The sequence below is a fragment of the Nannobrachium achirus genome (assembly GCF_963921795.1).
Source record: "Nannobrachium achirus genome assembly, chromosome: 1".
NCBI lineage: Eukaryota > Metazoa > Chordata > Actinopteri > Myctophiformes > Myctophidae > Nannobrachium > Nannobrachium achirus.
The window spans coordinates 73663056-73735144 of NC_137810.1; the positions used below are offsets into that span (position 1 = coordinate 73663056).

At 42.1% G+C, this 72089-nt stretch overlaps 3 protein-coding genes across 3 annotated transcripts; all 3 read left to right on the plus strand.

Moving 5' to 3' along the window:
- Nucleotides 1–10064: 10064 nt before the first annotated feature.
- Nucleotides 10065–42696, plus strand: LOC308285053 (complement C1q subcomponent subunit A-like). The gene is made up of 3 exons (XM_080725771.1): nucleotides 10065–10224; nucleotides 40625–40696; nucleotides 42503–42696. The coding sequence occupies exons 1-3, from the start codon at nucleotides 10117–10119 to the stop codon at nucleotides 42650–42652; spliced, it is 330 nt and encodes a 109-aa protein (XP_080581897.1). The 5' UTR covers nucleotides 10065–10116; the 3' UTR covers nucleotides 42653–42696.
- Nucleotides 42697–49659: 6963 nt separating this feature from the next.
- On the plus strand, nucleotides 49660–57050 carry LOC308293370 (complement C1q subcomponent subunit C-like). Its single transcript, XM_080735853.1, has 6 exons — nucleotides 49660–49728; nucleotides 49882–49944; nucleotides 50075–50228; nucleotides 53586–53723; nucleotides 55277–55409; nucleotides 56651–57050. The coding sequence occupies exons 1-6, from the start codon at nucleotides 49689–49691 to the stop codon at nucleotides 56813–56815; spliced, it is 693 nt and encodes a 230-aa protein (XP_080591979.1). The 5' UTR covers nucleotides 49660–49688; the 3' UTR covers nucleotides 56816–57050.
- Nucleotides 57051–62154: 5104 nt separating this feature from the next.
- Nucleotides 62155–66520, plus strand: LOC308284022 (complement C1q subcomponent subunit B-like). Its single transcript, XM_080724545.1, has 5 exons — nucleotides 62155–62219; nucleotides 63268–63439; nucleotides 63966–64206; nucleotides 65049–65157; nucleotides 66303–66520. The coding sequence occupies exons 1-5, from the start codon at nucleotides 62217–62219 to the stop codon at nucleotides 66507–66509; spliced, it is 732 nt and encodes a 243-aa protein (XP_080580671.1). The 5' UTR covers nucleotides 62155–62216; the 3' UTR covers nucleotides 66510–66520.
- The last annotated feature ends 5569 nt before the right edge of the window (nucleotides 66521–72089 follow it).

Sequence of the window (72089 nt, forward strand, 5' to 3'; positions counted from 1 at the left end):
CTCTTCCATGTGGCCTAGCTACTTCATGGAAGATGGGAGATCATGGCGGTCAAAACACTACATAGATTTCACTATAATCTTTGGTCTGTTGGCAGGGGAAAACATTCAGTGGTAGTGTAGTGATGCACATCACTACAGTAGCATTCTGGTTGCTGATCAACATAACCAAAGTCATCACCATGCAGTCCTCTTCTGGTTGGACAGCTTTTTGAGTATGGTCATGACCTTGCTCTCTCCTCTGAATAATGTCCACAAGGCCTCCTGTGACATGTCATTGTGCTCAAGTGCATTACAGTATTTACCCAGTGGCAAAAGTGAAATGTCCATTGCTGAATTATTGGTATATCTTTGTGGTCTGTAATTTAGAGGAGAATCAGCCTGCCATATGTATGCTTGTCATGAGCAAAGAAGTACTTGCATGAGAGAAGAAAGGTGAAGTTCCCCAAGGTGTAGAGGGAATGTATATGTTACAGCATGTTTGGGTAACTCAGGACGTTCATTGTAAGAGCGCTTGTTTCGTTCACCACACACTAATCACCACCAGATGGCGACGACAGCCCATAGACAGCCATTCACTAGTGCAGGCGCTGACGTCACTCGTTTGCGACTCCCTTTCTTTATTTACTAGCCTAGCTGGGCGGTGTTTAGCCATTAGCTTAGCCATTAGCTTAGCCATTAGCTTACTATGAGCGTTTATCTTGGGCTTGCCCAGGCCTTACGGCCTGGGCATAAATATAACGATTGCATTCACCACGGCTTCGTAACTCGCGCGGCGCTCCGCCGGCCGCGCGGCCCTGGCCCGCTCTTCGCGGCCACTCGCGCCTGCGGCGCTCGGGGGCGAAGAGCAGGACCAAGGTCCGCTGGCCTTCGCGCCGCTTGCAATGTCGTGGACAATCGATGGGCTCCGCCTGGAGGACGTTGTTGTGGGCGACCGCTTGTTCCGCCCCGTGCGGCACTGCGAGTGCTCCGTTTCTCGGCCGTCCTGTTTCTCTAACATCCGGTGACATATATACTGTCTTTTTTCTTCCTCCAGGACTTTGTTGTGCTAGTCAACCACCTCGTGATGGTGGTTGACATCTTCTGTCAACCAGCTGTGCTGACCCAGTAAACACTAGCCGTCATTTAGCCCAATGGTTATGTTTAGCCCTCATTTGAACCGTCTATCGTCAGTCTGTCTATAGACCGATTGTAGCTGATTACATTTAATCCATTATTCCATACTTGTTGATTAAAAAAACAGCTTTAATATCCACACCTGGTTTTCAAATATTGGACTAAAGTAATTTTAAGAGCCAATTTCACTATATAGTCTAGTTGAGTTGTAGCCGTCATCTGAACGCTTCCATAATAACGATATATTACCGTTTTAGGACAAACGTGTGTTAGACCATCTTTTTTTAAAATACATTTTTATCAAGTTGTTCATTATCGGATGCTAACAGTATCTCCCGGTTTTACCTTAATAGTTGATTGCATCCACTGAGCAGTTTCTGGCCATTGCACATCTTATAGCCGTCTAAAAGACGTGCTGGTCAATACCTTTGAAAAATTCTAAAAGTGTATTAAATAATTGCATAATGCCGTGGTACGCTGACTGACAGCATACTATTATTTCTCCGAGTTACATAATTCATTCTGACACCAACAAACACACAAGACTGCATGTCTCCCCACCCCCACATATACGATAATGATTAAATAAAATCGTTTTATAGCTATACATCAATATAAAGTTAGTTTGTGTTGTCAAACAAATACACCGACCTCAAACGAACAGCGGGAGGCGATATCTCAACTACTAATAGCTGCTGGAACCCCTATGGATCACAAGCTGCCGTGGTCGAGCGGTAGCGCGCAGGTTTCAAGTACAGAGGATCCCGAGTTCGAACCCCGCCGACTCCCAGTGTCAAATAATAACAGTGCAAGAGATCATCACAAATACGATCAGCTGTGGTGGTTCAGGTAGGATACGGCTCTCAGAGCTGAGGAAAAATGATTTTAAATCCTGCTGACTGCCATCATTTTCACTACTTTCGGCGGCCGCTAACGGCGAAATGTAGCCGTTAAATGACGTTGATACAACGGCTCGTCTATCCATAGCCGGTGAAAAAACTTTAAAATTTAAACTCGTCACAGACCAGATCTAGCTAAACGTTCGGTTACGGCGAAGACGCGATTTGAACGCGATTTAAACCCCAAATTGCTTAGTGGGGACTCTGCACATGGACCGTTCCGGTTGGGATGATACTCTGTGGAAGAATTCTTCCACATAGAGGTCCAAGATTGCTTGGACTGTTTTCCTGTGTGCTTCTAGGGCCCTCTTTTCTGATTTGCTTCAAGGATATGCCTTATTGTGGTGTGACCATATAGCGTATAATGTGCCTCATTCCAGGCTTCATCAAGCCAGCTATCTTCCATCTACAGTATGGTCTTGTCCTTTCACCCAGCCTCAGCGCCCACTTACCATTGTAGTCATCCCATGTCATCTCTAGTTGCTTTGAGTGATCCTACAGGCCAGGGGCAGGTTCAAGGGTATGTCTTCCAGACAGCGCCCATGAACATGCAGTTGATCTGTTGTGACTGCTTCAAGACTGTTATGAGTGTTTGCCATTCATGAGTTAGAGCTGCGATCAAACGCAAAGCATGAATCCTTTTGGCAAAGGCTTCTCAGATTCCAGGATTGAGTTATTGCTGACCAGATCGGGATATTGTGATATCCTTAGCTTGTACGGGTGTGGTGGAGGTAGGACTGCCCAGATCTTAGTAGGGACTGCTAAGCCCTCAGGGACATCTTTCTTGTAACCCCAAGAATGTGACAGGTCATCTGTTGGCATGGTGTCCACTACCTGGGCATCCTCAGCTTCAGTTGTGCGCGTGATGAAACTTGAAAGTATGCAGACCATGTCTTGTGCATAATAGGGTTTCTGCCTTCAAGGCTTGGCTTGTCCCAGGTTTAAAGTCATCAAGGTGACAGGACTTATGACAAGATATTATTTTATGGACATCTAAACTGACATAGACTGTAAGATCCTTCTCAATAAACTAAAAGCAAAACACATATATGTATAGCTATTTCTGGGTTTCAGCCCAATTATTTAATAATTTATGCAAATATGCTTAATGACAAAAGGTAGAATAATTTAGTTATGGCAAGATAAGAATTTCAGGACATTCTAGGAAAGTCTAAGATTATTATTGACTAAACATGAAATGACCCTTATTTTGAACTAATTTAGTTCATAATTATTATGCAAATTATGCAAATTAAAAAGGTGTTATGATTGCACCATGGTAACAGATTAATTTCTAGACATCATAAACATATTAGACTCTTAGATCACCTTTTTAAGTTAAGTAGAGGCAAAGTTATAGTAATTTCCTGTTTTGGGGAATAACTTGCTGATGCAAATTCATTGTTATTATAGGCCTACATGTTTATATAATTTTGTAACATACTTTTATATGCCATAGCCTTTGTGTGTGTAATCATAAGTGTGAATCAAACTTAATTGTTACATATACCAGATTCATTAAACTGCACAAATTCCTACTAGTTAATGGGAAAACAATGATTGTCCCAAACAAATATTAAAGCTACTCATTTGAAAAGGCTATCATGTTTCAAAGTACTTATATGGACCCTACAAACAAACTGGTACCAAAGAGATTTATTCATCTTAGATGTCACTCACTTCTGGTCTGGCTCATGGACTAAATTAAGGAAATGAAGGTCAGCTAAGGAAGCAGGGAGCGGTGTCATATGCAGAAGCTGTGAAGAAACTGGAGGAGAAGGAAAATGGGGCAGAGCAAGAGGAGGCACAGGAAAGGAGGAATAGAGAGGGTCCGAATCAAAGCATCTGTTTTGATAAGAAGGGCTTTCTCGCATTTATTGCAATGGTCATAAACTGTGCAGCGGAAATCCAGGGTAAATCGGAACGCATCAAAATGGTGCTGGATGCAGCTAGGAGGTTTTTGAATGTGGGAGAGATCTCAGGAGAAGAATTGAACGACAAGCTGAGAGAGGGCTGTGCACCGACACAGTCACAATACTCCTGTACCTGGCTTAAAGTCCTGCTCGCAATTTGGTGTTAGGGGAGTTTCTCACCTGAACTAAGTCAGTGGGTCCCTAGACATGAAAAATCACTGAGGTGCTCGTTCGCCATAGTGGCACGAATGGCACAATGGCCATATCAAATATGGCTGCCATCGGCTATGATGAAAATCCAACTTTTCTGTTTCTGGGTATATATGCACATGTAATACCTCTATTTGGACTAATTGGGGTGTGGGGAATTCATTTCTGATATTGTTTTGACCATTTTGGGTGATCTGGACCTCAAAAAGGTCATGGTCAAGGTCATTTTGCTATTCCGAAGACCGTGGCCATAACTTGGCCATTGTTAGGAGTAAAATCAGGTGTAATAGGTCTAAATCAACTAATTCTGACATGTACAATTCATTTCTGACATTGTTTTGACCATTAAGGATCATCTTGCCTTTGAAATATCATTGTCAATGCCATTTTTCAAAAACAATTTTGTTCATTACTTGCACTTTTAAAGTATTTTTTCATAAGTTTGTTTTGTTTATTACAAAATACATACTAGTGAGAAATACAACAAGTAAACATCCCCTTTAACTTTAAAGTGGGGTTTTAAATGGGTGTTTAAATGAGAAAATAAGACCATTTATGAATAAAAGTGACAAATAAAATCACACAACAAAAATCACACAACAAAAGCACACACAAAATTAAATAACAATTTCTCTCAAAGTGCACCAGTATTGTGATTGTGTGCTTGCACTAGAAAGGTGCCGTGTTGGTCTCAGCAGTTGTACTTCTCTGCTACCAATGCTGTGTCTTGTTCTGTCAAGGTCTTTGCCTCTCAAAAGTTTGTTAGATATTGTAGCCAAGCCATAACTGCATGTTTAGTCCCCACCTGGCCCATGCACATGCAGTCATCTCCAGTCTCCAAGGCATATGTGCCTTGATAACTGACGTGGCTAGTGGTGCTCCAAGATGAGAGACTGCTTGACGCTGTGGAAGCGTGTGCCGCTGCGCCCCTAGAGCCATACTGCTACCCAGAGTTCGAGTTATACTCCGAGAGCTATGGGGTCCCTCTAGCAGCGCCGAAGGCGCCGCCGAAAAATAGGGCCCCCATAGTTATGGGGGTGGCCCCCATAGTTATGGGGGCCCTATTTTTCGGGTATAAAGTCGGCTAAAACGAGTATTTTCCTATATTAAATCATATTAAATCAGGTATTTTTCGGGTATAAAGTCGGCTAAAACGGGTATTTTCCTATATTAAATCATAATTTTCTTTTCAAAATATTAATTCGGGTGTCTTTGGGGCTTCACATTGGCTATGTTGACAAAATTTTGGCGGTTTTGATCGGTTTTGATAGTGTTTTATTCGGGTTTCCGCAGTCTATTTTTTAGCTAAATGTAACACAATCGGGAACAGCTTTTCTTACATCTCCACATGCACCATCCAGCAAGATATAGTCTGGATTTCTTGGTACCAACAGTCAGACAACAAGTGCCAGTTTCATAAAATCATTCAGTTCCCAGAGCTTTTCAGTTAATCTACTTAGTTACTTTACACCACTGTCTACAACAGCAAGCAAACATTTTAGCCCGTGAACCTGTCTACAACAGCAAGTATGATGGTTCCCAAACTTTTTAGCCCGTGAACCAAGAGACATTACTACCTTGTACCAAACAAGTAGTGAAAATAGCAGATGTACAAGCTCACAACGAGTTGCTTCGCACTGTGTTCAGTGCGTTGTGACCCATACAACGTGTCCGCCACATCGGTCCAGACCCCAGTGTTAGGAAACAGCTAGCCTCGGAAACCCAGGCTTCATTGGTGATGGTTCTGGTACACCATAGCCATTAGCCACTAGCTAGCCCAAACGTTAGCCTAGCCAGGCAGCACAGCAGCATAACATAGCATTCATTCATCATTACAAGTCTATAGCCACGACTCACCAGTGAGGACGCCAGGGCTAGCAGAGGGCGATGTTTAATGCCTTCATAGCCTAGGTTGTGTTGTCTTGGTGTTCTGTATATTCCTTTATGGCCGTATTGTTATAATCCACCGAGTCCATGACGCATCAGTTACGCACGGAGAGACAGACGTTCTGACAAGTTAAAAGGGAAGTCCTTTGAAAGCCATTTCCTCTCTGAACAGTGCCCAGAAGCACATTTCAAAACAAGAGCCTTTCTTTTTTTTTTTTGTCTATACAATCGATCATTCAACACATGTTTATTTTGAAATTGTACTGGAAATAGAAGTAGCCAATAGCTCCTACTTCACGCCACTGATGTCAGAGCCTCTACTTGCCGATCGGCAATATTTTCCCCCCAACCCCCCTTTAGGGGGTGCGGTGGGGGGTGCGGTGGGGGAGGGGGTGCGGCCGCACCCCCAGCACCCCTACTTCCCTCGGGTATGGTCTTGCTAAGACAGCGTTGTTTTGTTTGGTTGTTTTGTTGCTGTCCAGCGTGTCCGCCTTCCTTTGCCGTCCGGGCCGTGGCTAGAAGTGCAAAGACTCGATGCAGTGGTTCCTAGCTTAGCCTATGCCCAGGCCATGGCGAGACCACGCAGCTGGGTAGGTCTGCATCCAGGGCCTCCTCGGCCCTGGGGGAAAGGTAGGAACCATTGCAGCGAGTGTGTTATAACCCGGACGGTAAAGGAAGACTCACACCCCACATTAAATGCGCCTGATTTATAATAATAACATTAATAGTAGGATTAAACGGTGTGATGTCATTGTTCAGTCTTACTGTCTAACATGTTTATTTAGTATATCTAGTTAACATAAATAATATAAATTCTTCCAATGGAACATAAAAAAAAAAAAAAAACGAGAAAAAAAAAACACACGTAGAAAAAAAGAGACCCCAAAGGGGGTTGTTGACTATGGGGTCCCAGACTTTAACTATGGGAGCTAAGCTCCCACTGGCCCCCGCATAACTCGAACCCTGCTGCTACCAGATCTACTTCATCCCCAGTGCTTGGAAGTATGCGGTGTAGTATAGCATTAATGCGAAGGAGACTATGACTCTCTGGGGTCCACTCATAATCCTGGCGTCCCATTATTCCGTCCATTAGGTTAGGGTTATGGATAGATTTAGTAATAATGGCCAGTTGACTCCACATGTACCACCAGCTTGGTGTCATCATCCTCAATCTAGTTCAATCTTTGGGATCTCTTCACCACCAGCCCCTTATCATCAGAGCTAACAGAGTCGACAGACGCACCCATCCCTCAGCAACTTTACAAATTATGGGTGTCTGAGGAGAACACCAGCTGTGTGTTCGGAATATGGTGTCCAATCAAGCCTGTGTCAATGCTACCGACATTGTTGGGCGACAGTGGCTCAGTAGGTAGAACGGCTGCCTTGGAATCTGAAAGTTCCAGGGTCAATTCCCGGCTCCTCCTGGTTATGTATGGAAGGTTCCTTGAGCAAGACACTGAACCCCTAACTGCTCCTGATGAGCACCTTGCATGGTTTCATGGTGTGAATGTATGTGTGAATGTGTGTGTTAATGGGTGAATGTGAAATACGTAGTAAAGCGCTTTGGAGAACAGCAATACTGTAAATGCAGTCCATTTACCATTGTCAGCTCTGTTGTCTCTGGTGATGATGACATAGGCGGCCCAGACATTTTGAATAGGATTGAGAAGGCTGACACATGGTGCATGACTGCATGTACTGACTCCACTATAACTAAGCCTATCCCTAACCTTCACTAACCTAATGGTCGGAATAATGGGATGTCGGAACTATGAGCGGACCCCAGAGAGTTGTTGTCTCCTTCGCATAACTGCTATACTACACCCCATATTTCCAAGCTGGGGATGAAGGAGATTTGGCAGCAGTATGGCACTGGTGAGAATCAGCACATGCTTCCACTGCATCAAGCAGTCTCTCATCTTTGAGTACCAATAGCTAAGACAGTGATCAAGGCACATACTGTAGGCCTATGCCTTGGAGACAGGAGATTACTACATGGGCCAGGTGAGGATTAAACATGCAGTTATGGCTTCTGACCGAGTACAATATTTAACAAAATGTGTAGAGGCAAAGACCTTGACAGAACAAGACAAAGCATTGGTAGCAGAGAAGTACAACTGCTGAGACCAACAAGGCACCTTTCTAGTGCATTTCTTGCCACCTGCTTGCAACAGCCAAGGAACCTGAGGAAAGAATAGAACCAATGGAACATGGAACAGGGCATGTCCTGTTGTCCGTGCATTAAAAATGAGGACAAGTGGCTCTTGGTTTCACTTTTTCTGTGGCGCTCCTAGCAGCTTTGTGCTGTATGCAGACTATGGACTGCCCATACTATGGAGTGGAGGGAGTAAGGGGGGTCATTAGCAGTCCTTTTGCTATTAATTCTATTTCAATGTATAACATTTTTATCCGGACAAGTGACTTTTGTGTCCGGACAAGTTAATGGGAAATATACTTGTCCAAAGGACAAGTGCCTCAAAAAGGCAATGTCAAGCTCTGATGGATGGGAGGAGCACTTTGACTTAAGTACACTCCTGCCATATCTGAAGCGTGACACTCGACGATATGACTGCCTTGCTGGTGGAGTTCTGTGCATCATATTTTGCCATGGAACAATGACAAATCCATCCTGTAAAAACACATCATACCAACTTGCATGCACACAATCACAATATGGTGCACTTTGAGGGAAATTGTTATTTCATTTTGTGTGTGATTTTGTTGTGTGATTTTATTTGTCACTTTTATTCGTAAATGGTCTTATTTTCTCATTTAAACACCCATTTAAAACCCCACTTTAAAGTTAAAGGGGATGTTTACTTGTTGCATTTCTCACTAGTATGTATTTTGTAATAAACAAAACAAACTTATGAAAAAATACTTTAAAAGTGCAAGTAATGAACAAAATCGTTTTTGAAAAATGGCATTGACATTGATATTTCAAAGGCAAGATGATCCTTAATGGTCAAAACAATGTCAGAAATTAATTATACATGTCAGAATTAGTTGATTTAGACCTATTACACCTGATTTTACTCCTAACAATGGCCAAGTTATGGCCACAGTCTTTGGAATAGCAAAATGACCTTGACCATGACCTTTTCGAGGTCCAGATCACCCAAAATGGTCAAAACAGAAATGAATTCCCCACACCCCAATTAGTCCAAATAGAGGTATTGCATGTGCATATATACCCAGAAACAGAAAAGTTGGATTTTAATCATAGCCGATGGCAGCCATATTTGATATGGCCATTGTGCCATTCGTGCCACTATGGCGAACGAGCACCTCAGTGATTTTTCATGTCTAGGGACCCACTGACTTAGTTCAGGTGAGAAACTCCCCTAACACCAAATTGCGAGCAGGACTTTAAGCCAGGTACAGGAGTACAAACACAGAGCGGACAGTAGCAGGAATGGATAATGTGTGGAATGGGGATTGGGAACACAGTCACTGAACACGGGTAGACATTATTTTAAGTTTGCAATGAGGAATCAATATGTTATGAATGAGAAACTTCCAACCTGTGGAGGGCAGCATTGCACTAGATTGCACAGCCTGCCGGAAATAAAAAGAAGAAGAAGAAGAAGATCCATTATTGCGCATGCGCCAAACACGTTGATTCGGAAGCCGGATCTTCCGGAAGTAGAATGTTTCTGGCGTGGCGTTTCCACAACAAAGGAACTGTTGGTGTTTCATGGTGGTTTCGGGACGCGACCTGCCGTTTACCAACGAACCTAAGCCTAAGCATAACGGTGGTTGCCGGGGGGCAAGGAGCTCCGCTGTGTTCACTTGGACCGCGCGGAGGTGCTGAAAGTCGACGGGACGAAGATGTACTATTCTGTCTCTATCAGGACATAACTCGGACGGGCTCGCTGTAGCTCGCTCGGCGGCGGTGTCTCACTCAGTGTTGGTGTTTCATGGTGGTTGGGACACAGCGCGTGGTGAAAACCTTCTCATATTAAAAGGAGTTAAAATGCTTCAAATGGAGTCTGTACGGCTGAAGATAAATGAACACATGACGTCGGTGGGAGAGGAGATGTTGTGTGTTTTGGAAAAGCAACAAAGTGTTGATGTTTGTCGTGTGAAGCTCGATGTCAGAGTGTTTGTGTTGGAGCGCCTCCGTGCGGCCGCAGAGGTCATGTGCAACCTCTTCCAGAGAGAGATGGAGACACTACACAACACCCAACTACACACTGCAGGTATGTCTGTTACACACACAACACCACACTACACACTGCAGGTGAGGTGACACATATTAAATGGTTTCCTGGATTATCTGGCTTTTTGTAGTCGGACCTCCAAGCAGATTTATTGTCAATATGTGACCATTGCTATTTCAACAGATCAGAGACAAAATAACGACTAAAGTATAATTCTACCACTTTAATGTGAACAAGAAAGAGAAGACAAATTAAATAGCAAAAATAGTAAAAAGATTCATGGGCACTGGGGCCTTTTAGCCCCAAAAGTTCTCCTCTGCCTACAAAATGATGTCTGACTTAGAGTCCCATTGGCTCGGCAGATGTTGTTTCAGGAAGATGTTGTTTGTCATTCATGCTGCATAATGTTCTTTCAATAAAATATCTTTACACATCCATCCACTTGTTTGTGAAATCTTACTTGTATGTAACAGTAAAGACTTGCACTCCTAAAACACAGTTAAGTGGTGGCCATTTTCCTCGTATTTCCTCCATATGTTTCAACTGTGCTATCGGTTGGGGTTGTTTCGAGGTCCCAGTAGTCCGAAGCTAACCTGCTGCCAAGTTAGTGAATGCTAACTTGCGGACGCTGGTGAATGCTACTCCAAAGCCTAAACCCTAACATTAACCCTAAACCTAACTCTTGCCCTAACCCTAAACAGACTATATATGGGTGGGTGACGTGACGTAACGTTTTCGCTGTCCTCGGTGTCAAACATGTATAAATAAAAATATATTTGTCAAAAACCTTCTGAATATTGTGCAGGACATTAAGCTTTATGTGAACTTACTCAAGATTAAAACATTTCATTCCTCATTTCTTCAGAATTTTCAACCAAACATGGCAAAACTCATATGGTGTGACTGTCCTGACCTTGTTTCTCAAAGTGGGAACTTGAATAAAACTAAGAAAAATAATTGCTAAAAATCATTTGAAAATGAATTTAGGCAAAAAAAAAAAATCTATTTGTGAGCCTATATCTTTTCAAAGTCAAAGCATAATGTTTTCAGTCATTTCTGATCAAAAACATTTCGTCCCCCAAACCAAAATCATTTGGTGTGACACTAGTTTGGACAAATTAAACAGGCAATTATTTGGACACCTATTGGCTAGAGAGGTCCTTCATCTGTAAGGCTATTCAGCACTCCCAGCACAACTGCAAGACAGGTGTCTGAGGTGAGTTATGATTTTAACATTTTCATGAAATGCCATCTTGTCGAAACTTTGACAAACTCACCACTTTGGATGTCTGTTGGTGTGACACCTTTTCATTAAAAAAAGCTTAAGTTATTTGAAGTTTTGGTCATATTTCCATGTAGATCTAGGTTGCTTTGTTATAGCTAGCATGCTGTTAGCATGCTAATGTGTACATAGTAGCCTCAAGGTAAACCTAAATGCAGAAAACGTAATATGGTGTGACACTTAATCATAATGGTGTGACATCTGCTTGTCACGCCATATGACTTGATTGTCACACCATATGATTTATACTGTATTTAACTACAGATATAACAATAAATAACAAAGTTCAATGTTTCTTTTGTACATTTAAACATTTGTTTTAAACATTTTTACATAAAATGTAATTTAGCTTCATTCAGTGATACTTCAAATTCATCAGACAGAGCAGAAACCCCTTCACAGAAACCTTAACATATTGTTTCAATCTAAACAATATTTTCTCTTTGTCTTAAACTATACATTCCATTTTCTTTTGTCAGCTGGAAAATGACAAGTGCTGAGAGAACGAGAAAGTACAGGGAGAAACGAAACAATGACCCAGCAAGGAGAGAGGAGCCAAAGGGGCGAGACTGCATTTTCTACGAAGAGCAGGAGGTTGTCTGTGGCATAGCAGAACCGCAACAAGGCAGCTGGTTTGCTACCCTCACCAAATACGACTGGCTGATGTACAATACAGTCTAAATGTATAATCTAATCTGATCTAATACTTTTGTACTTTCACTCACTGGACTGGACAGTGGACAGTGTTAAGGTAGAACCCGAGACAAAACTAGCGAAAATAGCTGATCTACAAGCTCTCAACACGTTGTGCTGCGAGAGCTTGTAGATCAGCTATTTTCGGAGTTGCGCAACCCAGCACTCTTTAGCTAGTGGAGATGTGGTGTAATGCCATGATTCCTAATTACATTTGTTCAACACAAAATGCTGTGTTCAAGTTCAGGAGACTTCGGAAAAAAACAATTTACCTGAATGCTGAGTTCTGTTTCATAAATGTTGCCTTGGCTCCAAGTGTGGCTATGCGCCTTATTGTCTCTTTAGGATCCTTCTGCCGTGGGCCGGCAGAAGACTTAGGTGTGCGTAGCATTCCTGTGCACATCCTCATCATCCATCTACTACTACAATTCTTTCTTATCCCATGTTAAAGCCCTACAATAATATCCTGTTCAGAAATATTAAGGCCATGTTATCCTGGGTAATTGTTTAATCAATCAGTAAAGTTCAGTACTCACTAATAGGTAGGTTAAAACACAGTTTGCTTTGACACATGAAGATATGATCATACGGTGTGACACTAAATCATTTGGTGTGACATTCCAAATAGTGAAAAATCATACCTTTATTAATGATTAAACCAAAAAAAAAAGTATGGATTACATAGAGAATATTATCAGGAAGAGTCACAAATATTTGTGTAATTTTAGAGAAGGTTTTGACAGAATACATTTAAAATATGTTGTAAGATCATGAACATGGGCCTCACACAGAGTGTCGATTATGAAAAAAATATACAGATATAATTAATTTTCAAAAAACTATAGTGGATCACTGGTTAGTTATGATAAAGGACTTTGATAAAGTGAGTAACTTAAGAAAGATGTACTCCATTTTCATTTTATGAACAATTATTTTCATGTCACACCATATGACGATTTTAGGCACAAGTACAACAAACTGCTGAATAAAGTCTGATTCCAATAAAATATCTAAAAACAAAATGTATTTCCATAAGGTTGAGAGTGAGTAGAACAAAAGTAAATAACTTTTATGCCTGCAATTTAAAGTTTTTTTAAAAACACATTTTTTGGGCCGTCACGTCACTGACCCATATATCGAAACAACTAACAATCGAAATATCAAGATTTCTACATCGGCTGGGGAGGTGTACTGCACTCTGAAATGGCCATCGATCGGATTAATGCTTTATTCTTCATACAAAATCAATTTCAGTTGTGCCAAACATCAAGTTAAATTATACGTATGTGCCCATTCTGTCTATCATTTGCCAACACATTTAAAAAAAAAAAATAATCTATCAAAAAATGACATAGGCTTATTCAATGTGGATACGCGGTAACCAAAAGAACCCTATGCCTGCAGCCTATGCATAATGGACATGATGCAATTCCAACGAATTGTTTTTATTTAGTAGGCTATAACTTTTTAGAGTTAATTATTAGGTCCCTTAGCGTGTTAAAGTGGGCGACTCAGCCAAAGGTTCGCGTAATGATGAAAATAGTGGATCCTCAAATAGACACACAGTCACCGGCCCGTGGTTTTCTGGTATAAAGTTGCTTGTAAATTATAGTGGTTGCGGTTGTGAGCTTGTAGATCGGCTATTTTGAAATAGCCTATAGTTTGATTTGATTACGTCATGGTATAATATACGGTTGCTGAATGATAACCAAAAGTTCTTTCTACTGGTGATTTCCACAGAGCACCACAGGGAGAGGTCTACAGAGTCTAGAGAGATGGCCTCCCAAACATATTCATCGTTGTCAGAGGAACTGCAAGAGATGGACAAGGGACGTGGACTGTTTGATGCAAAGATGCAACCTGTTGTAAAGTTGTACAGGATAGGTATGTACTGTTTTATTTACTTTACAACCTGCTGTTAAGTTGTACATTATAGATGTACTGTTTTATTTCCTGTGGCTTAATCCTATAGTAAAGTTGTACAGCATAGGTACAGGATGTTTTATAATTGAATACAAGAACGCAAGCCCTAGAACACACTCGCCCCGGGTATACATCCGGCAACCTCAGAAAAGTCACCACCAGGTATTCCTGAACGTAACCTCAGTAAAACTATCTATGCCCAAACATAACCTTATTCATAAATGTAACCTCGGTAAAACTATACCTAAGCCTAACCTTATTCTTAAAAACCAGACATGCAAACAGCCCCAAGGTGAAAAAAGGTGACAACTTTTCTTGGGGCAAAAATGTGCGCCACGCTATGCGCGGCGTGAAATTTTGGACCTTTTCTGGGTCGGGTCGGGTGAATTTGCACGATTCTAACTGGGTAAAACAGTGACTTACTCATATACAATACATAAAGCAAAATTGGACTTGTTGCCTACCACCGATTGTTCTAGATGTAATGAAGAAAATAAAATCTACAATAAAAATATAATATAGCCTACAGATATAGTTAGGAATATCCTATAACAGGGGTCCTCAAATACAAATCTTGAAGGTCCAGATTATTATTTTTTTTTTTAAACGGGTCCGGGTCCGAAAAAAAGGCGAAGGCGAAAAAAGGCGGATACATGTATACAGTATGTACTGTATGTATGTATGTTTATTATAATCATTAGAATTGTTTATTTTAATTATTATTATTACTATTATTAAGGAACTTTGGAAATCTCAGTTGGAACTGTTACCCCTGCTACCCGATGCCGGATAAGCGGTTGAAGATGAATGGATGGATGGATGGATGGATGGATAATTATTTATGCATGTAGAGTAGGCTACATTATTTACCATTTATTGTGTAGCAATAAAACACTGGCTTATAGTTTAATTATTGGAAACTAACGAGCCTAAATGCAATACCAATATTAGGCTTGTCGTTCAGAATGGAAAATAAAGTGGAACTTAGCGTGAGGGGGAGAGGATTACTTGACATTCAGTTGACACACGTACTGCACAAGCCAGACTGTGCTGATTGCCTATGTCAAATGACCGGTCAAATCACGGTCAACGAGTCATAGTTATTAACCTAACACAGCCTAGGATAGCTGGCAATAATATGCGACGACACATCACATTGTTAAAGACGCATGATCACGCATCGCGACCATTTCTCGTTTATGCAAGCAGTTGGAGCCAGGAGCCTTACATCGTGGATATTAATGTGTTGCTGTTGTCCTCTCCAATTGAACAGCCAAAGGTAGAAGATCTCTAAGTTATTAATCCAGTGGGAGCAATGATTTCCAAGAGGTTTTAGCAACTTCTTTCTGGCAGCGAGCGGCATGAGTGTGTGGAGAGGGGAGGGGAGGGGGGAGCAGCTGCAGAGCAGACGTCGGAGGGAAGGAAAACCTTTGATCTGCAAGCCCACAGCACGTTGCATCCGCGACGCTTTGTGGGCTTGCAAATTGGCGGAGGGGTGTGTCTTGTGAGCCTGTGTATGTGTTTGAGCGAATGAGCACATACACACACCCACACACACACACACACAAACACACATCACACACAGTCAGTCCGATACAACTGTGCGGAGATTTCTCAGTAATGTGCCGCGGTCCGGTCGGAGGTGCCCCGCGGTCCGGACATGGACCGCGGTCCGCCTATTGAGGACCCCTGTCCTATAATATTTAGGTACTTGTCTTTAATAGACAGGCATAGACGAAGACGCAATGCACGCTGTGAGCGTGTAGATCGGCTATTTTCAGTACTTCTTAAATAGGCCTGTGTTTTCTAAGATCATTTTTGAGATTTTTATTTTATTTATTATTTAATGATACAAAACTAAATGAAGTAAACCAAACATTAAGACCCATAAAAATGTTTTCGCGACCCTCAAATGGGTCCCAACCCAGTGCTTGGGACACAGTGTTGTAAAATCACAGATGATTATTGTATTCTCCGCTTAGAGAACTGTCTGTGACTCTGCATCATTCTTTTTCTCTCTCTCTCTCTGCCTCATCTTATAATAAATGCGAGAAATATCTGTTCTGTCTAATAAGAGGCAGATGGAACGCCATGATAGCGTTGATTTAGCGTTAGCATGTAGCTAAGCTATCGGATCACCGTTGAGGAAAATAAACAAACGTAGGCTATAATCGATTATGTCACGTCACCGCATCGATGCAGAATAGCGACCGCATCGCGAAGCAAGCAAATTAAAAAAGTCCAATCCACAACTACACCACACTATCAACGACAAACTAGCGAAGTTTATTTACTATGTGCTCCATTTGAACTCTCCGCTCCGTCTGTGGCTGTGTATTCACTGGCTGCTGTCTGAGCGCTTCGCTCAGCGCTGCACGGCTGCAGGGCACTGGACAGAGTCAAGCATGGGTGTTGACGTCACAGGCAAGAGAAAGCGAGCGCTTGATTTGTTCAAAAATAAAACAACCATATTCCCCATCCACCTTCACCACTACTGCACTGACAAAACGGACGGAGCCAAGAAGAGAAAAAAGTGCTCCTCTTCTAACTGCTGCTCAACGCAGCCTAGATGACACGACACCCCCCACCCCCCCTAAATATTTTTTCATCGAATCTGAAAAAAATCATACAAACGATTAATTTGGATTCAAAGCGGCGATTTTCGTCGAAAAGCTACAAGTTTGCATGCCTGAAACACTCTCGCCCGAGTATGAATCTGGCAACCTTGGAACTGTCACCACCAGGTATTCCTAAACATGGCAAAACTAGGTCTAGACTAAACCATATTCCTAAACTTGACCTCAGTAAAACAATGCCTAAACTTAACCTTATTCATAAACTTGACCTCAGTGAAGCAGTGTCTAAATGTCATGCCTAAACTTATTCCTAAACTTAACCTTAGTAAAACTAGGTCTAAACCAAACCATATTCCTTAATGTAACTTCCTTAAAACAATGCTTATACCTAACCTTATTCAGAAACCTCAGAAACCTCTTCCATCTGCAGAAAGAATTGGGTAGAGTGTGTTTTGCGTTGAGCATTTAGGTTACCCTTAATTCTTAGGACAAATTATTATTATGAGAGTGTACAAATGGAACCAAATGAACCCTTATGGGTTGATTTGGTTCCATTTGTACACCCCCAGACTAAGACACCCGTAAGGGGCCATTTGGAACCCCCTCAAGGAACCAGGGTCCCTGGACCACACCTTGAGGCCCACTGGTGTAGCAGAGTGTTTCCAGTGAGCCAACATGCACAATATCAACACCCTAACACCTCATCCGCACAGCACAAGAGCGAGCGTCGCAACACGATGTCCCACAAAATACTGTCCGCTAATGGAGTGTTGGCCATTGCGTTATGACGTAGCCTGAACCAATCAAATAAATACATCGTAATATAAAGTGTTTGGGGGGCGGGACATGGCCATTTACCTCTATGGACGTCGCCGCGAAACCTCACTCAAATAGAAGCTCCGCCAGCGAAAACAGGAGGGGTGGACGACGTCGCCGCATGACGCATTGTCACTCACGGTAGGTCTGGACGTTCCATTGAAACAAATGTATTTTAATGAGATGTCATCACTCGCGTTGCGTCCCTCACTATCATTGCTAACACCTGTGAAGAAAGTAAGGAAGAGGCCCAGTTTATTTCTAATATGGCTGCTGTGCATGCAGTCAATGCGTCCTTGTCCGGTGACACACACGTAACTGCCTCTCAACGCTGAACCTCTATCTGCTCCCGATGAGCCACACAAGGCCTTAAATAAAATACAATGTTGCTCTCTACGAACTGCGAGAGATGGTCAACCCACTTTTCATATAAATACACAAGTATGGGTGTGAAAACTATCGTCAGTAATAAATTATAGAGCACTTCCCCATATTAAAGTCCTTAATTATTTGAGTCCTTTTTCATATTCATATTCATCATATTCCTTCATTGCAGACCAGTGTGCAGAATCCAGCCTGAAGGTGAAGATGAGTTGGAGTGTTTCTGTTAAACAGGAACCTGAAAACCACCTGGATAACAGTACGTGTCATGCTATTTCTCTAAATTTGAATGTTGGCATCTTTTAATGAATGCGAATAGACTGTAAGGTGTGGAAATGGAAAACATATTTACAGCTGAGGTTTTCCCAACTACCAAAGCTATGAAACAGAGGAAACACTGCATGGAGTAATGTAAAGTTCAAACCATTCGTGTTTTTTCTCTCATTCTATCTTTTTATTCTTCCCTAGACTCTGTTCCCCTCCCTGTGTGTAAAGAGGAGCTTTTCCCTGAACATCAGGAGGAACCACAACCTCCACAGATTAAAGAGGAACAGGAGGAGCTACTACAAGAGGAGGCTGATGGATCAACATTGACATTACTAGCAGTGAAAAGTGAAGGTGATGATGAAAACAGAGAGACAGAGGCTGTAGCCAGCACCTCAACTGAACACATGAAAACACAAGCTGATGTAGAGGACTGTGGAACATCACAACCAACTAGTGGTGACCAGCTCCTCTCTCCACACTGTTCTCAATCTGACATCTCTGAAGACCGTGATGAGCCGGAGGAGACCAGGGAAGGTCAGTCGGTGGTAAACACATTGGATTCACACAAGACACAAGATGTGGAAGGACAAACATTGTCTGTAAGCCAAAAGCTGTCCCAGGACCTGCCATCGTCAAAACAAACTCACTCCACGCAGAGCCACACAGGGAAGAAAGATTTTAGTTGTACAGAGTGTGGCAAAATGTTTAAGCACAAGGTAAGTCTGAAGAGGCACACAGTTGTTCATACAGGGGAAAAGCCTTTTACTTGTACTCTTTGTGGTAAAGGCTACGGTCAAAGTGTTCATTTAAAAACACACATGATGACTCATACAGGGGAAAAGCCCTTTACTTGTACAGTTTGTGGTAAAGGCTGTGTTCAAAGTGGTGATTTAAAAGTACACATGAGGACTCATACAGGAGACAAGCCCTTTACTTGCACAGTTTGTGGTAAAGGCTGGGGTCAGAGTGTTCATTTAAAAGTACACATGAGGACTCATACAGGGGAAAAACCCTTTACTTGTACTATTTGTGGTAAAGGCTGGTGTCGAAGTGATAATTTAAAAGCACACATGAGAACGCATACAGGGGAAAAACCCTTTTCTTGTACTGTTTGTGGTAAAGGCTGTAGTCAAAGTGGTGAGTTAAAAGTACACATGAGAACTCATACAGGGGAAAAACCATTTACTTGTACAGTTTGTGGTAAAGCTTGTAGTCAAAGTCATGAGCTAAAAGTACACATGAGGACTCATACTGGGGAAAGGCCCTTTACTTGTACAGTTTGTGGTAAAGGCTGTGTTCACAGTAGTGATTTAAAAGCACACATGAGAACTCATACAGGGGAAAAACCCTTTATTTGTACAGTTTGTGGTAAAGCTTTTGGTCAGAGCAGCCATCTGAAAAAACACACAAGAACTCATACAGGGTAAAGCCTTTTACATGTATAGATTTTGGTAAAGGCTGTAATCAAATGCAAGCTATAAAAGTAAACATGAGGTCTCATATGTGACTGGGTCTGGTACTTTGTTCCTTATGTCTGCATTGGTCATTTTTCTTTTTTGTACAGATTATCCAAGTACAGAATCTAAGCTTTCATATGATGTATCATTTGTTGAAATTGGAGCATATTTGAAGAAGTTATGGACATTTTAAACTTGTTGCACCATAAACCCCAAAGTGCTTAAAAAGCCATTTGAATGCCAGGAACATTGACACCTCTAGGTAGCCATAAGTGGGTGTGACAATGGGAGGGACAATAGGTACTTACCTACACCCCTAAATCACTCCCCCCAAGTCAAACCACACCCACAGTGGTATAGCTGTCAACTTCAAATGTACTTTTATTCCACTACAATTATTTAAAACTACTATTTAGTAGTAGACCTGTGGTAATATATTGTGCTATAGTGCTTGCAGCCATGTCAGAAATAGTAGCCAGTGGTCTTTTCTACCTCCTCCCCTCCTTATATGCTCATCCTGTCATTTTCTCCTTTTTGTAGTTTTTATTTTTCACTAAAATAGTGTATTACAAAAGAAAAAGTGTTTACAGTGTAAAAAATAGTCTATTACAAAAGAAAGTGTTTACAGTGTACTCTTTAACGTCGGCCACGAAGCTTGCGGAGCATCTGCTGCAAATAGTCCAGTCATTATATGAAAAAACCTAAAACAAATTGCAATAGTACTTACTAGTGAAGGTAGGTAGGTTGTTTTCAAAACTTTCCCCTGATGGGATTCCTTGGGACTTTTTTTCTCTCACTGGTGGATATTGAGGATACAAAATCAGTTGAGTTTGCTACTATTGCAATTTGTTTTAGATTTAGCCTAATTTTGGCCTAAAATTACTGGACTATAAAGCAGACAGCTAAAGCAGAAGCAGTGAAGCACGGTCTTCTACAGTTTGGATCAATGGATTTACACGTTTTCTTTCTTGGGAGCATTAGCAACACAGAGCACTTTTGCAGCACGTTTTGTAGTAAGAACGTGGGAAGCGGCGGGCGGGCTTGCAAAACACACTTTTTAGGGCACTCTAGCTCGGACACAGAACGGAGAAACGTTCATGGGCTGCAGCAGACGAGAGGCTGAGATATGAGATACGCTGTCCATTACGAGAAGATCTGTGTTTTTTCCCGCAGGACAGAGAATGCAGCTTTTCTTTTCTTTTTCTCCCTTCTTCCTGGTCGTAGGCTACTGTGTTAAGCAGAAGCCTACTATGATTTGTAATGTAAACGCTGAGTAAGTGAGTTCAGAGTCTCTCAGCAGTTTAATGCTAAAAGCCAGTGAAACAAGGAGACGCTTGACGCTATGTCACCAATGAGCCCTTACGAGGCAGGAAAGGAAAGCACCCTCTCGTCTGCATGTAATAAACATAAAATACGGTTCGTTACTCAACAAAACAAAGACGGAATAAGGGTGATGGAAGCCTACTTTACTTAGTGGGAACACTCTGAAACCCCCACCTCACGTCTAAAATACACTTTAATACACTTTTTTTTACCAGAGAATAAACTTTTTCACCGGAGGTTTTAGTTACTCCACACCGCCCTCTACAGATCTTGTCAATAGAAATGTCCATTGACCACATTTTAGACGCGATGTTGGGAACTCTGAGTGTTCCCACTAAGTAAAGTAGGCTTTCAACTCCCCAAATCCGTCTTTGTTTTGGTGAGTAGCGAAACTGTATCTTTTATTTTCACTACAGACGAGTGAGCGTGTCGCCTGTAATGCCAGCACAAGGACTCATGATGACATAGCGATTTCAACATGCTGCTTCGATTTTCCACGTTTTCTTTGTGTGTCCGAGAGCGACTGAGATCCCGATGTATACATAAAAAAAATACATCCTTCCAGAATACTGTCTTCAGCAAACCATTAACATTAGCGAAATGAAGTTAGTTACTGTGTAGACTGTTTACAAGCAGATAGCACGCTGTATGGGCGTGCTGAAATACAAGACAATGCATTCCTTAAACCAATCGTGCTCCCGTGAAATCGCTATGCAAATCTAAAGAGCTCCATTCTCCGCCTCCTAAAACAGCAGTAAAACTCTCCCAAAGAAGGCAACTTTGCTACACTAATGTTGCCATATACCGACCTTAACAAAGCTATCTTATGGAATGAAAACCCTCTTCTATATTCAAACTGTTAATTATATACAAAAACGAAAAACAAAGAAAATGTTAAATCAATCTTATTTTCGCATTTTCTGCCTTGTAAAATTGCCGACATTTGGCCGTTTCCACCAGCCTCGGACACATATTGGGGGAGAAAACACTCCGCTTGTATCCAGTTTGGGGTAAAGGCTTTGTTTAAAAGGGTAATCTAAAACACACAATCTCATGCAGGGGGAAAGCCCTTTGCATGTACAGTTACAAAAAAATCACAATAAAAAGATTAAATCGATAAACATTTTGAAAGAAAACATAAGGACAACCCCTTTAGCTAGAGTTGGTGGCAAATCCTTGGTCAAGTTACTGAGGATTAATAGGGCGCTATTATGGACGTTATAATTAATGCCAGGTCTTGTGGAGGTGTGACCAATTCCATTTTGCGACTATGGTTGCTGTAATGTGCACATCAAGGTGCATCTTGGTAAAACGGCCCTGAGTGTTTGGGTGTTAATTTAATCAAACCAATCAGAGTATCAGCTGCCATTCCCTTTAAGATCAGTGCAAGACGTGTTAAGCAGTGAGACCAAAAGAGTAAGAAATGTCCAAGTGCATGCATGGCCATAATCATATATGATTGCAATCCCAATGCTTGCATTATAAGCTGCAGCCTTTGACTGCATTTGAATGAAACCACATTTGATTTGAACTAGGCTATCACCCACATGTTACTGATTATAGACATTTATAGTACATATGAGGAGGAACAACGCACACATTCACTCACTTCATTTGTTTCTCTTCTAATCTCTGGAAAAACGGCTAAACCGTAAACCATTCTCTGTTGTCATTATCTTGTATATTATTTTGTTTTGTACTTTTTCTCCCCCTTTTTTCTGATATGTTTGCTGTTCACCTTGTTTTGAACTGTGAATAAAGTATATAAACAAGTTTCACTGTTATGGCTCGAACACACTGTACAATTTTGCGTGGTCGGCGAGGCATCAGATCATTAGAGTATTTCACACTGCACAAGTGGCTTTCTTGAAATCGGCTCGTTGTGGTTTTCGCCGACAAGATTGATCACCGACAGATCACCGACAAGGGGTCACACACTGCCAGATATTTCACCAGGCAGGATGCATCCCCGATGATATAGCCAACATTACATTTGTTTTTATTCTAATTGCGGGCGTAAATGGTTTTCCTCTCTTGCTGTGTGTGCGTGCCTGCGTGTCTCACACACACACACACACACACACACACACACACACACACACACACACACACACACACACACACACACACACACACAGCGCACTCGCACCTGTTCGATGTTTTCATAATAACACCAGCCATGCTGCTGCTGCGGTTTTATCAACATATTGTGAGATGCATTGGTTTTATAATGCTATGAAACAGCATCTAGCCTATATTATTATGATGAAAGTCATGAAACAGCAATATAGTGATCGACGGTCCGCTGCGTAATAATGCGCTCTCCATGCAGTCTCCAGCTCTCCTCATGTTAAATTCTTGATCTTCAACCCGCCGGTAGGCTATTTAAATACATGGCTGCAGTATACGGGCGGCCAAACTAATTAAAACATCGGCAATAAACGTATATCTGTCTGTCTACTGTCTCTCCCCCCACCTCTCTCCCTTTCTTTCTCTCAACGCGCGTCGCTCCGTGCGTCTCCATTTGACAGAGAGAGAGAGAGAGAGAGAGAGAAAGAGAGAGAGAGAGAGAGAGAGAGAGATGGGTGCGCACTGCACTGTGACAGTGACAATCAAAGCTCCTATTAGCCTATTAGGTCTATCTAGAAACGCTCGGGAAGCTGTCGGCGAGCGCTGGAATCGTGCACGGTCCTCCTCGCAGAGTCTTTCATACACAACGATCTGCGAGCAACGTCCGATCTCGAATCAGAACGCCGTTTTTGTCGGTGAGCGCCAAAAATGGTCGGCGACAGCACAATCGGCTCAAAAATTCAGGCAGTGTGTTCGAGCCATTACAAGTATTTTTATTTGTGTTATGTATCGTAACAGAAATGTTCCATCAAATATGTGGTTCATCTCTAACTGTTGTAGTATAACCATAACAACTACAGCAAACAATGCATGCCTACCCCTTAATAACTACCGTGAACAATACAGCAACACTTATTGCTATATGTGGTTCTCCCTGTCTCTGTTATTTAATCTGCATCCTCCTGACAGAGTTCTCTATCCTGATTGGATACAATTTGCATCTCAACCTGAAAAAATATTTTCTGTTTAGAGCTGGAGAGACAGGGAGACCCCTGTTACTGATTAAACACTCCATAGCAATGAGTACTATCATAATATAAAGCTATTTAACGTTTAATTTAACCACAGACAATAACTTATATACTTAATCATATTATGCTTTTAAACTGACTATTCTTTCATTTTAGTCATAGTGTACTTAAAACTTGCGGATGTGAGTATGCAGTGGAGTGTTTGTCAGTGTGTGTGTGTGTGTGTGTGTGTGTGTGTGTGTGTGTGTGTGTGTGTGTGTGTGTGTGTGTGTGTGTGGGGGGGGGGGGGGGGGGGGGGGGTGTGCATGCATGTGAGATTGAGTATTCACTTCCAGGTGCTGTCTATGTCCTGATTGCTAGCTGCCAATCATCACTGAGTTGCTCCGTGTGTCTTATGATTTTGTAGTGTTTTCAAATTCACTTCTTGTAAATATATAATTTAATTTATAATAACTAATCATTTATAATAATTTAATAAAAACAGGTTTCATTCCCCAATTCATGTTACATTCCCTTTTTCCCCTAGATGGGGACGTAACATAATGGGACACAGTACATTATTTAACAGCATCACAATGACAATCATGATGATCATGATTTTTATATCTGTCTTTATTGATAGTGAACAGTAGACTGACTGAATGTGGAGAGAGAGATGGGGACACTCAGCAAAGGTCATCAGGACTCAAACCCGCGACACACTGTCAGGATGAATTAGCAGCGTGGTTCCTGGACCGCTACACTAGCAGCCCAGTTCTGTCATTCTAACCACCACTTTATACATTAATACGCTGGCTATCAAGAATATCAGATCTACAAGCTCACAGCCTTTCACTTTGTGTGTGCGTGTGCATGTGTGTGTGTGTCGTCTGTGCTGTACACTGTGCTGTACACAGCCAACCCACCACAAAACCCTTGGTTGGTTCAAATCATGTACCATATCCTCCAACTTTGCAATCAATAATCTTTTTTGCCTCTCGCTAACAGTTTGTTGTCTGCTAGCTAGCTCCTTTCCTGTAAACCGTTTAATCTGGGTTTTCCATCACACATAGGATCGCATTCACATGATGAAGCACAGAAATCACAGCATGAATGAATAGAGGATATTGCATGGCTTTTCTCTCCATCAAAGAGTTGCATCAATTTTGCTCGATGGCAGGTTTCTTTATCGGACAAATACTCTCGCATATGGTCAGATACACCCCTTAACGGTTGTCCATGATACAACATTAGCGAATGGGCATTTGACCCATTGCTGCCAGCTCTACACAAGGCCTGCATGCTGGGGCGTCACAAGGGGGGGAAAAGTGGGACTCAGTTACTAGGGTTATATTTTAGCTATTGAAAAATAGCAGATATACAAGCTCACAAGCTTTCAGATCTGCTATTTTGTGTGCAAATGTTTGAATATATGTATTTTTAAGCAAACATTTGTAACTCAAATTTTGCCCCTGGAACTAAATATTTTGAGATGGGGGTCCGTGGCCAAATATATATCATTTTGGGGGTCTTTCACATGAAAATGTTTGAGCACCACTGACATAGAAACATATATTTTTTTTATTTATTTTTTTCAAAACAACCTTAGAAGGATTTGAAATGTCAAAGACTTGCACAAATGTTCAAGATTTTTCAAAAATAGCAGATCTACAAGCTCGCAGCGCGGCACTCGGTGCCGCGCTGAGAGCTTGTATATCTGCTATTTTTCAATAGTTATAGCAAGAAATAATGCTTAATAATGCGTTCCCAGTCTAAATGGGTTAAACCCCCTCCCCTTATGAAGAACATTCATGGGGGGCCCGCTTGGTGGACCATCGTGAACAACCATATTCATTCCTGGAGAATCTACAGCCATTCCCAAGGCAGAAGTGGCAACAACCACTCTTAAAGTTGATGAGGGGTCTCAAGGAGCCAGACGTGTCGCACCAAATTCTGGGCCCTGGGTACAAGGATTCACTGCAGGCCCCCTATGAATGTTCTTCATAGGGGAACTGGGACAACATTATTACGCATTATGTTGTGCTTTTGTGCTTGTGAAAAATAGCAGATATACAAGCTCACAGCCATGCTGCAAGCTTGTAGATCTTCTATTTTTTTTTCTTTTTTTTTTTAATCATGACATTTTATCTTTGATTATTTCAAATCCTTCTAAGGTTTTTTTTAAAAAAAAACTATGTTTCTGTCAGTGGTGCTCAAACTTTTTCATGTGAAGGACCCCCAAATGATATGTGTTTGGCCACAGACCCCCCCATCTCAAAATATTTAGTTCCAGGAACAGCCCAGAGGCAAAATTTGTGTCACAAATGTTCGATTAAGACAAAAAGGTGGCAAAAAAAAAAAAAAAAAAAAATCCAACCTATGCGCACGGAACCCCTGTCCATCTACACTATGTTAACTCATTTACCGCCCCTCCCGATAGTCCCGAGAAAATTCCAATGTCCTTCTCTGCCAGGCCCGATAGTCCAGAGAATTAGCTTTTATATAATGTAATGTTAATTAACCCCCTCCCCCTGCCCATGACAAAGTTTGAGCCTTCTGTCATAAAGGGAACCAAAATATCACACATCAAAGTAAGTGTGTTTGAAAAAAAGACTGTAATAATGTATAAATTGCAATACAAATGTATACATCTCCCCATAACGCACAGTGAACTGGCAAAGTGACGCATTGGAGCACACAAGGCTGGCAGCCGGAAAAAAAAAGAGAAGAAAAAAAAGTGTTAGAACAGCTGTGTGTGTGTGTGTGTGTGTGTGTGTGTGTGTGTGTGTGTGTGTGTGTGTGGTCCACGGACCACTGTATGTCTGTTTCAGTGGTCCCCCAGATCAGCACATATATAGGCTAGTCCCATTAGTCCCGTTCAGTCCCATAAAGAAACAGTGCTATCAGAGATCTGCCTCTCTCTCTCTCTCTCAAGACACAAAAAACACAATTATCGCCAATTCGCCATATAAATGCTTCTAAAACATACCTGAGAATGCTGATGGTTGATTAGAATCCACACCACGGTTTATAATCCATATATCCAGGCTATAATATATTGTTTTGTAATGGTATGTTAGTCCACAAGCAGGCCATGGGCGCCAGGCGGTCCTTTGCAAAGGGGGGGTCCCTGGTCACCTTTCTAACGGAACCAATAGGGGGTCCGCGGGCCCAACGCTTCGCAGACCTCCGCAGAGCAGTGGGAACACGATAATCAACTGTTACACAACGTTGTAAAATCAATCAATAGCCCGATCATTTGTTACATAAGTTCACACACACGATCCAGTTGTCAGAGACAAGTCAAGTGGTCCCTGGCGATGCGATCTCACGAAGGGGGTCCGTCCTCTCACTACCCTGGTCTCCAGCCAACACTTCTCAGGGAAACAGGCGGCGGTCCGTGGACCACCCATAGAGTATATATATGGGACCACCGCTCCCCCAAAAAAACAAAGTGATCAACTACTGTCGATGCCTCGTTAGCAAAGACGCACCAGAGGCTGTTTAGCAGGGTGTGCAAAGGATGTTTTAGGGGCAGGGGGAGACATTTTTCTAACATGTCCTAGAATGTGAAAATAGCAGATCTACAAGCTCTACAAGCTCTCAATGTGTCACAGAGCGATGTGTTGAGCTTGTAGATCTGCTATTTTCACATTCTAGGACATGTTAGAAAAAAGACTCATGCCCCCTTTGATGTCTATTTGTGTGTGTGCACCTGTACAGAGCAAAAACCAGCAGCAGACACACAGAGACAGAGAGAAAGCGCCCCCAAGTGGGGGCTCACATAAATACTCACAGAAATACTGCAATAAAGTATGTGAAATTGCTGAGTTTTTTGGTCAGACATAGCCAATAAAAATATTTTTCTCTGCATTTTTCTAAACAGAAAATTCAAAAAAAAAAATCCTATTACATAATTACATTAGTACACTTATCTGATAATGCCTGAAGCCATAAAGACAAATATCAAGTGTGAAAACAGATCATTCACAAAAAGGTCAATAACTCAAATTATTTTGAATTTCCACCTGGATTTTGAAAAAACAAGGGGTTTGAAATGGCTAAAACTCTAGATTGCTACATCCTACATACAAAAGAATATTTTTTGGAGAGACTAGAGGATGTCCTCTTTAATTTCAGGCACTGTATGACATTTTCGTGCAAACAGGGAATTTAGGAAAAATGTATATGAATAAAATGCTTAAACAAAATGGCAGGAGAGCCATACAGTCAATGTTAAAATGGCGGCCAATGTGTTAAGCAGAGCACAGTCAGAAATACTCTTGGAATATACAACCTTCTCTATGCTGGTTCCCTTCAGCTCCAGTTCTTTGCACAGCCATGAGAAGGTCTTGACTGGATTTGCATCCACCTTCTTTGATGCCAACTTGATATTGGCTCGATCTGGAGACTGGTGTTTGATGATCTCCTGTCTGGTCCGCTTTGATGCTGTTGCAGTCACTGCAAATACTGGCACAGACTTGGGAATGATTTAGCGAAGTTCCCCCACAAGGCCACACCACTTTCGGAAGGGAGCAGAATGTTTTCCTCCCTCACCCCCTGTTTGAAAAGAACACTAAATAATTAGACCATATAGTTGACATATCTGTTATTACAGTGTGTCAAATCCATAGAGCAAACAAGCAAACAGGGAATAGACAAAAAATAGACCAAACAAAAAGTTATCACAAAATGATGATAATGAATGTGACATTCTGTGGTCTGGTCAATCAGAAAGAACAACCTTCTATTTGTCCTTAATTAAAACCCTCTGGCGTCTTATTTGGGGGCGTCCCCAGATGATTGGCATTAGTGCAACAGTAACTCAGTAACAATAACACTGACAGCATCAGTAACAAAGAAAATAAAAACACTGATTAAACAATATGCCATAAAACCATTTGTCAGTCAGTCATAAGTCCAGTCCATAGTCTGTCAATCAATAACAAGAACATCCATATACATGTAGTAATCATAAAAGAATAAAATATAATAATATAAAAATAAAAAAAATAAAAAGACAGCAGCCTCAGATAAGCATATCATATCATATACTGTAATACTGCACTTGCTCATAGTTCATAGTACGAATGGCACCAAGGTACCAAAATAAGGGACACCTAACCAATTTAACACCGCACATTCTTCCTTTGTGCCCACCTTACCTCCCACTGAGCACAAGACCCAATCTAGACGTCTGGTTTATGCTTAGCCGTAATTTCAACTGGCTAGATCTTTATATAGACCGATTCTAGCCGACTGCATTTAATCCATTATTCCATACTTATTGATTAACTTTTTCAATGCCAGCCCATTTCAGTGTTTTTTTAAGACCACAAGAAAACACTGTTTACACATCTATCCGTTCTGTCCATTCTTTTCAGTACCCTGGGTGATGCTAAATTCCACCATAGTTAAGCCCTTTGCACACAGGACAGTTGCGTTTTTTTCGTTTGCTGCATGAATAAAACGCATTGGATTTGGTGTGCAATGCTGTGCGGAATCGGCGCTGCGGATCCCAAAAGGAGTCATAAAAGGAGTGATGAGTTTTTTACCGCATGCGACAAGACGCACAAATCGAACTGGGTTCGATCGAGAAAGACGCACGGCCGCAGCCACTCGTCGCACGGCCAATTCGGATCCGGTGTGCACGAGGTCGTAGAGAATCATTGTTTTCTTTTTAAAAAGTGAAATTGTCCGTTTTATCCGTATGGATAAACGCGCCTGTGTGCAAAGGGCTTTAGACTCATACAACCATTCTAACAAAATGAGCAAATACCTACTTTTGCGTCCGGCGCTCCACGCAATTTTGAATTTTCCCTCCTGGGCGCATTGTTTCACATAGGGACACCTTCTAGAGTGTTCAAAATATCCCATCTCTGGGAAGAAACATTGTCCAATCAGAAAAGAGAACTGCTGTTATTCAAATATTCCAGCCCTGGGGAGAAATATTTTCAGTCCAATGAGAAAAGAGAATTCACCCTTTGTCAAGTCCCGCCCATTGTCCTGCCCCGCTCCACACCCATTGGTTGCTGTGTCCTGGTGGGACATTCAGTGGGACATTCCATCCACTGCCATGTTAATTCAGTTGCTTCATATTGTTATCCTGTGTGCTCAATTCTAATTTTAAACTTTTTTTCAGTCAATTGGAGCTGCTCAGTGGCAGCATAGTGAATCAGCATGTTTTTAAATGTTTTTATTTCTCCAAAAATTATGTTTTAGCTAATTCAACATAAAAAAGGCGGAACCAGGGCGGGACAAGGCAGATAGAGCCTGCTGGTTGGTCAGTCAGGGCTTGGCTGCGAGCAGGGAAGGACGCTTGTTGCACATTATATATTATACTGTATATCACTAGCGTCCACATGATGATGTTATGTTATTTTAGTTGTTGTAAGGATGCGACTATCATCAAAATGACTTAATATGCTATAAAAAATATAATATATGTAATAAAATAAAAAAAATAAAAATGTGATAGCAGACCCCCAAGCTTGAAAACTTAAAACGCCACAGCAAGTGGCCCCGTCGGGGACCCCCGGGGACCACCCAGGCCAACCCCAGGCCCCGAAAAGCCTCACCGGGAGCGCTCTCTGGCCTGTGAAAAAGACGAGGATACAATGTACCCTCGTCTTTTTTTCAGCTTTCGAATTAATCGTTGCAAGCAAAAAATAGTGTTTATTGTCAAGATTCCTCACCAGCCGGGCTAGATAGATAGATACTTTATTGATCCCGAAGGAAATTCATTTTGTCCAACAGCTCCAGTGCAGTACATTCACACACGTTATCAATCAATAAAAAGAACATGATGAACATATAAAAAAAAAAAAAAAAAAAAAAAAACAATGCATCAGTGGGCTGGCTTTGTCAGAGGCTTAAAAGACGCTCTCGGCGGGGCTTTTCGGGGCCTGGGGTTGCTCTAGGTCAGGGGTCCTCAAATACAAATCTTGAAGGTCCAGAAATATTTTTTTGAAACAGGTCCGGGTCCGGAAAAAAAAGGCGAAGGCGAAATAAGGCGGATACATTTATACAGTATGTACTGTATGTATGTATGTTTATTATAATCCTTAGAATTGTTTATTTTAATTATTATTATTATTATTTGGAACTTTGGAAATCTCAGTTGGAACTGTTACCCCTGCTACCCGATGCTGGATAAGCGGTTGAAGATGGATGGATGGATGAATGGATAATTATTTATGCATGTAGAGTAGGCTACATTATTTACATTTATTGTGTAGCAATAAAACACTGGCTTATAGTTTAATTATTGGAAACTCAAGAGCATAAATGCAATATTAGGCTTGTCGTTCAGAATGGAAAATAAAGTGAAACTAAGCGTGAGGGGGAGAGGATTACTTGACATTCAGTTGACACGTACTGCACAAGCCAGACTGTGCTGGTTGCCTATGTCAAATGGCCAGTCAAATCAGGGTCAACGAGTCATAGTTATTAACCTAACACAGCCTAGGATAGCTGGCAATAATATGCGACGACACATCACATTGTTAAAGACGCATGATCACGCATCGCGAGTTTCGCGACCATTTCTTGTCTAATGCAAGCAGTTGGAGCCTTACATCGTGGATATTAATGTGTTGCTGTTGTCCTCTCCAATTGAACAGCCAAAGGTAGAAGATCGCTAAGTTATTAATCCAGTGGGAGCAATGGTTTCCAAGAGGTTTTAGCAACTTTTTCAGGCAGCGAGCGGCATGAGTGTGTGGAGAGGGGAGGGGAGGGGTGAGCAGCATGGAGAGCACACTGCTTCGGAGGGAAGGAAAACCTTTGATCTACAAGCCCACAGCACGTTGCACCCGCGGCGCTTTGTGGGCTTGCAAATTGGCGTAGGGGTGTGTCTTGTGAGCCTGCCTGTGTATGTGTTTGAGCGAATGAGCACATACACACCCACGCACACACAAATCACACAGTCAGTCCGATCGTCAGATACAACTGTGCGGAGATTTCTCAGAAATGTGCCGCGGTCCGGACGGAGGTGCGCCTGGGTCCGGACATGGACCGCGGTCCGCCTATTGAGGACCCCTGCTCTAGGTGGTCCCCGGGGGTCCCCTACGGGGCCACCGGGCTCGAGCGCGAGGCCCACATGGCTGTTGAGCTGCAGCGTTTTTAAGTTTTCGAGCTTGGGGGTCTGCTACCATATGCCGTTTTATGGCGTTATCTTTGGCCCCGGGGGTCCCCCAGGCGGCGCGGCGGGGCCAGGGTGCTCGGCAGGCGGCCTGGGAGTGGAGCTGGAGCTCATAGATCGGCTACTTGTGGGTATTTTGGCCTATTTTTTTGGGGGCGGCGCGGGGGTCCACGGGGGTCCCCCGGGGTGGGCCTGCTTCCGGGGACCCCCCCGGAACCGGCCCCGTCTCTCCCAGTGGCTGCAGTTGCGGCGTTCCACCACCGGGGGGGCGCTCTGCGCATGGCCGGCTCCGGGCCCCGAGCCAGACGCGTGGGTACCGGTCCCGTCTCAAACGGTCGCTCCTAGCCTGAGTTATAGATTTTTATGTGCGCTGCAGTGGCGGGGGGGGGGGGGCGCCACCAGGCGGCGCTGTCACTTTTGTCCCGGTCCCAGCACCCATGGAGGGGGGTCCGCACGGTCAAAGTCCCGAATTTCCCAAAAAAGTGGCGCACTCTTTGGCCACTTTTTAAGCCCTTTGGCGGCAGCGCCAGGGGGTCCGCGTGGGTCCCCGGAGCTCCAGGGGGCCCCTAGAGGTGGTCCCCAAGCGTGTGCCACTCTGCGGTCCGAGGCCGAGGCCCCAGAGTCGAATGCGAATGGAAATCTGGCACTGAAATCTCCTCATATCTATTGTGGCATGTGTGGCTTTGATCACTCTGGGTTTGATTGCTAAAGCCTGAAAGCCCATTAGCATACGGTTCAAGAAATACAGGAATAAATAAAAGAATAAATAAAAGAATAAATAAAAGAATAAATAAAAGAATAAATGAGGAAAAAAATTAAAATAAGGAAATATGCAAACAAATACATAAAAAAATAAATATATACAAAAATAAATAAATAAATAAAAATATAAATAAATAAATGAATAAATAAATAAATACACAAATACACATATATATATATAAATAAATACATTTTCACATAAATATATACATTTATCTATATTTCTTAAATTTCTTTGCATATTTCTTTATTTATTTTTGCATTTCTTTATTTATAATTTCATTTATTTATTAATGTATTTATTTTGAATAAAGTAATTTTTCGTCCTCCATAGCTCGTAACAGTAAACAGACAGGTTTTGACAGGTCTTGCTTAATATGAATAAAATAACAGTAGGCCTACTTTACAACTGACGGTTCTTTTACGCTGGATATACTACAACTGGACATATAGCTGCGTCAGCCTGTGCGACACACAACAGCCTGCCGTGTGTCTCACTGTGAGAGTGACAGAACTTTCTCCCAAATAGGTAAGAAAGACATCATGCTATAAATTAACCTGATTATTTTAAGCCTAAAATGGTTCCGCCGCCGTGCAGAACCGTTTTTAACAGTTTTTAACCTTTTTTTAACCATAGAAAAAATTGTAAAATTAGTAAAATTAGATGACTGACAGATTCTGTTCTGCTGGGCACTGTGGGTCATTGATAAGAATGCAGACAGGCGTATTCCTTTAGAGACGGTTTATTGTAAGAAGAGTAAGCTTGACAGAAGCGTGGTAAAGTGCAGTCCCATGTAGCAAAGAAGGGAGTAAACACATGAGCTCAAAGCATGCAAGGTGTGACACACAGTGTCACAGACATATGGTTTGCACTTGTGCAAGTTTGTGAAACAAATTTAGTGAAAGCAGACACAGAGGCAGGTAGAGAGACAAAGTTGAGCGGGAGGTAGTTTGGTTGTGTGAGAGTGATAAGGAGATTTGGTGCTAGCACAGAGACAGAGCAACAGATAGGCGTAGACAAAGTAATGAAGCTGGTTGCAGAGTCTGGCGCTGCAGCGTGGCATGCATTCGCTGCAGGGCCTTGTCAATAGCTTTGCGCTCCAGGTGCCCCTCGGCGTTGTTGATTTTTTGGAAGCTCGTCCACTCGTTTATGCACAAATCTGCTGGATGGAGGCACAAGACTTGCAGGGAGGTAACTCTGGAACAGCCTACGTAAGTACCCAGGGAGTGCTCAAATGTTCCGATGTCAGGGCGCACCTTTTCGCGAGTCCAACCATGGCTCTTGTGAATAGTGATAGCGAAGGCCAGACAAAGAGGAATTTGGGTGCGTGTGCAGACGTTGCAGCCTTCATCCACCTGCAAGTCTGTGGTGGAATGGGCACGGTGCGAGGATGATGGGGGTGGAAGCTTGGCCCTTTATAGATGTCGAATTGCATAAAGATAACAAGAGGCAGGGCAGGTGGATGTGCGCCATTGGGGTCGTATAGGATTCCTAGGACTGTTCCCAAGGCCCTGTTGGTCAAGCCAGCATCGACCCAAAGGTTTTGGCGAAGCATCACTCATGCACCCTGTGCAACGTGCAAGAAGTTGGGGAGGCCTCTAGCAAAAACAACAACATTTAAAGATGGGGTGCCATGATTTCTAGGAGGACGATTTTTTCCAAAAGAGTGTACAGAAAGAGTTAAAATGTGTTTTTGATGTGGCCACACCCACTTGTTTTGTTATTATTTTTGTTAAGGTATATCATAATTATGATCTAAGACATTCAGTTTCCCATGCATTGAGAAACTGGATAGGTGTTAGGTTGCCATAGGCATTGAGATCATCCCCTTTAACTAAATGCAGGTCAGCTCGGGATTCCACTCAACACAATGCCAAATTGACCAGGAGGGAGGCTTGTTAAATCCTCTGGTAGGCTAGGTAATACAGCCAACACCACGTGTTTAATCCCTTCAAGTGTCACCATGTCAGGATCTGCGAGAGAGGGAGATCACATGTTAGTATCTGGGAGAGAATGATGCAATATAATCACTGATGTGCCATTGAGCTTGTGTATCATTGTGGGCTCGCCTATAAGGCGAGCACACTTTAGATATTGTCATTATTTCTATACTAGGCAGGCAGTCAGTGCAAGTATCAAAAAACTTTGGTTCCTTTCTACTCCTACATACTTAGTGAGAAAATGAAAATAAAAACATCAATGTGTTCAGCTTACAGTAGCGAAGTGTGCTATTATTTTTTATAGCAATCGGCCAAATGGTGGCGCTGTAGGAAGCCTTCGAAAGTGCGAACTTTGAACAGGTATAGCTCATGCTGTGTTTTAGGTACAGCCATGAAACCTGTATACACGTATGCGTCTCCTCATGCCGAACAACTTTTACCCTCTAACTTTTGACCTCTGACCTTTAGGTCTCCCACAATTCGGAATTATATGAAAAACAGTAAAAATCTATCTCCTCCTGGGATTTTCGCATCAAGTGCACAAAACTTTTTTCACATGAACTTTGAACCTATATCTACACAGGCTATGTGGTGAGAAGTTTGTACGTTAAATAATGATTTTTTAATGATTCAATATATATTGCGGTTTTATGCAAATTATTCTTCGGCCTCTAAATCATACATGCAAAGTTACACGTTCATGGCATTTGGCAAAGATGTGGAGGGTTAGTCAAAGTATCACTGAAACCAATTTTATTCCAATCGGCCAAAGGGGGGCGCTATACTAAGCGTCTGAAAATTCAAACTTCAAACGGGCATAAGTCATGACTCGTTTCGTTTGAAGACATGCAACTTGTTACACGCGTGCTTTGACTCAAGCGGAAGACATCTGTGTCGTTGTTAAGTAAGCTCCGCCCTTCGATTTTCCGCCACTTTGAGCAGTTTGTAAAACGCGTAAACCCGCTTTTATTCTGGAATTTTCGCGTCACGTGCACAAAACTTTTTTTACGTGAACTTTGGACCGATATCTAAAGATCTGTCAGATCGGATTTCTTTAACATTGAAACATGCTTTTTTAAATAATTCAAACAATATTGCATTTTTATGCAAATTATTCTTCTGCCTCTAAAACATACAAGCAAAGTCACATTTTCATGACAAAATAGTGTAGAAGGTTAGTTCAAATATCACTGAAACCAATCTTACCCCAAATGGCCAAAGGGGGGCGCTATATAATTTTGAGCAGTTTGTAAAACGCTTAAACCCGTTTTTATTCTAGGATTTTTTTTGCAATTTGCATGAAACATTCTACACGCAATCTAAGGACCTTTATCTAACATGCCTATGAAGTGCACACAAAAAAATTATAAAATAATAATAATAAATATAGCTGCAAGCAGCGATAAAGTGTCCAAAGCCAAAAACACCTCAAATCATGAACACAGCCTGGGATGTGCGTGAAATCTTGCAAGCACATTCCCAATAGGTCAAGGAACAGATACCAACCTTCTCACATTGGCCTGTTATAGCGCCACCTGCGGGTCAACTTTTGCACAACACGTTTTTGGAACAAAATGGACCAATCTTTGACGTCAGTAACGTCAAAGAGAGCACTGCCTGCGATCTTGACATTTTGTGCTTTTATAGCCATTGTTTTCTGGCTTGAAGCGAGCCCACAATTGTTTCGAAGGAACAATATTTTTCTAGTTAATGGATGATATTCAAGGAGGTCTTCTTGCTTAACACACATGTAGTTCTAGTTTGTCTCCAAGGGCACGTTCTCACCCAAAGTCTGCTTAGAAGGTCCGGATCAGGGACCAAATGTTTACATTGTTGCATTTTGAATTTGGTCCGGTTAGCGTTCACACGGGACTTTTGTTAAAAGAACCAAATATGTAAACACATGACATGTAATACAGGCGGCTGTTGATCTATTGACAGAATAGGCTATTCCTATGGAAAATTACTTCACTGCCTATTCTAATTATTTTTTGTGTTATTAATCACAGCTGCTTCCTATATGGGCTATATCTTTTTTTTTTTAAGCGAAACTCACGCATTTCAGGCAGTAATTAGCGATGGATGGACGGAGGAATCTCTCTCTCTCTCTCTCTCTCTCTCTCTCTCTCTCTCTCTCTCTCTCTCTCAAAAAAAAGCCTAAGCATAAAGCCTTCTTCTTAACTCTCCTACTGCCAGATTATTTATTTATTTATTGGGTCTGGCGCCATCAAAAAGCGGCTTACCTTTGCGACGTTATAGTAGATAGACAGACATACATTTATTTATTTATTTAAATTTTTTTTGGTTGTGCAATAGTGCACTTTGGTCTGCCAGGCAGCAGAGGGCGGCGTCATGCGAGAATGAATGTGAATTTGCCTGTTATGTGTTGAAGAAGAAGAAGACCAGTCACTGGCCACAGAGCCTTACAGCCAGAGGAAATCAACAAGGAAGTGAATTGTTCTCCGTTGATCTAACGCATAATGGATTTTTTTACACCATCACCGCGGAAAATGTGTTTACAGTAGACGGCCGCACGAACCCTCATCAGCTTACAGTCATCAGACGAACGAACCGAACGAGCGCCGTATTGGCATCGAGGTTCTGCAAAAAATGGGGCGAACGTTAACGTTCAAAGCGTGGGGAGAGTTAATTCATTTAACAATAAATAGCGCAAGAACTCGTGGCCAAATAAAAACAATTAAAGCGTCACCGTTTCCACATCAAATAATCACTCTCTGTCTCTCTCTTTCTTTCTTTACAAGCAAGTGAAGCAATGGGTCCATAATGATATTTCCTATCCTTATCAGGTTGGAAATGTGAAGCTAAATTAATAAATAACCTAAATAAAAACAATAAAATAATGTATAATCCCAAATGTTGAGTCAAGCATAGGTCTACATGCGTGTGAGCCATAACTTTATATGTGGTGGCGCATGCTGAAAAAGAACATAATGTAACGGGATGCTATAGCTTGCAGATCAGTTCTTTTTAACCACCGGATTCATTTAGCCCTGAAACATAACAGCCGTGCACCGGACAGTTTTGGAAGCTTTTAAATCCGTTATTTTTGCGCACCGCACCGGGCGCACCCGATGACATGGACATACTGCCGTGACGTCCCAAGTTGGGACAACAACGTGAAGAGTTTGACTACTGCACGCCTGTCCTCAAGGGAACAGCGAGAGAGCGAAGAAAGAGAAAATCCTAATGCCTTGGAAGAAAAGAAAAGCCAAGTATGACATTTCTGTGTTGTTGTGGTCGTTTGGATGGAAGTTGTGTGGCCAGCGCGCCTCCTTAATTCTCCTCCCGTGTTATACACAAGATGGTGACCTTACTTTTATTTGTGACAGTATTTGTGTCAAAACAAACAATGATCTGTGGCCCTCATTTATCAACGTGGTGCAGATCAAAATTTGGGTGTACACCGAAATTTAGGGAAGTCTCGACATTTATCATTTCAACTTGACTTTGACGTTGGCGTAGGGTAGGATCAAATCTCACGTCAAGTCCAGAGGTGGTGTAGGACACCACTTTGTTCCATTGTAGACGTGCGGAGCAGCATTGTGTAACTATTTGACAGGCAATGGACACATGTATCCACTCGAAAATGTATATCCAACACAATAATAAATAATCCTGTGAAAATATAACATTTTATAAAAGTATATTATAGCCAGCTACATCATGGACATGCACGCCGATTTTATTTCCAAGTTACAATGACAAGCAATCAAAATCTAGCAACATGGAAGCAATCTACTGTTAAGTGCTTTAACAGTCTATATTTTAAGATTGCAGACCTGGCTCAGAACAAGCACATTATAGCCTACGAACGCATGCAAGAGCATTTTCGGGACCAGCGCGGCGCCGCTGTGATCTACCGCGAGGCGTGAGCCTCCAATTTATACAGTGACGCGAGTCCTTTTAAATATGGATAAAACCCGAAGCTCCAAACCTGGCTGTGCCCAGCCCCGCGCACGCACGCTGCGGATGATTTATTTGGGGGTCCACGGCCCACCTGGGAGAAGACCAGCCCGTGCAGGAACGGTACATGATCGCTAGTTCAAGCACTCAAAAGTGCATTGCGCTCGTCACCAAAATTGGGTTAAATTAATATCCAAAACGTAACCGTGGGGTCTCTCAATTTATACAGTAGATACTGTACACTATGCTGGAGTTAATGATGAAACCCGACGTGGCGAGCCTTGAGATCATGGCCATGGGGAATATGATTGCTTGTAACCAAATGAACGCGCTCTGTCTGCGCACGCACGGCACGGGTAGGCAATGGTTTAAATTAATATCCAAAAGTATTCATGGCAGTGACCAGTGACTTGTGTCATTCATGTCGGCTGCGGTGCTATAGCCTCCTTGTCAAAGATTGTACCGTTGGTTAATCCCACGTTTCCACTGTCAAAGACTGCTGTGTAAACCAAAATGCTGCTGTTCCAAGTAGCCTAGTTGCGTGTGTAGGTGTGTGCGTGCGTGCGTGCGTGCATGTGTGCGTGGTCTGTGTGGGACGCGGACATGGCTTTTCTTTGGTTGTTAGGTCGTATTCGGGTTGTTCTGGTCGTAAAATGGGGGCGTTTCGAGAATAATTAAGGGCGTGTTATTTAAATTTCAGCCTGCGCATTTATCAACGCTGGGATCAAATGTACGCCAGGTGTGTCTGTTTAGGAAGCATTGATAAATGCCGTGCACACGTTGCCCTACGCAAAATTTGGTGAAAAAAATAGACCATTTTTTACACTCCATTGATAAATGAGGGTGACCGTGTTCGGAGAGTGACCCCTGGAGTCACAGCACAAGATGGGTCACCAGTTTCCATGTAGCTTACAACAAGACAACGCAGCGCCGGCTCACAAGGGAGAAGAGATGAAACAATTATTAACGTCTAACCTCGTGTATCCTACTGCAGCTCATGAAGAAATATCAGCGGTCGGGTCATATCAATAGTGATTCCCGTAAGAAATTCATGCCTTTAGAACTAATTATTAATCCAGGTTTACAACTGCAAAACATAAAGATTGATGAGTGTAGTCTCTTGTAGCCGAAGTTACAATTGCTTCACGATCATCGTTTTTTTAAATTATTATGTTTTCAATATTGTTTTTCAATGAACAACACGCAGTGCAGAATGTACTGTAGGCTGATCAGACCTACGTTTGGTCCTCTATAAAGTCCGCCTCCGTTCACACCAGCAGAGGACCGGGCGGACGTTTCGGTCCCCCTGGACCTTCTTCAAAAGTGTCTTGTGAAGAAGACTGACAGACTGACAGACTGACTGACTGACTGACTGACATCCGGTGGAGGTTTTGATAGTAACTGTGACATGACGGTCGCAATAAGCCTATCGCTTTTACACTATTTGTTGCGGTCAAAAGTGATTTTATTTTTTCATGAGTGGGACATCGTTGTCCCATTGGGACATTGTTGTCCCAATGGGACACTTTTGAAGAAGGTCCAGGGGGACCGAAACGTCTGTCAACTAAAATAAAGATGAGCAGCTGAGCAAGAGCAGAGTGCGGGAGTTTTTGTTCATGAAATATATTTTCATGATTTCTTCAATGTAATGTAATAAACATGCTTTATTTGCATAAAGCAACTACTCCCATGTTGATACGAGTATTATTATCTGTTTAAGGTAGATTTAAAACAGATACAAACTATACGATTGATTGTGACTAATCACAATTAACTATGGACAATCATGCAGTTAATCAGATTAAACATTTTAATCGATTGTGTGTGTGTGTGTGTGTGTGTGTGTGTGTGTGTGTGTGTGTGTGTGTGTGTAGGTCAGTATGTGTATACGTCTGAAGAGTGAGGCTCTGGGCTTCTGTGACTTCAACACCAGGAGAGACACACAGGTCAGAGGTCAACTCACCACACACCCAGGGGTGTCACACCAAACTCTGGGCCCCCCATGAATGTTCTTCATAGGGGAAGGGGGTTTAACCCATTTAGACTGGGAACACATTATTATGCATTATTTTGTGCTTTAACTATTGAAAAATAACAGATCTACAAGCTCACAGCGCAGCACCAAGTCGCAGTACCGAGTCAAAGTCTTTGAATATTTCAATTCCTTAAGGTTTTTTGAAAAACATTCTATGTCAGTGGTGCTCAAACTTTTGCATGTGAAGGACCCCCAAAATGGCCACGGACCCCCATCTCAAAATATTTAGTTCCAGGGGACCCTGGAAATTTGAATTAAAATGTTCGCTTAAAAAATACATTATCCAAAGATTTGCACACATTTTCAAAAATAGCAGATCTACAAGCTTGCAGCGCGGCACTCGGTGCCCCGTTGTGACGCCCCTGCACACACCATTTAGATCCTACTTCTGGAGGAGTCTCCTGTCCCACATTATGTCCTGCCACACTATACTGTTGTAGATGTTTTAACCCCCCCCCCCCCCCCCCCCCCCCCCCCCCCCCCAGGGGGGTCCTCAGAGGATTAACTTAATGTTCAACATTGTTTTCTAACTCAGCAGTAAACAGTCCAACATACAGTAGATGTATATCTGCACATTTCTGAAGCAGTAGGGCCGCAACAAGGCATTTTGGTGCCTGACTCACAACTGGCTGGGTGCCAAAACCTCCACTGGCTGTCAGTCTGTCTGTCACACGTCACACGTCACACTTTTGCCCTACTCATACCTTCGCCACGTTGCCCCGATCCATGCCAAACTTTGCACACACACTCCTTGGCTGCCAAACCACAACCTCCACGCCTCATTTCTCACATGGCCCTCTTCTAGCGCCACCAAGAGGCTGATTCTTGCAAAACACATTTTTTGGACACTGCTAATACAGATTTTGCCCTAAAATCACGCAAAGCGGTCCACAGTATCTCTAAACTCATGTCATCAACATGGATCTGTCCCATTTCCCATATTCCCTCCTGATTGGCTTCATTGCCTTCTAAAGTTTGTGTATGCGACCTGGCAGTCACATATCTCCCGATTAGGGAGTCTTACTGGTATAATCAGCTATGTTTGAATAGCCAAAGTATAGAATTATGCATTTTAGTTCAAATCTAAAATGACCCAGATACTTTTAACGGGTCATATAAAGACCCACCTGTTCTCCCTGGCTATTCTTTCTGTGTGAGGATGGAAGCCCCCCATGGTTCATGGCCACTCTGTCCTTCCACCTCAAGCAAAGTAATGTGGTCATCCTTGATAGGAATGCGCTTTGGGTCAACGGATATTGTTTTTAAATGTTACAGAGCCGCTGCTAGGGTAGTGAGAGCGCTGCGGTCGCACAGGCCTCGCACCTGAGGGTCCTCGCGCTTTTTTTATATCAATGTTAACAGAAGGGGAGGGGATTTGGGTTTTGGTCATATCATTTTGGGGGTCCTTGACATGACAAAGTTTGAGATCCACTGATATAGCAATGTATGTTTTTTTCATGTAACTGTTAGGATTTAGAAGACAGGCCTATGTCAGCGGTTCCCAACTTTGTCATGGCAAGGACCCCAAATATGTATTTGGCCACGGACCCCCATCTCAAAATATTTTGTTCCAGGGACCCCCAAGAAGCAAAGATTTTAGTTAAAAATGTTCACTCTGAATTTGGGTCTCGCTTCATGCTTGATGCACAATAGATGCATGCGGCCATGACTGATGATGATGATGATGATGATGATTCTGGTGGTGATGTCATTGCAGGTGCTGTCAGGGGGCGTGGTCTTGCAGTTGACCCAGAATCAGAAGGTGTGGCTCGAGGCTTTCAAAGACGAGAAAGGCCAAACAGATTCGCACAGAGCAGACACCCTGGAGAAGGAGATCATCTTCAACGGGTTCCTTGTCCTCCCCTGAAAGCAACCAATCAATGGCTTCCTTGTCGTCTGAAAGCAACCAATCAATGGCTTCCTTGATTAATGAATCATCACATCAATACAAATATTGCTATTGCACCAGCGTTATATTACTTTACATGTTACTCCAATTTCATTTTGTATCTACGAATATTGAATATTAAAGGCTTGACAATTAAATCAATGAAATGTGTGTGATGACTTTCTTATTTTAAGCTGCTGGTCTCAGACACACGTCCATTTCAATTATGCTTTTAGATTTACATTATATTACATTGCTGAATAGTTATATTACTACATTCATTTATATGAAGCAAACGTTAAGAAGTCATTCTTGAACATGGACATGATTTGATTTACAACAGGGGTTGACACTAAGGTCTCAGAGGCACTTGTCCGTGGGCAAGTACAGATCATTTTCTACTTGCCCAAAAGTCAAGCCCACTTGCCCGAAAAGTAAATCGCCCATTAGAAAATGATAAGTAAAATGTAACACTTTAAAGATGTCATACCTCAATCTTAAAAAAACCTACATAGTTATGATTGAATATGACTATGGGTTCACACCTATTTTATATGTTTAAGTGTAGCAACAGTGAAAACAGCACATTATAGGTTAACAGTGCTCTTATTTTACATTCCACAGACCAGCAGACAGAGTGCTCTGTCCACGTTCAGGTGTTTAGTCAGATATCTGGTGGTGTGTTTATAGACGGTTGTTGCGTTCCCTCTCAAATGAGCATTTGCTCGGTCGGGCAACCTGAAAGCAAACTCCACCTGCCCGAAGGTTTTATTTACCTGCCGGGGGCAGGTGGGCAAGCCTTAGTGTCAATGCCTGTACAATCTAGTGTGAAGGTTTTATTTACCTGCCGGGGGCAGGTGGGCAAGCCTTAGTGTCAATGCCTGTACAATCTAGTGTGAAGGTTTTATTTACCTGCCGGGGGCAGGTGGGCAAGCCTTAGTGTCAATGCCTGTACAATCTAGTGTGTAATTGTCTCCACCAGCCGAAGGCAGGGGGAGAGTATGTTTTCGCCCCTGTCTGTCCGTCCGTCCGTCCGTCCGTCCGCCCGTCCGTCCGTCCGTCCGTCGGTCCTCCGAGTTTGTTACCAGCTAATCTCCGGCGCCGTTGGCCCGGTCGCTGCCAACGCACAAGCACACGCACTCCCTGGATGCCAATTCAAAACCTCTGCCCCACATTTTTCAAATGGCCCTGTTCTAGCGCCACCATGAGGCTGATGTTTGCAAAACACATTTCTGTACACTACTCCTACAGATTTTGTCCAAATATCACACAAATCAGTAGTATCTCAACAGTCATGTTATCAACACGGATCTGTCTGATTGTCCATATTCCATCCTGATTGGCTGATATTGGCTTTCAAAGTTTGTAAGATTGGTCCATTTTGGATAAAATGCCTCAAATCACAAACGCAGAGTGCAATTAACATGAAATTGCACACACACGTTCCCACTGGGCCGAGGAAGAAATGCCACTTCATATTTTTTAAATCAGCCTCATGGTGGCGCTATAACAGGCCGATTCGTGGTTTTACCTATAACTCCACCGATCAGTTTCAAACTTTGTAAGCGCACTCCCTGGATGCCAATTCAGAACCTCTGCCCCACATTTTTCACATGGGCCTGTTCTAGCGCCACCAGGAGGCCAATTTGTGCAAAACTACCTTTTGGCCAGTACTCTACAGATTTTGTCCAAAAATCACGCAAATCGGTAGACAGTATCTCTACAGTCATGTGATCGACATGGATCTGTCTGATTGTCATATTCCATCCTGATTGGCTGAGATTGGTTTTCAAAGTTTGTAAGATTGGTCCGTTTTGGACAAAATGCCTCAAATCACGAATGCAGAGTGCAATTAACATGAAATCGCACACACACGTTCCCACTAGGCCAAGGAAGAAATGCCACTTCACATTTTTTAAATCACCCTTATGGTTGCGCTATAACAGGCCAATTTGTGGTTTTACCTATAACTCCACCGATCAGTTTCAAACTTTGTAAGTGCACTCCCTATAGGCCAAGGAAAATCCCTTTTCTTGCATTTTTCGCATCAGCTTTTTATAGCGCCACCAGGAGGCCGACTTATGTAAGACACATTTTTGGATATTACTCCTTCAGATTTTACCCAAAATTAACACACATCAGTACACAGTATCTCTACAGTCAAATGATCAAGACGGATCTGTCCCATATTAAATATTCCATCCTGATTGGCTAAGATTGGCCTCCAAACTTTGCAGGATTGATCCGTTTCGAACAAAATGCCTCAAATCAAACAGCGTGCAAATGTAATGAAATTGTGCACGCACATTCGCAAAAGGCCAAGGAAGAAATTAGACTACAAAATGTTCAAATCAGCCTCATGGTGGCGCCATGAAAGGTCTAAGATTGGTGAAGAACACATGCCACCCTTTTTACATTGGCCGGTTAATAGCACCACCAGGACGCGTGGAGACCTGTGCTCGGAAGAGAACTTCTTCTAGTTCAAAATATATAAAAAAAAAAAAAAAACCTTTCCAAAAAAGCAAAAGAAGAAAAATGTAAGAATTTCCATACATTACTAGAACACAATAAGGAGTAGTGAAAATAGACGATCTACAAGATCACAACATGGCGCCAAGGAAAACTTTCTGAGCTTGTAGATCTGGTATTTTCACTAGTTTGGGTCCTGGGAAGTTTTCAAATAATCGTAGTGGAGTAAAAAGTAACGATAGGCCTGTTTGCCTCTGTGATGTAGTGGAGTGGAAGTAAACGTATTGAAATGTGGAAATTCTCCAATAAAGTAAAATACATAAATAAATAAATAAATAAATAAATAAAAAGTGTACTTAAGTACAGTACTTGAGTAAATGTACTCAGTTACTTTACACCACTGTTGTTTTATCACGTGTTGCTGAGTCTGCTGTTCATTGATACTTCTGCTTTCTATCTCTCTCTCTCTCTCTCTCTCTCTCTCTCTCTCTCTCTCTCTCTCTATCTCTCTCTCTCTCTCTCTCTCTCTCTCTCTCTCTCTCTCTCTCTACTTCAGTCCAGTCCAGACACAGCTCTTGGTCTTAACAGTCTTCTTACAGGTATGGCAATAACTTCACATTGTTGCTTATTTAAGAGTTAAAACCCTAACATAACAGATTTGTTTTTGTTATATCCATTCTGCTCAAACAGAGTCAGTGTTACCAATACTAATTGTTACGACCCATGGCTCGAAAGGGCCGAACATGACGCACTCAGATACCAGTTTGCAAAAAATAGATTGAATTTATTTACATTAGAGTATCAAATGAGTGAGTGAGTAGAGTTACAAGGTATTATTTTCTTAACAATAATAAAATACGGTAGCGAAAATAGATCTAGAATTCTATAGCTGCTACAAGTTAAGGCGAATACTGCAATATGACTGTATTATGTATAGACAAAGTCTAGGAGTGAGGGAAACGGCCGGAGCCGTTCCATGGGCGTTGGCTTGAACCAAACAAAATATAACAATATAACAAAACAAACTACTTACAGAACCAAAACAAATAATAAACAGGGGAAACAAAAACAGGGTCTAAAGAACTAAATAGAACGTTGACTTTCCAAAGGTCAATAACAAAAAATAAACCTAACAAAATAAACAAGTCGAGTCAGTGGGGAAGCGAGGCAGCAAGGCACAAGTTCAACATGGACTGTCTGCTTCGTCCTTTTATCGGCAACAGGGCGGCGCCTGCTCCGCTGCCGGCAATCACAAATCAAGCCATCGGCCAGTCAGCTGCTCGCCACTCAGCTGTAGTAGTCACCCACGTCATTCACAGTCATCACCGGTGGCCGGGCTTACTGCAGGTTACCACGGCCACTGCATTAATACAAACAAATGCAGGGTAAGACACTATTAATACAATATACCATAACAATAATAATAATCACGGCTCTGTTCCATTCTGCTCAAACAGTGTCAGCAGTAGCGGCTCTTGGTGATTTTGGGTGGTAGGGCTAATGTAACGCCCGGGATTCGAACTCGGGTATCCTGTGTGGAAGTCCAATATCTTAACCATTGATCCAAAGGGATATCCCTATGGACTGAGGGAAATACTAGACTTTTGAGGCCATCAGGCTGAGGCAGTGAGTCACTCTGCTACATCAAGAAATCCATCATACTATATACTATTACTAGCCATAGTTCACTCTGCAGCAACAGCATCATATTATATTATATGCTAGCCATATTTCACCCTGCAGCAACATCACATTCCAGATACCAAGTTACAACAATGACACTACTGTAGGCCTACTGTATCTTTGTTATAGCAAGAGATGCACATGAACAGAAGTGCCCACAACAAACAGGGGTTCCACTGCTCCAGTGAACATTATGTTTGTATGTGCAGATAACTATCATCATTATTGGTGGAGTTGACAATACTCATCATTTTAAGCATAGGATTAACACAATCCTAAATTAAGGGTCACACAAGAATATGATGTACTTTTTAAACAAAATATAAGACCAGAACCAGACAACTAATGAAAAAGTTTGATTATTACAGCTTGAGGTGGACCTTATATTGCCAAAGCATTACATTATGATACAAAATAATCTCCCTTTCCATATCACTGCTTTTAAAGTGCCACACACACACACACACACACACACACACACACACACACACACACACACACACACACACACACACACACACACTCCCTGTCTCCCTCTTCACCGTGCCACGCCACCGACACAAACCGAAGCACCAAAACACACGCACGAATGCGTGCAATACCAACGCGAACCCACGCGGTACAGACACGAATCAAAACAAACAGACACACACACATACACACTGTGTGACACACACATGCGCGTGCGAGCGGTACCGACGCAAACGCACGCGGTACAGACACGAATCAAAACAGACACACACACACACACACACACACACACACACACACACACACACACACACGCAGTCACGCAGTCACGTTGACAACAACATCAAAGACAGGCAGCTTAATCCACAGCACAATTCCAATGTTATTAAAGCAGCGACCATTCTTAACTTTGTCAGATAAATGAAATTAACGATACCTTTAGAATGACTGGGTCCACTGTCTCCTCCAAAAAGCAAGCATTTCACACCAAATGTACGATTTTGTGGTCTTTCCTTTTGTATTTGCACAACCAGTCTCTTGACTTCTATTTTTTCTCCCGCGAATGACAGAACATTTATTAAAAAGTAGATAATATGTCCATTTGAATTGTCCCGCGAAGGCTACTCCTCTTCCTCAAACACAGACATGAAACAAGTAAACTTGTCATTGGTTAAAAGCCAGTCACATGGTGGAACTGCAGTGGGCATGTCCTATGGGCTGGTTGAAATTAGCCCATATGGTGACTAAATGAAGCAGGCGTGGCATGCCAGCTGTCAATCACCCAGCTCAATGATAATCACACAGTGATGTCACAGAACTGGGCGTGTTCTTTGGGCTGACAGAAATCAGCCCCACAATGGTAAGAATATGAAGCAGGCGTGGCATGTAAGCTCACTAAGCTGTCAATCATTCTTCAAGTCAATGGAAGCTGGCTTGGGCTAAAAGAACTCAGCCCATTTGGACATATATGGTGTTCTTTTGTAACTCTTTTTGATGCTGTTACTGCTTTAGGTTCCACCAGCATATAAAATATATAATATCTCTTCTCAAAAAAAAAAAAAAAAAAAAAAAAACTTTTTTATTTTTAATTTTTTTAAGGGATATTCCCCCCCCCCCCCCCCATAAGATAGGAGGGGCTAAGCCCCACTAGCCCATATGAACGAGCCGGCCCTGAGTGTCAGTGTTACCAATGATACTAATGAAGGCTCAGTTCCATTCTGCTCAAACAGTGTTAGTGTTACAAATGATACTAATGAAGGCTCAGTTCCATTCTGCTCAAACAGAGTCAGTGTTACAAATGATACCAATGAAGGCTCAGTTCCATTCTGCTCAAACAGTGTCAGTGTTACAAATGATACTAATGAAGGCTCAGTTCCATTCTGCTCAAACAGAGTCAGGGTGCTGATATTGTGCATGTTGGCACTGAAAACTCTCTGCTACACCAGTGGGTCTCAAAGTGTGGTCCAGGGACTCTCATGGTTCCTTGAGGGGGTTTCAAATGGACCCTTACGGGTCTGTAACTCTGAGCGTATACAAATGGAAACATTTGGTTCCATTTACACGCTCACAGAGTAATGAGTCACTTCTACTTGTGTAGCAGTGTTTTACTAGCCTCGCAACAGCCAGACTCTCCAAAAGGAGAGTCTGGGAGTTATCCATAGACGATGCATTACGCGATGACGTAGAAACTCACTTTGACTGACAGGTCCATTCAGTAGTCATCAGCGCATCAAAACATCGTCGGGAGAACATCAAATACGTCTTTTCCAAAGGTGCAAACTGTTGTTTGTTTTTAAGTTATGAGATGCCGTTGATTTCAGATAAAACTTCGCTTAATGCAGCTTTTATTTGCGATTTGTGAACTCGCATCGGACATGGGGTCCGCCATGTTTGTTTATAAAATGCGAGAGCTGTAGCAGCCGCTCTACCAATCAGGAGCGGTGTGAGGCGGGTTCTCTTGAAATGCAGCCTTTTGATGGGAAATTGAGAACCTAATTCTCATAAAGAGACTCGATGGGAGGGACACCAGACCGAGAAAGGAAGCACATTGGTGATGACGTAACTCGGGATGGCTTGTGAGGCTAGTGTTTCACTGCCTCAGCCTGAGGACTTAAAAGTCTAATATCTCCATTTATTTTAGTGGCACCTGAAAACCACTCCCACTGCTATGTCCTATTCTTAGTGCTTGTCGGGGTCCACGTAGGGGTCCACAGTCAGTATGGTCATTTATATGGTATAAATAGAATGGAGACTTCCTCTCTTTTCTTTTCTTTTCTTTTCTTTTATCTTCTGTCCCCTGTGTCTCCAGGTAACCATGGTAACCATGGTCCATCGTTACATTGTTGTGATAACGGGTGCTTTGATCTCATTGGCTGCCTCTCCGTCAGTCGCCATGGAGACCTGCACCTTTACAGGGACACCTGGACTGCCAGGTGAGTGTGTGTGTGTGTGTGTGTGTGTGTGTGTGTGTGTGTGTACGTACAGTATGTCATGTGTTCGTACTTTTTTATGTCTATATTCTTATCTCTATTCTATTCGTCTGTCTATCTTTCTGTCTGTCTGTCTGTCTGTCTGTCTGTCTGCAGGTATCCCAGGGATACCGGGGAGAGATGGACGCGATGGAGTGAAAGGAGACAAAGGAGGTCCAGGTACAAACACCCCCCCCCCCCCCCCCCCCACACACACACACACACACACACACACACACACACACACACACACACACACGCCTCTCCAATACCTTTAGCCAGAGCCGTTGTTGTTTCTCCTCCTGACCAGGGGTGGCAGCGCAGGCCAGCCTGGCTCCACAGAGAGGACAGAAAGGGGTGCAGGGATCCCCTGGACCGGCAGGCAAACAGGGTCCCAGTGGAGAGCGAGGACCCCAGGGACCCCCTGGAGAGCCTGGTCCTGCTGGGGAGACGTTGCTGTCCGGGTAATGAGCAATAAGGCACTGGATTGATTGAATACTTTATTAGTCATAAATGTAAACAAAGGTACAGTCAGACCTTAAGGCTAAAAGGATAACACAATACTTTATTAGTCATAAATGTAAACAAAGGTACAGTCAGACCTTAAGGCTAAAAGGATAACACAATACTTTATTAGTCATAAATGTAAACAAAGGTACAGTCAGATATTAAGGCTAAAAGGATAACACAATACTTTATTAGTCATACATGTAAACAAAGGTACAGTCAGATATTAAGGCTAAAAGGATAACACAATACTTTATTAGTCATACATGTAAACAAAGGTACAGTCAGACCTTAAGGCTAAAAGGATAACACAATACTTTATTAGTCATAAATGTAAACAAAGGTACAGTCAGATATTAAGGCTAAAAGGATAACACAATACTTTATTAGTCATAAATGTAAACAAAGGTACAGTCAGATATTAAGGCTAAAAGGATAACACAATACTTTATTAGTCATAAATGTAAACAAAGGTACAGTCAGACCTTAAGGCTAAAAGGATAACACAATACTTTATTAGTCATAAATGTAAACTGAGGTACAGTCAGACATTGAGGCTAAAAGGATAACACAAAGACGTCCATGGACACAATAATCCATATCCTGAGCCATAACTGTGGCAGAGTTTTTATGTGAAATCTCGCTATTTCTACCATTGTCATTACTTCGACTACAGGAGGGTCACCAGCGTCGGCAGGTTAGCTACTTATCAGTGTCTGGGTTACTGGGTTAGGGTTTGGGTTAGGTTTAGGTTTAGGTTTAGGCATAGAGGTTAACATTCACCAGCGTCGGCAGGTTAGCATTTCACCAGGTTAACATTCACCTGTGTCAAAATACTGGGATGTAGAACAAATGTTATGTCGAAATACCGACACACACCCTTTTTATGTAGCAGCTGTAACCCAGACTCAGTCCTAGCACATATTAGTAGGCACTGGGCGGTACAGATGTGTATTTCTACTTCAATCAAATCAGCATTTGTTTGGGCCAGTGCATCAGAGACTATAGGTTCGGTTGAAGGAGGGATGAGTATTAAAGGGTTAATGAGTGAGCAACAACAGTAAAGAAGACTCAGAGACCAACAAGTATGTTTAAAGATAATTAGATGTATTACAAGTTGAAAAAATAATAAAATAAAATAGAATATAACTTGAGGGATGACAGTGAACACTTTGCTGTTTCCAGCTTGTAAAATGTGTGCAAAACAAAATACCACCTAACTAGACTAGTGGTCAGTCTAGTACTTGATTTAAACCCAAAGTTTATTTTATACTATTTTAGTGTTCCTATTTAACCTACAGTTAAGTTACTCAACGGTTTTATTTATTTTTCCCGTTATCCATTTATTTATTTCAACGCCTCTTTTAAATCTAAACCAACCACTTTTTAATCCTCAATGTATGAAATGAAATGTTTTAACCCAAAACATGAAATGAAATGGTTTGAACCTTTTACAGTAGTACCCGTTTTTTAACACTCAAAAATATACAATTAATACCTCTTAGTGCATGAAATATTTTCCCTTTGTATCAAAATACAGTATCTCGTTTAAACCTGTTATCAAAATAATGTGTCCTCTTATCAGTGTCCTTGAACTTGTATCAGAACCCTTTAACCAAAAGTTCACTTTAAATGAAATGACAGTTTAATGCACATCAAATATCAGTGACTATGAAATTAATTTCAAAGCAAAACCAGTGTGTCTTCTTTTGTGTTCCCTTCCTTTGTCTCAGTGGAAAGAATGAAATGTCCATGAAAAAATATCCTTTCAGTGTTTCCTTGCAAAGTCAATCCTACCAGTTCTCCAGATCAAAGCAACAGTTCTTTCGGATCGACTCAGATGGGCTATAGCTCGCCAAACTGCTGAACTCTTTCACCACCGTGGTTGTAGATCAGAGGCTTCAACAGTTGAAATCCATTCTCAAAAGACCCAGCCTAAAATAGGCCAAAATGGGAATTACTTTCTATATATTCACAGAATAAACTGATTACTCATCTTCAGTCATTAAATCACAGTGGTATCATATCATCAGAAATAACATAACAGTCATGACATTATGTTTGAGGACCATTGTACAGTATATAACCATTGTAAATAACTCACCAGAACAAATCAAGATGAATTCTCATACTCAGTGACAGGGCATGGATCACATACTCCCAGTTCCATCCACTATACAGTAACAGGTGACATAGGAACAGAACAGATCGGTTTTTTAGGGTCTAGAATCACTCCACAGCCAAATATATGGTGTTATTGTGTGCAGCCATTTAGCTGGTAGCGCACATGTGGGTGAAAAGTGGGTCAGACAATCAACACTTACGTGAATTTCTTCCAAGATCAAAGCACAAAACGTTGTGTTTCCAGATCAAACACTACACAACGGGGGCTTCTCCCTTTTATCAATGGGATTCTTTGAAAACTAGATTGCTAATCAGCTTTCCAACGTTACAAAACATATAATCAATCTCCAGGCAAAAACGCGACCTGCTTCTCCCCTGGTTGAGATCAATAGAGGAAGTTTCTGGAACATGACGTTCTGTCACACCCTCTCCTGCAGTAAGCAGAGCGCTGATTGGACAGTGAAATTGGTTCACTGATCCCAGGTCTGTTCCATCCCAGTGTCACTGAAACTTTACACTTTCAAAATAAAACACCTTCACCTTAAGTGAATGAAATAAGACCCTTCTATGGTAAGGATAATTGTACTGCAGATACCTATTTTAGTAGACACAAAACGATATTTCCTTTATGAATTGTATGCAATATGGAGTATATTGCTGGTCCTATTTTAATATTCATGATAAATGCATTTTGAATGTATTATTTATGCAGCCCTTAAAATCCTATTTTAAGGCATGGTAACATGGGTTACACAGCTATAAGGCTGCTGAACAAAACCTAAGTCTGTCGCCTGTGATTAACTGAATTGCATTTTATTTACACACTTTTAATGACTTTAAAGCAAAGTTACCTGGTAATTATTGTACTGTAAAAGGAAGGGTTACCGCCTACTATGCATAGGATCAATAACAAAAGGGGAAAAAAGCAGTCATAAAGAAAAAGCAAAAAGAAAAGATAGGGAAATATAAAAATTATGAAATTATATGACCATTTTAGAACAAACTGTTGCATGATGTTAAACTATGTCATTGTGTGTGTGTGTGTGTGTGTGTGTGTGTGTGTGTGTGTGTGTGTGTGTGTGTGTGTGTGTGTGTGTGTGTGTGACTGTGTGTGTGTGTGTGTGTGCGTGCGTGCGTGCGTGCGTGCGTGCGTGCGTGCGTGCGTGCGTGCGTGTGTGTGTGTGTTCCAGTGCCTCTGTGCAGAAGCATTCTGCCTTCAGCGTGGCCAGGGGGACCGCAGACTACCCCGCCAAAAACACACCCATCCGCTTCCTGTCTGTCATCACCAACATCAACGATGACTATAACCTGGACACTGGGAAGTTCAGGTATCTGCATCCGCATCGCAACGAGCTTGTAGATCAGCTATTTTCAAAGTGACTAATAACTCAAGTTTTCAAATAAATGTAGTGGAGTAAAATTACAATATTTGGAATCCGAGATGTAGTGGAGTAGAAGTAAAAGTATTGGAAATTGGAAATACTCAAGTAAAGTACAAATACCTCAAAATTGTACTAAAGTGCAGTACTTAAGTAAATCTACTTAGTTACTTTACACCACTGCCTGTCTGTCAGGATAGTAAGGGTATTTTATCTGGTATTTGACCAATCTGCCAACTAAATTGTTACCAAAAAATCCAACCATCGGTTCGAATTGGAGCGGTGAATTTGAGCAGCTATACCCTGTGTGTGTGTGTGTGTGTGTGTGTGTGTGTGTGTGTGTGTGTGTGTGTGTGTGTGTGTGTGTGTGTGTGTGTGTGTGTGTGTGTGTGTGTGTGTGTGTGTGTGTGTGTGTGTGTGTGTGTGTGTGTGTGTGTGTGCGTGCGTGTGTCTAGGCTGCGCAACAGTGGCCTTCTCAATCTGTTCCTATTTTTATAGTTTAAAAATCCAACCACGCACCGTTGTACTAATGAAACATAACTCCGGCCACGCACCGTTGTACTAATGAAACATAACTCCGGCCACGCACCGTTGTACTAATGAAACATAACTCCGGCCACGCACCGTTGTAATAATGAAACATAACTCCGGCCATGTGCCGTTGTACTAATGAAACGTAACTCTGGCCACGCACCGTTGTACTAATGAAACATAACTCACTTGGTAAAAGTTCATCCTAACAGGGACAGACATAGGGACATACAGACGGACACACAGAGTCGAATGTTGGTGGCCGATTTCAGCGCTCCAAAATAATTCTTCACCAATGTGTTTCTAGAGGTGTGTAATACACTAAAATGTTGAAATTCTACTCCCGGGGGAAGCCTCATAAAAAAACTTTTTTAAAGTTTGGGTCCCATTAACTTTACTACACAGGAAAATAAATCTGCTTTAAGTAGCATGTGAGGGGTCAAACTAGGGATTTTTCATGATTCTGAATACATTGCAAGCATTTGTTTTGCACAAAAAAACATTCCTTGGGCTAAAAACGGCTCTCACAAAACTGTGAAAAGTGATGACTCGTCACTAAAACATAGTTTTGAGGGGTTTCTTGTTTAGTTAGCAGATTTTCATATGTTTCTCTTACTAGGACCCAAACATGGATCCTGACTTAGGCATACAGAATATTACTTATAGCAGTGGTTTATGCCCTGGAGATATCATATATGATATCATATGAAGCATTCTCGCCTTTACTGGTAATAAGGAGAAGCATGATGATATTGTGATGTCACAGTCCATGCCTCTGGTAATATTGTGATGTCACATGAAGCATGACCTCCAAACATTTTGTAAAAGGTTAAATTAGTCTAAGTCTCTAAAGTCTATTGAAGGTAGGAAAGATAGCCTATAACGTGGCCAAGCCCCCAACAAATTGGGGGACTCCTCTGGAATTATAGTAGTAAGATAAGATAATAATAGGTCATATTTTAACCCTTTAGGTGCAGCGTTCCAGGGACATACTACTTTGTGTTCCATGCGTCTGCTGCCAGCAGGTTGTGTGTGATGATGAGGCTGGATGATATGCCCTACACCGCTTTCTGTGACCAGCTGGACAATGGCAACACACGACAGGTAGCACACAGACAGACAGACAGACAGACAGACAGACAGACAGACAGACAGACAGACAGACAGACAGACAGACAGACAGACAGACAGACAGCTAACAGTACAACTCCATGATGATTTTGTTGTTTTTAACACCTTTCCTTTAAACCTAGTCCTATTTTGCGCTGAAAAGAACAATGGTCACTGCAGTATGGCCATGTGAAGTGTTAAACACTGCTATAACACTGAAGTATGGCCATGTTGTGAAGTGTTAAAGGGATATTTCACTTAAAAAAAAAAAAAAATATATATATATATATATATATATATATATATATATATATATATATATATATATATATATATACTTTTGGTAATTTTATCATCTAATCAGGCTGTTGTGACCACCCTGAACAGATTTTGAGTTGCTTGAATCAGTATTTACCGGTAGATATTTCTACCGGTAAATATGTTCATTTTATCAAACACGCCCCCTCCCTATACAAACCCATTGTAACTTCAAACTCCATTTGAACCACGATGGATTAATCAAAAATGCCCTCATGTCACACTCCATATGATCCCTGATATTAAGCCCATATCTGGGAATGGCCATATATGGTCATATTGTGTCTCATGATAACCAGTGTGGTTGTCGGGACGCAAGTCACAACTGAAAATGAATTCCGTCCTTTTATGCCCATATATGTAGATCCCTGATGCCATCAATATTATGCCCATATCTGGGAATGCCCAAACTGTATATGGACATATTGTGTCGGTCTCTGTTGTTTCAGCTTCTCGCCCTTAGGGCGTCTTACTTGTAATAATAATAATAATGTTATAATTGCGACCATCAGGGAAAAGCTCCATCGGCTGTCTGTCTGTCACGTCACATCACGTCACGTCACATTTTTGGCCCTTCTCTTATCTCCGGCACCGTTGCCCCGATCCATGCCAAACTTTGCACACACACTCCATGGCTGGCAAACCACAACCTCCAGATGATAACCTCCTGATTTCTCACTTGGCCCTCTTCTAGCCCCACCATGAGGCTGATTTTTGCACACATTTTTGGACACTGCTCCTGTAGATGTTGCCATAAAATCACGCAAAGCGGTACATAGTATCTTTAAAGTCGTGTTTTCAACATGGATCTGTCCCATTTCCCATATTCCCTCCTGATTGGCTACGATTGCCTTCTAAAGTTTTTGTATGTATCTTATCTCCCGATTAGGGAGTCTTACTGGTGTGTATTTCTCTAGGTGTTTTCAGGAGGTGCGTTCCTCTACATGGTGCAGGGTCAGGAGGTGTGGCTGGAGACCAACACCTATCGAGGCCTGACGGGAACCCTGGGAGGAGACAGCGTGTTCTCTGGCTTCCTGCTGCACGCCCACACCGTGCTGAAACCCACCGTCCCCCCCTACTGACCACACCATGCTGAAACCCACCGTCCCCCCCTACTGACCACACCGTGCTGAAACCCACTGACCACACCATGCTGAAACCCGCCGTCCCCCCCTACTGACCACACCATGCTGAAACCCCCCCACTGACCACACCATGCTGAAACCCACCCCCACTGACCACACCATGCTGAAACCCACTGACCACACCATGCTGAAACCCACTGACCACACCCACTGACCACACCATGCTGAAACCCACTGACCACACCCACTGACCACACCATGCTGAAACCCACTGACCACACCATGCTGAAACCCACGTCCCCCCCACTGACCACACCATGCTGAAACCCACGTCCCCCCCACTGACCACACCATGCTGAAACCCACCGTCCCCCCCCACTGACCACACCATGCTGAAACCCACTGACCACACCATGCTGAAACCCACTGAACACACCATGCTGAAACCCACTGACCACACCATGCTGAAACCCACTGACCACACCATGCTGAAACCCACTGACCACACCATGCTGAAACCCACTGTCCCCACCCAGTTTGACAGGTTTGACAGTGGAAACCCACTGTCCCCACCCACTGACCACACCATGCTGAAACCCACTGTCCCCCCCACTGACCACACCATGCTGAAACCCACTGACCACACCATGCTGAAACCCACTGACCACACCATGCTGAAACCCACTGACCACACCATGCTGAAACCCACTGACCACACCATGCTGAAACCCACCGTCCCCCCCCACTGACCACACCATGCTGAAACCCACTGACCACACCATGCTGAAACCCACTGACCACACCATGCTGAAACCCACCGTCCCCCCCCACTGACCACACCATGCTGAAAACCACTGACCACACCATGCTGAAACCCACTGACCACACCATGCTGAAACCCACTGTCCCCACCCAGTTTGACAGGTTTGACAGTGGAAACCCACTGTCCCCACCCACTGACCACACCATGCTGAAACCCACTGTCCCCCCCACTGACCACACCATGCTGAAACCCACTGACCACACCATGCTGAAACCCACTGACCACACCATGCTGAAACCCACTGACCACACCATGCTGAAACCCACCGTCCCCCCCCACTGACCACACCATGCTGAAACCCACTGACCACACCATGCTGAAACCCACCTTCCCCCCCCCACTGACCACACCATGCTGAAACCCACCGTCCCCCCCCACTGACCACACCATGCTGAAACCCACTGACCACACCATGCTGAAACCCACTGACCACACCATGCTGAAACCCACTGACCACACCATGCTGAAACCCACTGACCACACCATGCTGAAACCCACCGTCCCCCCCCACTGACCACACCATGCTGAAACCCACTGACCACACCATGCTGAAACCCACCGTCCCCCCCCACTGACCACACCATGCTGAAACCCACTGTCCCCCCCCACTGACCACACCATGCTGAAACCCACTGACCACACCATGCTGAAACCCATCGTCCCCACCCACTGACCACACCATGCTGAAACCCACTGACCACACCATGCTGAAACCCACTGACCACACCATGCTGAAACCCACCCACTGACCACACCATGCTGAAACCCACCGTCCCCCCCCACTGACCACACCATGCTGAAACCCACCGTCCCCCCCTCTGACCACACCATGCTGAAACCCACTAACCACACCATGCTGAAACCCACTGACCACACCATGCTGAAACCCATCCTCCCCACCCACTGACCAACACACTCATTAAAGGAGTAGTTCACCCCCAAAATGACGTCTTTCTATTGATTACTCACGCCATGGAGACTTCAGTTCCATAATATATATTTTTTTCTTTTTTGTCGCATTCCTAAGACAAAAAAAATGATAATGGTAAATTTACCCTGATAGTTTCCCCATCCAGGGCCATGAATTTGCGTCCCCATCCAGAATCAATGGGGGTAAATTTACTATAATCAGATTTTTTTTCTTAAGAATGCGACAAATACAAAACAAATATTATTGAACTCAAGTCTCTGTGGCATGAGTAATCAATAGGAAAAAAAGTCATTTTGGGGGTGAATTACTCCTTTAACACAGTGATTCTCAAAACCTTTCATAACATTTCTTTTTTATTAATGACCGAAAACGTTGCATAATAGAAGTGTTTTTGCAAGCGTAGATGGTGTGCGGGTCATTGTGTACATTTTATGCATTGTTGTAGAGCAGTGGTTCTCAACCTGTGGGTCGGGACCCCCAGGGGGTCCCCAAATTATTTTGGGGGGACCCAAAGCTTAATCTGAAACATTGTTTTCTCACTCAAAAGTAAACAAACCAACACACAGTGTAAGTGTATAGAGGGTATCTGCACATTTGTAAATGGACAATTTAAGGACTTTTAAGACCCTTTTAATACATCTAAATGAATAAAAAATATCATTGGCCATATTGTCAAATATTAGAGTCATAAATTGTGAAAATAGCCGATCTACATGCTCCCAACTGAAACCTTTCAAACTGTGAACTCTAGAATAACACGTCATTTCAAGACAATTAGGACAAATATTAGGAATAAAAGAGACATTTCTGAATGAATATTATGCTTTCTGGTGGATCTTTGCTGAATATTGTTGTGATTCATACTATTTCTACTGTGTTTATGATCTAATATAGGCCTAATAAACTGTGTTTTTCATCTAATATAAACCTAATAAACTGTGTTTATCATCTAATATAAACCTAATAAACTTTACTCAGTCATTCAGCTGTTCTGTCTTACTTTACACGCACGCACAAAAATAAATATAGAAAAAACACATGCTGACTGGGTTGTGCTTATAGGCTATTTCAGTTCTGACCACAAGTTGACCAATATGCCATAGGCAATTAAGCCCTCATTTTTGGATCCAATAGATGAAGAGTACATTAGTTGGTTCCATGTTGTGATTGAATGAGTTGCAGTATTTTCTTCGGACAGTATTTAATTGTTGACTTTTCTTTCATTCATTGAAGGGCATGTTTCTCAATACCCCCTTTATTTGTAGAAGGATATATATATATATATATATATATATATATATATATATATATATAAGCACACAACGCCTTGCGGTGTGAGGCGTTGTGTGCTTGTAGATTGGCTATTTTCACTAGTTAATAATAAAAGTAAATCCTTTTTAAAATGATAAATGCAAAACAAACCATTTTGGACATACAAGGTTGCCACCCGACAATGACAATACACACGCACACACACACACACACACACACACACACACACACACACACACACACACACACACACACACACACACACACACACACACACACACACACACACACACACAGAGAGAGAGAGAGAGAGAGAGAGAGAGAGAGAGAGACAGACATTGGGACAAAGCGACTGCAGAGAGAGTACAACAAAACCACATCTTCCTCATGCAGCTTCATCTTTTCTACGGTTACATGGTGTTCCCATGGCAACCGGGGACAAACAGTGTCAGGGGAGGAACATTGAACCCTGGGAAAAGAGAAACAAACCCTGTCTTTCCCAGCATGTTTCATATAAATAGCTCTAAATGTGATGATGCTTGATAATTCTCCTCCATGTCCGTCCCCACTTCCTGTTCTGATTTCTTTCACTTCCTCCGGTAATTTTTGATATGGCTTCATAATAACGACCTTTGCAGGGACGTGCAGAGAATGTTAGAGAGGCAGGGGCTGACATTTCTAAAAGGGCCTTTTGGTGAAAACATCGAAAATAGCCGACCTCCAAGCTCACAACGCGTCGCAGCGCGGCGCGTTGTGAGCTTGGAGGTCGGCTATTTTCCGTGCTATGAACTAAAGCATAATCAAGTCAATACTGGAGATGTTGTCGCATGGCATGTATTTCTACACAGAGAGGGCAATTCTTTCAACATAAGACACTACAATCAAGTTCAGGAGAGTTTGAACAAGGCAATTCTGAATGCTGCCTTCATGGAAAGAGGGAATTTTCATTTCTTTCACCATAGAGAAAACTGTATTCATGGTCTGGAGAGGGCACTTTTTACAGACGGATAAAAGGGCAGGGGCTCAAGCCCCCTTTGATGTCTATGTGTGCACGTGCCAGGAACTTTGTGTTTGGTTTCACTTCCAGTTTTTGACTTAAAAAATATAAATATATATAAAGTCAGGATGACTTTCATTTCTTGTTTATGAGAAGCTGAGCAGGGCAGTAATAATGGCACCATCCATTAAAGCACCGGTTCTCAACCAGTGGTCCGGGGACCACCAGTGATCCTTGAGGGGTTTCCAGGTGGTCCCCAGCTAAATGATGAAACCAAATGGACCCTTTTTCATTTCACGCTCTCCGGAGTTAAACTGTTGTTAAACATCTGCATTACTCCATTACTACAATAAGTCTACACATATTACATATTATCTACACATATTACATTATCTACACATATTACATATTATCTACACATATTACATTATCTACACATATTACATATTATCTACACATATTACATATTATCTACACATATTACATATTATCTACACATATTACATATTATCTACACATATTAGAGAATGTTGGAAACATGTGCCTGTTATCTGTCCTATGGTACCAACATCAATACATCATGGAATTCTATCAAAATCCTATCCAACGATAACACAATATTCTACGTTTTGGGTCTGAGAGGCCAAATGTCATCAAATGGTGGTACAATTACAGAAAAAAAATATAATAGACTTTGGTTCAAAAAAGGTTGAAACACTGTTAATGAGTATTTGTAACTAAATTTACAAATTTAAAACAATTTAACCAACCCATATAATGTTGCAGGCCTATGTCCAAATCTGTTACTTCTCAGGATTCAAATTCTAAATCGGCAAAAGTAGCAGATCTACAAGCTCAGAGTGACAATGTCATTTGAGCATTTATTTAATCATGATGATGATGATGATGATGATGATGAATGCAACTTATATATAGCACGTTTCTATATACTCAAAGAAAGTTCAAAAAAGGTTCAAAAACAAAAATATATTTGTTGTTTTCCAATACAGTTGCAAAACATGGACACATCTCTCTCTCTCTCTCTCTCTCTCTCTCTCTCTCTCTCTCTCTCTCTCTCTCTCTCTCTCTCTCTCTCTCTCTCTCACTCACTCACTCACTCACTCACTCACTCACACACACACGGAGGCACGCGCACACAGGCGCACACACACACACACAGAGCTTGGACACTCCTTTCTTTTTCTTTTTCTTTTGTCAGTGAGTCTGACATCCAGAAGAACACAGGACAGACAGACAGACAGACAGACAGACAGACAGACAGACAGACAGACAGACAGACAGACAGACAGACAGACAGACAGACAGACAGACAGACAGACAGACTTCAGGACGTTGTGCTATAGAAGAGCAGAGAATGGTGAGATTATGATTATGAATTATGACTTTAACAGAGAATGATGACAACTATGATATTAATGTAATCAAACTGCTCCATTGTGGCCAGAAGGCATATCATAATTGTGATCAGTCGAGACAGATCACTTTCCATTGTGTTCATTTTACACTGTTCTGTGCTTCATGGTCTGCAAGTAAATGTGTTTACTGAACTGTTGCAAGGGACGCCCAGAAGAGAAAGATTTGTGTAAAACAAAAGCGAAACATTGGAGAAGGTTTAAAGTACCGCCAAATATATATCTCCAAGTTTCAAATGTGTATGTTTTTTCGAAATTAAAGTCCTACTTCATCATACAAGAGTGTCGCACAAAAGTAGTGAAAATAGCAGATGTGAGGCGTTGTGTGCTTGTAGATTGGCTATGTTCACTATTTTAAATCATTTTCATCATCAAGGTGGAGGGGCCTGGAATTATTTTATACTTTAGCTATTGAAAAATAGCAGATATACAAGCTCACAGCGCGGCACTCGGTGCCGCACTGTAAGTTGTAGATCTGCTATTTTTGAAAAGTCGTGAAAATGTGTTCAAATCTTTTAATATATGCATTTTTTTAAGCGGACATTTTTTAAGCGGACATTTGTAACTCAAATGTTGCTTCTGGGGGGGGGGTCTGGATCTAAATATTTTGACATGAAAAGGTTTGCGCACCACTGACATAGGTTTTTCAAAAAACCTTAGAAGGACTTGAAATATTCAAAGACTTTCAAAAATAGCAGATCTACAAGCTTGCAGCACAGCCGTGCTGTGAGCTTGTATATCTGCTATTTATTTCAATAGAAGTACCCAGGGCCCAGAATTTGGTGTATAGAAAATAGACTTATTGTGACGCATCGTGTGAGCTTGTAGATCTGCTATTTTCACCATCTCACAAAATAAAGTACAAGGGGCAGTATATGATTGGTTAATGCATCCTTATGCATGACTCTCATCTGTGTGTGTGTGTGTGTGTGTGTGTGTGTGTGTGTGTGTGTGTGCGTGCGTGCGTGCGTGCGTGCGTGTGTGTGCGTCCAGTGGGTCACATGGGTTTGTGCAGCCATCCTCCTGTCCTCCCGCCTCCTTCAGCCAATCAGCACGGAGCCCAGCTGTGATGCGTACCGGAGGGCGCGGCCTGGCATCCCTGGGATACCGGGTGCCCACGGTTCCCATGGCAACGACGGAGCCAAGGGACAGAAGGGAGATCCAGGTGAATTTATTTATGTATTATTTCTAGTTTTTAATAATTCTTTGTGAAAATGAAAATCAATACAATAGAAAATTATTAAAAATGAATGAAAAACACAAAAAAACACGGCCTGCTCATGTATTAGGCGGGTAGTATGAGTCACCAGAAAAAAATAATGGGTGTTTTTAATGATGGTTAAAATAGAGTTTGAAGTTACAATGGGTGTGTATGGGGAGAAGCCCTGGAGGAGGAGGAACTGGTAACATTTACATCAAATATCTAAATATTGAATCAAACAAATTAAAAACTGTCCAGGGTGTTCATAAAAGCCTGATTAGACGATAAAATTAACAAAAGCTTATTTAAAAAAAAAAAAATTCTTTCAATGTAGAAATACTTGTTACAAGTAAAAGTCCAGAATTCAAAATGTAGGCTACCTATAATTGTTGGTATCAAAATATATTTTAAGTACCAGAATTAACAGTTTACAAGTTTCCAAAGTGTATACAAAGAATCCTTATGGTCATTTACCCATCTGTGTCCTCAGGTGAAAGTGGGCATGTCTTAAAGGGACAGAGCGGGGAGGCGGGGCCGTCGGGACCCCCAGGGCGGCCTGGTGTGCGCGGTGACCCGGGGTCACCTGGTCCCCAGGGACCCCCGGGACCCCCGGGGCCCAGTGGGGGAGGGCTTTCCATGGCCCCTGGCGCCACCCAGCAGAGGTCCTACTTCTCCTACAAGCGGACCCTCACCCAGCCCCCCTCTGCTGACACGCCTCTGAACTTCAACAAGTAAGACCACGCCCACCCCAAGTATACTAGTTATTATAGAGCAGTGGTTCTATAATAACCCCCAGGGGGGTCCCCGAATGAATTTGGGGGGTCCCCAGATGATTAACTTAATGTGCAGCATTTTGTAATGCTGTTTGTAAACAAACCAACATAACATTTAAGTGTATAGAGGGTATCTGGACATTTCTAAAGTGACAATTCACTGTAAGGTCTTTTTAATGAAACATGTTATATTGGCCAAATTGTCAAATATTAGACCCAGAAATTGTGAAAATAGCGGATCTACATGCTCACAACGCCTCGCAACCTTGTCATACAAAATGTTATGCCTCAACTCTTGAGGGGTCCCCGGTTAAAATATGATTATTTTTGGGGTTGCAGCCTGAAAAGGTTGAGAATCACTGTTATAGACCAGTTTCCCAAACATTGAGTCGGGACCCATTATTTTGGGACCCTTTATTTATTTACCTTTATTATTTCAAAACATTTCCAATTTTTTTTCTGTCATGACTGAAAACAAAATTCTATTATATATATTTTTTTCAGTAATTTTATAAAGACATAAAAGAGAAATCAAAGAAATTCTATACATTTGAAAACAAAACGTTTGAGAAGCAGTGAAAATGGAAGATCGTATATTTTCACTAGTTTGGGTTCCCTGGCAAACGTCTAATCTCTCTTTAGGGTCTGGAGCTTAAAGGTTTGGAAACCAATGTTATAGATTGCATGTCTATACGTGTGTGTGTGTGTGTGTGTGTGTGTGTGTGTGCGTGCGTGCGTGCGTGCGTGCGTGCGTGCGTGCGTGCGTGCGTGTGTGTGCATTTGTGTGCGTGCGTGTTTAGGAATGGACTGGAGCAGACCAATGAAACAGACACTCTGACTCAAGGAGTGTTCACCTGTACCATCAAAGGAGTTTATTACTTCACTTTCCATATGTCTGCCAAGGCCCAGGTATGTCCGTCCGTCCGTCCTTCCTGGATTTTTGTCAAAATTTAATTTTTTATCACAGACAGAACATGAGCAGACAATAATGTTACCAGGAACACGTAAGGTGATAGCCCTGATGACCAGTCTTGTAACTCTGAGAGTGTACAAAAGGAACCAAATGGACCCGTACAGGTCTATTTGGTTCCTTTTGTAGACTCTCAGAGTTATGGCGGTCCTTGCAAATAAAACACTTGAGAAGTGAGACCCAGTAGTACTTGTTGGACTCCTAATGTGCCATAGTGTCTTAGTGAAAATGAGAACATAATAATGGTGTATAAAACAAACTATAGAATTTGTCTCAGGCTCATTCATGTGTTTATTGATGGAACACATATTTTAAATAGGAAAGAAAATAACCCATGGGGGTATAGCGCCCTCCAGCGGCAATGATGTGACACTTAGGTTTACTATGACAGACACTCAGATGGCAGGTTCTTATCAGAGATGTACAGTGAAGTAGGCTATTTAAACTTCTTTATCTCGTAGTTAGGTGAATTATATTAACTCTGTCTTGTAGATAAAGTAGAATTATAAACTTCTTTATCTTAGACACAGTAGAAGTATAAACTCCTTTTATATTGTAGATAAAGTAGGTGAAGTAGGCTATTTAAACTTCTTTCTCTTGTAGATACAGTAGAATTATAAACTTATCTTGGATACAGATAGGTGCTTTTATATGGTAGATCACAGTAGGTGAAGTAGGCTATTCTTTATCTCGTAGTTGGGTGAATTATATAAACTCTTTGTCTTGTAGATAAAGTAGAATTATCTAGACACAGTAGAAGTATACACTCCTTTTACCATATACAGTAGGTGAAGTAGGCTATTTAAACTTCTTTCTCTTGTAGATACAGTAGAATTATAATCTTGTTTATCTTGTAGTGAAGTAGAAACTCTATCTTGTCGATAGAGAAGAATTATAAACGTGTTTATCTTGTAGTTAGGTGAAGTATAAACTCTATCTTGTAGATAGAGAAGAATTATAAACGTGTTACCTTGTAGTTAGGTGAAGTATAAACTCTATCTTGTAGATAGAGAAGAATTATAAATGTGTTACCTTGTAGTTAGGTGAAGTGTAAACCGGCGTGTCTTGTCGTCAACTCACACAGGTGTGCGTGAAGCTGAAGCAGGGGGCGGAGTCCAAGCTGTCCCTGTGCGACACGTCGGAGAACTTCCTGGTGGCGTCGGGCTCCACCCTCATGGAGCTGGAGGAGGGAGACACGGTGTCTGTGGTGCTGGGAGAGGACAGCACCGTGGTGTACAGCAGCAGCAGGGCAGACAACACCTTCAGTGGCTTCATGTTATTTGCCACATAGACACGCCTTCAGGGGTGTCTTACCAAATCCTGGGCCCTGGGTACAAGGATTCACTGCGGGGCCCCCATGAATGTTCTTCATGGGGGGGGGGGAGTTTAACCCATTTAGACCGGGAATGCATATTACACATTGTTTTGTGCTTTAACTATTGAAAAATAGCAGATATACAAGCGCACCGAGTGCCACGCTGCGAGCTTGTAGAGTCTGCTATTTTTGAAACTTTTTCATGTGAAGGACCCCCAAAATGATATGTATTTGGCTGTGGGCAAATACATATCAAATACCCCCCCAAAAAAATGTTTAGTTACAAATGTTCGCTTAAAAAATACATATATTCAAAGTTCTGCACACATTTTCACGATTTAAAAAAAAAATTGCAGATCTACAAGCTCTCAGCGCGGCACTCTTTGCCGTGCTATGAGCTTGTATCTGCTATTTTTCAATAGCTAAAGTATATCATAATTAAGGCCCCTCCACCTTGGGCCCCTAGTAACTCAGTCCCACTTTCCCCCCCTGACCTTCACTGTTCTCCACATAAAGCATGAATCATAGTCTCTCCGAAACTGAACTTTTCATCGGAGAGTTCAGACTTTCCGACGTGCAGCTTTCCGAATTCTAATTCGGTGTAATGCTTTTCAGAAGTCGCGAATGACATCATCTTGTATTTGACCCAGACCTTTCTGACGAAAAGTTTGGTTTTGGAGAGAGTATGGACAGGCCTTAACAACACCTTCACTGTTAACAACTTCAACACACCTTCACTGTTCTCCACATTAGTGGTTCTCTACCTTTTCAGCATGTGATGCCCAACATAATCACATTTAGTTTAGTTTAGTTTAGACCCACACCTTTTATTTTGCTTTTTTTGTTGTTGTTTACAACTGTTTTTTTCTGATGATATCTACTGCATAGTACTGTGTTCTATCTGTGTGTCACTCCTCATGCACTGAAGGAAGCTTATCGTCGTTGTTGGGTGAAAACCTTGTATGTCCAATACCGTTCGTTTTGCATTTAGTGAAAAACAGCCGATCTACAAGCACACAACGCCTCGCACCGCGAGGCGGTGTGTGCTTGTAGATCTGCTGTTTTCACTACTTTTGTGTGACGGCATGTATGATGAAGCAGGGCTTTACTTAGTGAAAAAAAGTACAAATTTGAAACTTGGAGATACAAGGTTTCTGCCCGACAGTGACGTTATGGGGTTCAGTTCAGGGCTCTCCTCGGTTGGCAGAGGGTGGGGAGAGTGGCTCCCAGGATTAAAGCTTTGGAAATTGGTAATGAGGGAGAAATCGCTTACAAAAAAATTAAGATAAAATAAAAGTATTTGTAAAATGAATATAACGACAACAATAATTCATGGGAAGGCTTCTACTGCAATACTACAGCTGAACCAAATGAGAACGCCAGCATCACTCGCCATCCGTCTGAAAGGTGCTTTACCCAACCTGTGGGTTGCCAAATACTGTAGTTGGCAAAATGCTAAAGATTTAACTGAGAACATAACACACTATTGATATAAGAAATTGATGTAAAAAAATATCATGGCATTTTTCATAGAACATTAATTTTCCTATAGCGATACCAATCAATATACAACTTATTAACTTTAAGTATACTATGTTGATTCTATTGATCGAAGCCACAACACAATCTAATGATTGATCATTCAAATAAGCATGCTCTGAACGGTGTTATATTATACTGTAATGTTTCTAATGTAGTCTTGGACCTTAACAGTTTAATTTACGTCAAGCATTGTCTTGTTTGACTCATATAAATAAGAGTAAATACTTTGCCTCATGTTTCATTCTTTGGAGAACTATTTCAATATGTGTATTTTTTTTTATTTTTTTTATTTTTTTTTAAATGACATTTACTGTAAGTTATAGCAACCAGTCGAAAGTGTCGACTAGGTGCTATAGTGATGTGACGACCTGATAAAAAGAACATTATCAAAGTTATGCCGATATCAGGATTTTGAATAGCTGCTTTTAATCACTAAATTACACCAAATATATATGTTCACCTATTGTGACATGCCCAAAATAGGGAACATAAGAGTTTATTTTTCGTTAAATACTTTCAAAAAGGCCTATTTGGTGTGATCTTTGACTTTTTACATTGTGGTCGAGTCCTAGACCCAGAGACACACAGCGGTTACGCACACACACACACACACACACACACACACACACACACACACACACACACTCTCTTATAGACAGCTAGCCTCCCGCAGAGCTACACTATTATTTGTTCTCTCTCTTACGTCACTTGGCGCCCCCTGCAGTTCAACGGTGGAGGTTCAGCTCTTCTTTTTAACAGGCTCTCCTTCAGAGGAGGACTGTTGCTGCTTCTTGTCTGCTTCTAGAAACACAAACGAAAAATAAATAATGTTGTTAACATGAAAATGCACATAATATGGAGATTGAGGTAAGGTATGACATTTGGGAACATATTGAGAATAGTTCAAAAATAAAATTCAATGATACAACAATAGACAATACTAAAGTCAAAGTGGCATTGCATTCAAAGCATATTAAAAAAAGTAGAAAATACAGATATTGCTGTATTCCTACCTGTATGGGTCCTCATGTGTTTCTTCAGATGATGCATAAGAGCAAAGCCTTGGGAACAAACTGTACAAGGAATGGGCTTTCCCCCATGTATGAGATCTCCTGTGTCTTTTCAGATCACACATTTGAGAAAAGCCTTTGGCACAAATTGTACAAGTGAAAGGCTTTTCTCCGGTATGAAATCTCATGTTAGTCTTCAAATAAGCCATTTGAGCAAAGCCTTTGGCACAGACTGTACAAGTAAAGGGCTTTTCCAGAGTATTAGTTCCCATGTGCATCTTCAACATCCATATGAGCAAAGCCTTTGGCACACATTGTACAAGTAGGCAGGCTTTCCCCCAGTGTGTATCCTCATGTGTCGTTTTAGGCCAAACCCTGTGCCACACGCTGTACAATTAAAGCTTTTTTCCCTTTGTGACTCCTCATAGATTCTGTTTGTTTTGAAGATTTTAGGTCCTAGGATAGCTGGCTGCTCAAATACGAACTTTGTTCATCCACATTTTGTGTCTTGTGTGATTTCAGTGTGTATAAACCTTGTTCCGTTACAACATTCAAGTTGCACGTTAATATTTTTCTAAGTGTTGTTTTTGTTTGAAACAATTCTGTATGTTCTGTAATATGGTGCTGTCACTTTAAGTACAGACTGTATCAGTAGCCATGTGACCAGTAGTACGTCATGTGATCACCTGTAACCAGGATGTAAACCAGGAAGTAAAGTCAGTTTGTTTAGCACATGGCTGCATGTAGAGAAGCACAGAGAGGCTGTGTATTGTGTCTGCAATAATCCAGCTACATCTACTTCATCATACGCTTTTTGATAGCATCGTGGGTATGTAAATAATGCTTACATGTTTATGGATGTTTGTAGATGACTATTTTTGACATTATGTGTATTTTGATTATGCATATTTGTATGTTTCAGTTTCACCTTCCTGAATCATTATAAAACCTGTGGATATGAAACAACTGTCTTCAGAGTCTTAATGTCAAGGAGGAGTTTATCTGACTGTCAAGATATCTTGCTAGGCAACTTATATTGAGGACAGTACAGTGAAACCACGGCTTTCTAAAGGGCAAGATAACGTTTTGCAAGCTGGAAGTTGTCGATACAATCGTCGTCACACGCTACCAGTGGTCGACCAGCATAGCAGTGCTTAAACAGAAGTATATTATTGAACTACGCCATGTCTAGAAAAGCACCTTCGGAGAAAGAGTCGTTAAAGACACGCTCTCGAGCCACACGTTCAGCACGATCGACTGGCTCTAACGCAGCCAGGGCGAGAGCAGCAGCGGAGGAAGCAAAAACTCGACTTGCCTTTGCTCAAGAGGAGGCTGATTTAAAACTAGAAAAGGCTAAATTGGAAGCATCCATGGCTACAAGGATGGCCCAAGTGGAAGCATCCATGGACATGCTCAATTATAGAAAAGAGGCAGCTGCAGCAGAAGCGAAAGCGGAAATACTTGAAGCTGCTGCCGATGCAGCCAGCGAAAGACACAGTTGTGAGCTAAACCTTTTTGATTCCTTTAATGCCGCACAACGCACTGAACAAAATGTAAATGACCAAGTTAAACTACAAGAGACAGAACTCCAGTCACATGATGATGGCGTCCCAGTACGAACAGAGACAGGCACAAGCCACAGCATGTCACCTTCACTGCTCAAACCTCAAGCCAAAACTTTCATCCCAGGTCAAACCAATACTGCTTTTCAATCCCCTCATCCTACCGCATCTCAACCGTTCTACTCCCATGCCATCTTCCATATCTCCAAACAAAAATGACAACTCGAACATGAATGACTTTGTAAGATACCTAGCCCGTCGTGAGCTTGTGGCTACAGGTTTACTTCAATTTAATGACAAGCCTCAGAACTACAGAGCCTGGAAACGCTCTTTTGAGTCTGCAACCATTGGATTGAATCTGACAGCAAGTGAGGAGATGGATCTTCTGCTTAAATGGCTTGGTAAAGACTCTGCAGAACAAGTCGAACACTTAAGAGCAATACACATCAACCACCCGGAGGATGGATTGGAAATGATATGGGACAGACTTGATCAAAGTTATGGCTCAGCAGAAGCGATTGAAGATTCTCTGTTCAAGCGACTTGAAACCTTTCCAATAATCACAAGCCGAGATTATGCTAAGATAACAAAGTTAAGTGATCTACTAATGGAACTTCTTTCTGCCAAGCGAGAAGGAGACTTGCCTGGTCTCTCTCTCCTCGACACGGCAAGAGGAGTCAACCCAATAGTGCAGAAGCTCCCTTTTCGTCTACAAGAAAAGTGGGCGTCAGCGGGTGCATCCTTTAAGCATCGAAATCATGTCCATTATCCCCCCTTTTCCTTCTTCGTGGAGTTCATTTGCCAAGAGGCTAGCATTGTAAGCGATCCAAGCTTCAACTTCTTGTCTCAATCAGACATGACTCCCAAGATTGAGAAAACGGGATGTCTTCATCCACAAAACAGAAGTATCTCCCAAAGCCACTTCTGATGATGGCGAGCAATCTACAAAATCTGATGACTGCAATAAGATATGCCCACTCCATCAAAAACCACACCCTCTACGTAAATGTCGTGCCTTCCGGGAAATGTCCATTGAAGAACGCAACACATTCTTAAAAGAGAATAACGTGTGCTTTAAATGCTGTTCATCGTCAACACATTTTGCAAGGGACTGTAACGCTAAAGTGCAATGCTCCGAGTGCAAAAGTGAGAGACACCACACAGCGCTTCACCCCGGACCCGCACCCTGGACAGTAGCGGCGGCTCCTGCATCTGAGCACGGCGGGGAGGAGGAGGAAACTTCGCCCCAATCTGAGGTTACCGCCAGTTGCACTAAAGTCTGTGGCGGAGATCTGACAGACCGATCCTGCTGCAAACCAGTCGGTAGCACTTTAAACTAAGGTGCTGTTAATAAACATTTATTAACAGTTAATAAGATCATTTATTAATGTTAATAATTGTATCTATAAGACGCTTATTAATGTTTGTAAGGAATTTAACAA

Bases quoted from the DNA above. Each gene is read 5' to 3' on its own strand.
- LOC308285053 (XM_080725771.1), top strand. From the start codon at position 10,117: ATGTCAGAGTGTTTGTGTTGGAGCGCCTCCGTGCGGCCGCAGAGGTCA. The intron at 10,225-40,624 runs GTATGTCTGTTA...GTGTGTGTGTAG, and splicing joins CACCCAACTACACACTGCAG to GTCAGTATGTGTATACGTCT. The intron at 40,697-42,502 runs GTCAGAGGTCAA...ATGTCATTGCAG, and splicing joins ACACCAGGAGAGACACACAG to GTGCTGTCAGGGGGCGTGGT.
- LOC308293370 (XM_080735853.1), top strand. From the start codon at position 49,689: ATGGAGACCTGCACCTTTACAGGGACACCTGGACTGCCAG. The intron at 49,729-49,881 runs GTGAGTGTGTGT...GTCTGTCTGCAG, and splicing joins AGGGACACCTGGACTGCCAG to GTATCCCAGGGATACCGGGG. The intron at 55,410-56,650 runs GTAGCACACAGA...GTATTTCTCTAG, and splicing joins ACAATGGCAACACACGACAG to GTGTTTTCAGGAGGTGCGTT.
- LOC308284022 (XM_080724545.1), top strand. The intron at 63,440-63,965 runs GTGAATTTATTT...CTGTGTCCTCAG, and splicing joins GGGACAGAAGGGAGATCCAG to GTGAAAGTGGGCATGTCTTA. The intron at 64,207-65,048 runs GTAAGACCACGC...GTGCGTGTTTAG, and splicing joins ACGCCTCTGAACTTCAACAA to GAATGGACTGGAGCAGACCA.